This window comes from Xyrauchen texanus, chromosome 36, assembly GCF_025860055.1.
Source record: "Xyrauchen texanus isolate HMW12.3.18 chromosome 36, RBS_HiC_50CHRs, whole genome shotgun sequence".
Lineage (NCBI taxonomy): Eukaryota > Metazoa > Chordata > Actinopteri > Cypriniformes > Catostomidae > Xyrauchen > Xyrauchen texanus.
In genome coordinates, this window is record NC_068311.1 from 20740000 (window position 1) to 20794478 (window position 54479).

At 36.9% G+C, this 54479-nt stretch overlaps 2 protein-coding genes across 9 annotated transcripts; one reads left to right on the forward strand and one right to left on the reverse strand.

Moving 5' to 3' along the window:
* Positions 1-5529: 5529 nt before the first annotated feature.
* Positions 5530-40959, reverse strand: alcamb (activated leukocyte cell adhesion molecule b). 3 transcript variants are annotated; one of them, XM_052106539.1, is made up of 16 exons: positions 40730-40959; positions 29401-29507; positions 28830-29031; positions 28617-28681; positions 26760-26847; positions 26477-26650; positions 25876-26000; positions 25661-25793; positions 25467-25579; positions 25246-25375; positions 17855-17976; positions 9608-9740; positions 8371-8400; positions 7952-8066; positions 7003-7116; positions 5531-6889 (listed from the first exon to the last, which is right to left on the reverse strand). In XM_052106539.1, the coding sequence occupies exons 1-15, from the start codon at positions 40782-40784 to the stop codon at positions 7023-7025; spliced, it is 1686 nt and encodes a 561-aa protein (XP_051962499.1). In that variant the 5' UTR covers positions 40785-40959; the 3' UTR covers positions 5531-6889; positions 7003-7022. The 3 variants fall into 3 exon arrangements, with proteins under 3 accessions (XP_051962500.1, XP_051962499.1, XP_051962498.1); XM_052106538.1 differs by having other exon boundaries at positions 5534-6889; positions 7952-8069; XM_052106540.1 differs by lacking the exon at positions 8371-8400 and having other exon boundaries at positions 5530-6889; positions 7952-8069.
* Positions 18407-24267, forward strand: LOC127629446 (uncharacterized). 6 transcript variants are annotated; one of them, XM_052106547.1, is made up of 4 exons: positions 18407-18993; positions 19399-19733; positions 19815-19938; positions 24152-24267. In XM_052106547.1, exons 1-4 carry the CDS (start codon positions 18518-18520, stop codon positions 24219-24221), a joined length of 1005 nt encoding a protein of 334 aa, XP_051962507.1. In that variant the 5' UTR covers positions 18407-18517; the 3' UTR covers positions 24222-24267. The 6 variants fall into 6 exon arrangements, with proteins under 6 accessions (XP_051962507.1, XP_051962506.1, XP_051962504.1 ...); XM_052106546.1 differs by lacking the exon at positions 24152-24267 and adding an exon at positions 19993-20164; XM_052106544.1 differs by having other exon boundaries at positions 19399-19938.
* Positions 40960-54479: the final 13520 nt, after the last annotated feature.

Consider the following 54479-nt stretch of genomic DNA (forward strand, 5'->3'; position numbering starts at 1 on the left):
CAGAGCAGGTGGCACAGCTGTAAATACCTAAAGAACTGAGATCTGGGAATCCTAAAATGTTGAACCATAATTTCAAACGATCTCAACACTCCACTCTCATACAGGTCACCGAGCGTATTAACCTCCCTCACAATCCACTCTGACCAGGAGAAATGGGACTTATTAATACATAATTTTGGGTTGTCTGAGACCAAAATGCATGATAATAAAAAAAAATCTTGGGAAGGCCTAGCCCACCTTTGTCAGTTGGCCTATGTAATTTATTGAAATGCAATCTGGGACGTTTACCATTCCAAAGAAGGACTTCACTATACTATCAAATTGCTTGAAATAAGAGAGGGGGAAATTTACAGGGAGAGATTGTAGCAGGTAGTTAATTTTTGGAATACAATTCATTTGAATAACATCAACCTTCCCAATCATAGATACATGTAATGAAGCACACCTGCCCCCATCACTCGAAAACCTTTTTATTAAGGGGTCAAAATGAACTTTAAATAAATCACACAAATTTGCTGGGAATAAAATGCCCAAATACTTAACACACTGTTTGGGCCACTGGAAGGCACCCGGCTGAAAAGCTGTTACTGAGCAGTACGTTGTCAGAGCCAAAGCTTTGGATTTAGACCAATTGACTCTGTATCCTGATAACTTAGAAAAGGAATGAATAATTCTGTGGAGGCAAGGCATAGATCTAGTGGTTTCGGACACGAATAATAAAATATTATCAGCGTAAAGCAAAAGCTTATGCGCCACATCTCCCGCCACCACCCCAGGAAAAATCATCTTCGTTTCTTATTGCGGCTGCTAATGGTCAAATGCCTTTTCAGCATCAAGTGAGATGGCAGCGACCGGAGTCTGATCATTCACCACTGACCAAATTATATTGATGAATTGCCCAATGTTATCAGAAAAGCTGCGCCCAAATAAACCCCACCAGATAAGAGATGTCATAACTTGACTTAATCGGTAGTCAAAATTTTTGACAATATTTTTACGTCTAGCTGGATCAGGGAAATTGGACAATAACTTCTACACTTACTTGTATCTTTGTCCTTTTTAAGAATCAGGCTGATCTGGGCTTGTGTCATGGCTGGCGGAAGCTTTCCATTCTTTAATTATTCCTTATAAATTTTGAACAAAATTAGAGCCAGTTTTGTAGCAAAAGATCTAAAAAATCCAGCGAAAAAGCCATATGGCCTCAGAGCCTTGCATTTAGGCAAGGCCTTAATTACCTCTCCAAGCTCCTTCAAGGTTATCTCTGAATCAAGAGATTTGTTTTGCTCAGTCGTCAGTTTAGGGAGTTCTAATGGTTCCACAAAGTTTCTAATATCTTCATCAGTAGACGAAGACGTGGAACTATAGAGATCAAGATAGAATTCTTTAAAAGCATTATCAATGGCCAAGGTAAATATTTCACCACAAGCAGATTTCACTGAGGGAATGATAGAAAAAGACTCTCTCTGCTTTATATATCTACCCAAAAGCCTCCCTGCTTTGTCACCTGACTCAAAATATGACTGTCTTGCCCTGAATAGCCAAAACTCCACCTTCCATGACAAAACAGTATTATATCTGTATTTAAATCGGGTAAATTCTCTGAGGCCATCAGATGACATTCAGCGCTTCAGTTCTGTCTCTGTACTTTTAATATTCTCTTCCAACTCTGCTTTGGATTTTTTTGCAGATGACATAATCCTTCTAATGTCCTATAAAAAATACTCCACAAAATAAACTCCAGCCAATAGGAGGCACAAGCACAAAGAATAAGCAGATTCATCCACAACTGTCCTGAAGGAGTGATATTCTACAAAACAAACTGTTAGACAGAACCAGCACAAAAAGAGACTGTAAAGGGGGTTAAGAGAAAGGAAGAGGCAAGAACCGGCTTGACAATATAAATAATATTTTAATGAAATATAAAAGACACAAACACACACATGACTTTCAGCTGCCCGTAAATGTTCTCTCTCTATTGCACCACCATCAGCAGTCGGCCTTTATCCCTCTCTGAGGCTTAATTAGCCTGATAAGGGACCGGGTGTGTAAAATCACGACCAGCCCCGCCCGCCGCCCTGTCACAGAAACAAAGAAGGTGCTCAGCTTCCTCGGACAACCAAGTGCATGTACGGCGAGACGAGCTTACTCGTGGGCCACATGAGAAACATCAAATGGCTTAATCAGTACATTGCCATCGGCCAGCCTTAGTATCTATTCTCAACTTGGCCGGGAACATCTGTGCAAATGTATCTTCTGTTGATGTAAGAGTTTCTTACATTCCTTGAATCGATCATGTTGTCGAATTCGCAAAGTCTGGGAACAAGAACATTTTGTGATTTTTCCAAGAAAGCTTTCCTTTGCTCCACGCCTCGCGTAACACAAGATATTTATCAGATGATCTCAGAAATTTGGCTAGAATTGATCGGCCTGTCTCCCTCAGCCGGTCTCCGAGCCGGGACTATGTGAGCTCGCTCGATTTCCAGCTTGTGGCCTGTTATTTCGAGGAGACCTTGGAAGTGCTCGTCTAGGAATTTTACCATATCTCTGCCTTCCTCATGCTCAGGAATTCCAACAATTTGGACATTATTTCGCCTACTGCAGTTCTCCAAATCTTCAATTAAAAACAAAACTAGTTCCAAATCTATCTTGGTTGCTACCGGATTATCAGATCAGATTTCCTCTCCAGTGACTCCAGATAATTGATCTGTCTCTCAACGTCTGACAATCTTTTAACCAACTCAGAGAATTTTGTTTCCAGTAATCGATCGACATATTACAGCAAGATCCTCAAAGTCGGCAACAACTTTCATCAACATTACAGACATGTTGGACAGTTGACACTGGATTTCGCACCGTCCAAGTCGAGTCCCTGATCTGCAGGCCCATCAGAGGTTTCAGCTTGAGCACGTAAGTGTCTTTTAATATCTCCAGATCCCAAGGATTTTCACTTCTTTGCCATGTTGACTTCATAGCACAGTTATCTAGCATGATGCACAGAGCTTGCCGTTCACACGTCCGAACCTCACATGGAGTCACGTGACACCCAGCTAATTTGTTTTTATGCCAGTGTGCAACTTAGAGTTTGTTGAGAGTTTGCTACATTATGCAAAAGAGTTATGGTGTGAGTTGCAGTTACTCAAGAATGTATTACAAATATATATTGCAAAATTACAATTCATGTCTATAGGATTTAAACCTTTTTACTGAGGAAAAAATTACTTAGTGCACCTTTAATGTATGAAAATATTTAACACTAAATACAGTATATACTGTAAACTTTAGGTTATTTCATAGTAAAGTTTTTAAACACCAGCTATGGCATTCCAGGTGTCATTAAGTTTGCAGGTGGTGCACCTAATTAACTTGTTAAAAATCTGACTTTATTAAGTTGAAAGTTGAATAAAACTTTAATAATAAATAATACATTTATTATTATAAATAATAATAATAGTAAAACTAAAAGTTTCTTTCAAGCGTGTGTGATTCCTCGTCCTGCTCATTTAGAATTTGTTTCTATTATTTTTTTATTTTTACAGCCGTTTGATTCTCTAGTAAAGATCTGGCCCTAGTGAGTTAGTGAGCTTGGTGATTGTGTTTGTATTGAGCTGAAATATCATAATCTTTGCTGCCCATTACAGAACCATGGACAGCAACAGCTGCACCAGAAAGCAAAAACTGTGGCGCAACACTTGATGATAACCATTTGAATTCATTTCTTTCACCATTTTCGAATTTGTATGATGATGACCCATTTATTACTCCAATAAAAATGCTGTTTTATAATTGACAGAAATTTTCTTAATTTTAAAATCCCTTGAACCCAGCTGTTCCTTGCCAATTTGTTGCTTCTAGCCATTCGATCATGCTTATGACAATACCAAAGTGTCTTAATGTTGTTGCTGATTCCAGTATTCACTACGCAACTACTTAATGGGATAGTTCATCCAAAAAGGAAAATTCTCTTTTCGTTCACTCACTCCATATGCCATCCCAGATGTGAATTACTTTCTTTCTTCTACTGAACACAAATTAAGATTTTTAGCTCTGTAGGTCGATACAATGCAATGAATGGTGACCAGAACTTTGAAGGTCTAAAAAGCACATAAAGGCAGTGTAAAAGTAATCCATAATACGCTTCAGAAGCAATATGTCAGGGGTGGATGAGAAACAGATCCATATTTGGAATCAGTATGGAAGAAGTATTAGGGAGGCCAGCAGAGGGTGCTCATCCTGCAGTCTGCGTGGGTCCTAATGCCCCAGATAATGATGGGGACACTCGCAGGGCACTCTTCGTAAAGAGTGAGGGTGTCACTCTGGTGTCCTGGCCAAATTCCCTCCATTGGCCCTTCTCAATCATGGCCTCTTAATAATACCCATCCATTCATTGGCTCTATAACTCTACTCTCTCCTCTCCACCAATAGCTGTTGTGTGGGCAAGCGCACTGTGACTGCCTTCACATCATCCAGGTGGATACTGCACACTGGTGGTGACTGAAGAGAGTCCCCTGTTCACTGTTTAATGCACTGTGAGTGTAGTGTCGGAAAAAACACTGTATAAATGTATCATTCAATATTTAAGTCCTTTTTTACTTTAAATCTCCACTTCCACTCTCACATTCTTCTTTTGTCTTTGGCATTTCATATTCTTTGTTCATATATGATATAGCCACCTACTGGGCAGGAAGGAGATTTTAATTACTTTTTTTTTTATTTTGGAGAAAAAATTGCTGTATAAGAAAAAGCTTTTTTGTTATTATTATTTTAAATGAAGTAATCAAATCTCCATCAATGATAATATATCATTGATATATTGGATGACATATGGAACTGTTCAGATATGGTTTGTAACATTTATTTTAAAATGTTATATATTGGTAGGACATGGTGGAATGTTTATGCACTAGAATGTGTAATGTGCTGGTCACATAGATAAACTGACATTATAACTTTATCTTCTTGAAAATATGTAACCATAAGTACAATATGTAACAATTTTCTTGTTAATGTCTCTGTGGTGGTCCGATTGTTCCCACAAAGCAATTTTCACTTGAATGCCCTTGTGTACTCTCATTATTTTCATGAAATAATTAATTATATTTTTGCATGTGTCTCTCCAAACCTTATCATAATCCATCTAAACAATACTGTGAGTCACATTAAATGATTTATTCTTCTGACTTCTGAATTATACTTTTGCATCCTTTTGAATCTTGAAGAGGTGGTCATCATAAACTGCTATTGTATGACTTCACTGAGCACATTTAAAAAAAAATTCTGGGTGAACTATCCCTTTAAAATAAGGATATCATTATGTATTTTCTAAGGGACAAAGTGATGGGATGGGATTTTGTTTGCAATAGAAGAACAAGCAAATAATATTGTTAGTTCATGTGAAATATGTCATGACTGATCATCCAAACATTTGTACTATTAATAATCACATAAATTAATTTATTTGATTTATTAGAATAAGTTCCATTAAATAATTCTTAAATAAACTACATGAAAAGTGCAACAAATATCCTTTGTAGTGATTCTATAGTGATTTTATATGTAGTTAAAGTGTAGCTGTAGGGATACAAAGTGGAGGCGTGGTCAATAAAACAGGAACAAATTAAAACAATGAAAAACTCTTCCCTAAAAATGTACATTTTATTTGAACTAAAAGTACAAAACAATGGTCAGTATGTACAATACTTGCATGGCCTCATTCAACCTCTTTGTTCTCGAGGATGGTTTGAATACACTCTGAAGCACTACTGAACTGTGGAAATGCAGAAATACCACAAATCAAAACGGAAAGCTGGAAGATTAAACTTCACAATTTCAAAGCCTGCAAGTAAATACCATAGATTGTACTGTACCATTCAAATTTAGTTTTTCTAGGAAGAATTACTAAAACTAACATTGTTGAAACACTGCCACTTAGCTAAACCTTAAAAATATAAATAGAACATAAAACAACAACAACAACAAAAGGTTTACCATATTTACAAGTAATGTGTGAACCACATACAATTCTGCTGCAAAACTAAAAGAAATACTATAAGAAAAAGGGAGTGGCAATGTACAGTACAGAGAGCAGTTTTCCATTTTCCAGAAAAAATGAAAATGTGTTTAAAGCAATGTATCAACAAAAATGTTGTAATATGATTCTAATTTAACATGGGTTTTTTTGGTCATAAAAAAATAAAAACAATAAATCAAAACAATCCAAGCAAAGGGCATAGTTTTCATAATCAAACAAACATTGGTCCCTCTATTATATCTTTAATAACTTCCAAAATAAAAAAAACATGCATTGAAATTTGAAAGGTTACAGTCTTATAAGGTCTAGGTAAACTGGTAAATAATTGATTTATACATCCTGATGGGTATAATATATATAATATAATATCAGTTTTGTTTCTTTTCACAGTTTGACTTTTCATGGGCTTGATAAGTCCTGAAAGTGTTCAGTATAGCTGCGAAAATCATGCCACAGATTAGGTACTGTACGAAATTACAAAAGAAAAGAGACTAAAGGCCACTGTATTTCTACACACCATGTGACATCATACATATCAATGTACTGAATAATTGGGGCACATAAAAAAACAAAACAAAATAACTTTTTTTCCACAGGGACCAAACCAATATTAGGGAAACCAACAATTTGAATGAACACTATACAGACACATGTTTCTGACTTGATCTTCAATGCAAAAGAATAACATATTTTACAACATAATTAATTAAATCCCCTTTCATAGGGGAGGCAAAGACACATTACAGACGATGGTGGAGACACAGCTACTCAGGCTCTCCATTACAGCTCTTTATTTTTTTCACAGATTTGACCAACTGCTCATTTCTACAGTGGAACAAAGGGACTGTATTCAAATAAATCCTGAGAAAAGAGAATATTTTTAAACATAATTAATTTTATTATTGGTTAAAACACAAACTGTGCTGTTCCTGAATTCACACAGAGCTGGTTTTACAAATCTCTTACTGTCTCACCCTGAATGGCTCATTTGACATTACACGTCTGTTTTTTGGCTCTGATTTTCTTCCAGTTTCTTGCTCTCCTCCGCTGATCCATCCTCCTTTTCTCCAGTTTTCCAAGTGCCTTGCCTATGTAGATTTAAGATTACATGTTATCTTTATAGTTCACCAAAAAATGAAAATCCTCTCAAAGACTTTTAGAAGAATATTCAGCTCTGTGGGTCCATACAATGCAAATTAATGGTGGCAAGAACATTGAAGGTTCAAAAAGCATATAAAGGCAGCATAAAAGTAATCCATATTGACAGTGGTTAAATCTATATCTTCAGAAGTGATATGATAGATGTGGGGTGAGAAACAGATCAATATTTAAGTCCTTTTTTACTATAAATTCTCCTTCCCACCCAGTAGGTGGCGATATGCGCAAAGAATGCAAATCGCTAAAAACAAGAGAATAAGAATGTGAAAGTAGAAATTGATAGTAAAAATGGACTTAAATATTGATCTGTTTCTCACCCACATGTATCATATCGCTTCTGAAGATATAGATTTAACCACTGTCAATATGGATTACTTTTATGTTGCCTTTATGTGCATTTTGGAGCTGCAAAGTTCTGGCCAACATTCACTTGCATTGTATTGACCTACAGAGCTGAAATATTCTTCTAAAAAGCTTCATTAGTGTTCAGCAGAAAAAAATAAATTCATACACATCTGGGATGGCATGGGGGTGAGTAAATGATGAGAGAATTTAAATTTTTAGGTGAACTATCCCTGAAATATCTCTTTAATGAAAAACTAAAATGCAGAAAGAAAGTTACAAATTCAAACCTATAACAACTCTAGTTTACACAATCCACCTCTTTTAATGTTAAACATTTTTAAATAATCACAAGACATAAGAAATGTGAAAGTTATAAATGTTTATGTCTTTGCTGTTTAATGAAAAGCAGATGCAATGTACCTGAACTTTTTCAAATACAGCCAGTAGGCGAGCCCTATTGCAAGTGTGGCCAGTACCAGGCCAACAACAATGCCAACAGCCAGTGCCATCTGGTCACTATATTCATCTTTCTGATCTTCTAAAAAAAAAAAAAAACACACACAGAGGTAAAACAATTAGAAGTGAGCATGAACAGCTGGTGAGAAGAAAAAGACAGACAATTGTAAGAGTACTGAAAATAAAATATACATTATCAATAATTAAACAAAAGCAAAAGACTGATGGCTGATACAGTATTTGTCAGGATGCTGGGCATGTCAGCACCTTTAACTTTCTTAAAATAGACATGTATCCTTCTAACACATAAAAGGGATCATACATAAAATGAAGAGTCTTACAAACTGTCCGCCCCAATTGTAGATAACAGCTCAATTTCTTACCTCTTTTGTCCATAGTCACGTCATCAACAACTGTAATCAGATATGAAATCATATTAACTTCCAATTGTTTTGAATTCACATGGAATGAAATTTCCCATTGCATAACACAGTTTTCAAAAAGTATTTGGACATTTTAGCCACACAAGCAAAACACTGAAAAAATAAGGTTGTTTCAAATGGTAAAACAATAGATCTATTGTTAAAAATATGACAAATGTACTGAGGGGACACACATTTGTAAAATACATCCACTAAAAAGGACATTGAGACCATTTGGTTTTAAGTTATTGCTTAGAAGAGCGAAGTTATTTCTGAAAAAAGTTCTAGAATCATTTGTATGCAGATGCCACTTGGTTGGATATTTTGTTATCTAAATGCAATGACATTCATACAATTTTATTTATTACATTTTGCCTTCAGTGTCAACAATTGTCCAAACAATTTTTTTCTCCCCCCCACCCCCAATCGACTTCAAGTGAATCTCTTGAAACAACAATGTGCATGTGATTACAAAATATCAGATGCTTATTGGTTATATAATAAAACACTTTTTGTCTAGGGTTACTGGAAAGATATTTCAATCATGCAATGTGAGAGCAAGTGTAAGAATCAGAGAGAAAATAGACCAGCATCCCGACAAACAGAACATAAATAGAAGAGGAAAAGTGAGCTTTAATTAAGATCCAAGAGGCTTAAAGGAATAGTTCACCCAAAAATTTGAATTCTTACATAATTTACTCACCCTCATGCCATCCCAGATGTGTAAGACTTAATTTTTTCTGCACAACATAAATTAAGATTTTTAGGAGAATATCTCAGCACTGTTGGTCCATACAATGCAAGTGAATGGTGACCAAATCTTCAATCAATAAGACTCCTTTAATGCCGCCTTTTTGCTTTCTGGAGCTTCAAAGTTTTGGTCACCATTCACTTGCATTGTATGGACCTACAGAGCTGAGATATTATTCTAAAAAATTTAATTTGTGTTCAGCAGAAGACAGAAAGTCTTAACACATCTGGGACTGCATGAGGGTGAGTAAATGATGAAAGAATTCAAATTTTTGGGTGAACTATCCTTTTAAATATGGTTTGATGTGTTGTAATGTTATATTACCTATACTAAGAGGTAAATGCCAAAAACATTAGGAATTAGGAATAAATCTTGTGATGCGTTATGATTTCCAGATAAGTCAGATAAGACCAAAGATAAAGTGGAGTGGGGAAGGGTTACACTTACGTGTTGACACATTAATGCTCTTAATGTCAGAGCCCAAGACATTAGAGACAGTGCAGGACACAGTGAGATTAACCTTTGGAACAATTGTGATGCTGTACGTGATTTTGCCATCCACATAAGCAGTCTCAGCGACCTGGAATTACACCACATCACATCCATTACATTACCTTACAAATCAGCTTTAAACATTACCACTGTTATATACCTGACTGTTATATACAATGACTTAGTTAATACAATATTCCAAGCAATATAATAAACAATAGTACGCATGTGCTCGTTAACAGGCTCCACAAGAAGGCGCTATTGCTCTACCATCTTCCACTTGTATGCCAAATTAGATCCCTTTTAAGGGAGCATGTACTTCCATAAAGAGACAGCAGACTGTACGCTCATAATAAGGTTGATAATGCACTTCAGTTGCATTGACAGATCATTTTGTGCCATTACAAAACAACATGATACAGGAAGTATGTATAAGGCTCATCATCTCATGTCGTTTGGTTTGTTTGAACATTGAGCTAATCCTGTGTGTTGCATTTTTAATGTAAAAGTCTTAAGACTATTCCACTCTGTAGCGCTTCATCTTCATTTTTGTATTTAGCCATCTTCAAAGGCTAGATATTATATACAGTGAGGAAAATAAGTATTTGAACACCCTGCTATTTTGCAAGTTCTCCCACTTGGAAATCATGGAGGGGTCTGAAATTGTCATCGTAGGTGCATGTCCACTATGAGAGACATAATCTAAAAAAAAAATCCAGAAATCACAATGTATGATTTTTTAACTATTTATTTGTATGATACAGCTGCAAATAAGTATTTGAACACCTGAGAAAATCAATGTTAATATTTGGTACAGTAGCCTTTGTTTGCAATTACAGAGGTCAAATGTTTCCTGTAGTTTTTCACCAGGTTTGCACACACTGCAGGAGGGATTTTGGCCCACTCCTCCACACAGATCTTCTCTAGATCAGTCAGGTTTCTGGGCTGTCGCTGAGAAACACGGAGTTTGAGCTCCCTCCAAAGATTCTCTATTGGGTTTAGGTCTGGAGACTGGCTAGGCCACGCCAGAACCTTGATATGCTTCTTACAGAGCCACTTCTTGGTTATCCTGGCTGTGTGCTTCGGGTCATTGTCATGTTGGAAGACCCAGCCTCGACCCATCTTCAATGCTCTAACTGAGGGAAGGAGGTTGTTCCCCAAAATCTCGCAATACATGGCCCCGGTCATCCTCTCCTTAATACAGTGCAGTCAGCCCTGTCCCATGTGCAGAAAAACACCCCCAAAGCATGATGCTACCACCCCCATGCTTCACAGTAGGGATGGTGTTCTTGGGATGGTACTCATCATTCTTCTTCCTCCAAACACGGTTAGTGGAATTATGACCAAAAAGTTCTATTTTGGTCTCATCTGACCACATGACTTTCTCCCATGACTCCTCTGGATCATCCAAATGGTCATTGGCAAACTTAAGACGGGCCTTGACATGTGCTGGTTTAAGTAGGGGAACCTTCCGTGCCATGCATGATTTCAAACCATGACGTCTTAGTGTATTACCAACAGTAACCTTGGAAACGGTGGTCCCAGCTCTTTTCAGGTCATTGACCAGCTCCTCCCATGTAGTTCTGGGCTGATTTCTCACCTTTCTTAGGATCATTGAGACCCCACGAGGTGAGATCTTGCATGGAGCCCCAGTCCGAGGGAGATTGACAGTCATGTTTAGCTTCTTCCATTTTCTAATGATTGCTCCAACAGTGGACCTTTTTTCACCAAGCTGCTTGGCAATTTCCCGTAGCCCTTTCCAGCCTTGTGGAGGTGTACAATTTTGTCTCTAGTGTCTTTGGACAGCTCTTTGGTCTTGGCCATGTTAGTAGTTGGATTCTTACTGATTGTATGGGGTGGACAGGTGTCTTTATGCAGCTAACGACCTCAAACAGGTGCATCTAATTTAGGATAATAAATGGAGTGGAGGTGGACATTTTAAAGGCAGACTAACAGATCTTTGAGGGTCAGAATTCTAGCTGATAGACAGGTGTTCAAATACTTATTTGCAGCTGTATCATACAAATAAATAGTTAAAAAATCATACATTGTGATTTCTGGATTTTTTTTTTTTAGATTATGTCTCTCACAGTGGACATGCACCTACGATGACAATTTCAGACCCCTCCATGATTTCCAAGTGGGAGAACTTGCAAAATAGCAGGGTGTTCAAATACTTATTTTCCTCACTGTATATATATATTAGGGCTGTCAATCGATTAAAATTTGTATTCGAATTAATTACATGGTGTAATTTTCAGTTTACAAATATTTGCTGAGAAAGCCACTCATATAAAAATAATTCAATATATAATAATGAAATAATGATACATAGTTATCTTTAAACATTAAAAAATATATATCTAAATTAAAAATATTCAGATAATTAAAATGAATTACATTCTTGTGGCAGAAATGTTAATCATTAATAAGACAATATAAAAAGCAGCTTTAGAATACAATGTATTGTTTACTACCATATTATTGATCATAAGTCAATTATTGGCATACAGTTCACAGAAATCCATTTCACAAGTGAATATGTCAATCAGTTCGAGATTTATTATGAGGGCTTGTTTAAGGTCCCGTCAATGTACACCTGTGTCAGACATGTTTGTGTAGCGTCTCGTGTGCGTTGCATCATAAACATCCAATTTTTAAGTGAAATATAGTTTAATACTTAGAACACAACTTGAGATCCCTTTGTTCAGATTTGTGCTCAATCAAGTGTTTTGAACCCAAGAATGTTACGCATGTTTATGTTGTTCTGTATGCTGATGGGTTGATTTCTTCACTGTATAAACTGTGTGTTGCTCATACAGCTGAAGTTTCAATTACTGCCCTCTGGAGTAAACAGGTGGTACTACAAGCTTGCATTTCTCAGGAAGGAATCTTCCTTAATACGGTCCGGGGGCGATTAATTGCGTAATTTTTTTTTGTTTTGTTTTTTTATCAAATTAATCACACTGAATTAACACGTTAAATCGACAGCCCTAATATATATATATACATATATATATATATGGGATATATATATATATACATATATATATATATGGGAGAGCTCTGCTTCAAACGCCTGAGTGTGTGTGTGCGTTTAAGTGTGTGTGCTGAAAAGCCACGTTTATTGTAAATAAACGACTTCATTGAGAAAAGAATATGCCGAGTCCCGCTTCCTCCTTCCGACAGATCCAGTGACTTGGTACATGTTGACTTTGATCAACAACTTAAGAAAGACATAATTAATGACAAATGGATCTCGTCTTTGGAAACATGCACGGAGCGAATCAAACCAAACTGAACTTACACTCCCCCGGTTGGGATTCCCTGCTCTAAGAAACACATCCATTTAAGTGAACCAAAACTAGTCTAATAACACAGTGCTTCCTGAACATCGATTAGTGGACAAGTCATTCAGGCAACCGACCAACTATGCAAATTTGAGAATATGTAGTTTTAGTAGTTCGTATGTTAATGTATATATATATGCCTGTATGTCTTGAACGAAAATTTTATTTTTGCACCTTACGAGGTCAACTGTAGGTTTTGCAGCACCTATAATGATTTAGTAGGCCAAACCTTGAGTGACAATCCTTGCCACAGTAATTGCAAGTGAATGTGTTTACAGTTCCAGAGGTATTCGCTGCTTTTTCTCCTCACCTCTCCTAAGACCTATTTTCACAGCCTGCTGCCAGCAGAGTCTGTCGCTGGCAGTTTGCTCCCAGTCAACCGGGTTGATATCGCAGCTCTTCATATCCCGTTTACAGACATCTTTGAAGCGCAGGACTGGGTGACCAGTGGCTCGTGTGCCTGACGCCAGCTCGCCGTACAAGAAATCCTTGGGTATTCTGCCATCCTGCATGCGACGCACGTGTCCAAGCCATCTCAGGCACCTTTGACTGAGTAGAGAGTACAAATTAGATTGCCATCTAATACCGAGGATGCGCCTGAGACAGCGGAGGTGGAATGTGTTTAGACGGTGTTCTTGATGGGCGTATGTTGCCCAAGACTCAGACCCATAGAGGAGGGTGCTAAGGACACAGGCATGGAACACCTGAACTTTTGTGTTGAGTGTTAGGGATTTGTTCTCCCATACTCTTTTGGTCAGCCTGAACATAGCTGTAGATGCCTTCCCAATGCGCTTGTCAATTTCTGTGACAAGGGACAAATTGCAGGTGATGGTGGAACCCAAGTAGGTGAAGTCCTGAATGGCTTCCAGGGTGTAGCTGCCAATGTTTATGGAAGGGGTGTCTCTGACATCCTGGCCCATGACATTGGTCTTTTTCAGATTGATTATCAGGCCGAAATCTTTGCAGGCATTGGCAAAGTGGTCGATGAGTGTTTGCAGGCCATGTTCTGTGTGAGCTGTCAGCGCGACATCATCAGCGAATACAAGTTCTCTGATGAGGACTTTGATGAGTTTTGGATCTGAGACGGCCAAGATTGAAGAGTTTGCCATCAGTTCGCAAGTTAATGTAATCCAATGTTAAGGATAGTGTAAACGTGTGGCTCACTGTCCAGGGCGAAGGGCTCGAGACTTGAGCTGAGCTCGAATATCCCCTCGGACTTGGATTAGTATCGATGGAATAGATTAGGAGGAGATGGGGAAATGGAGGGAGCTGTGGAGCTATTTATATATATGCTTACTCTGGCAGTGTGTGGTCAGATTAAATTAACTTGCTCTTCCTGAACCTTGTTAATGAAACTTTATTTCAGTAGTCGCAAGTTAATGTAATCCTGTGTTGAGGATAGTGTAAACGTGTGGCTCGCTATCCAGGGTGAAGGGCTCTTGCTTCTCATGCTTTTGTGAGATAGGCAGATGTGCCAAAGAAGATAGAATCGAGCAGGACCGCTAGCTGAGGCAGCCTCGTGCTAGGGTCAGCGTCGGGGTATAGGAAACTGGGAGGTGTAGCATAGGTAAAGATTGGAGCGTAAATGTACGTTGAAACACTGAAGGGACAGTAGCAGTTATGGCTGCATGGAAATGAGCTCAGATGACCAACGGCCCAGTAGGCGTATTTGATGCTCGGACAGGCCTTTTTGGGCTGCTGTGGTTGAGGCGCTGAAATAGAAGGAACGGCTTGAGTATGGTTTTTCTGAGATGCCGGATATAATCAGAATGGATTTCAGGTATTTTTGGAAACAGGATCGGGTACTGCTTGGATTTTGTCATCTACGAAAAGTGGATCGAGAGGTTGTCTGGATTGGGACCCTCTGTAATGGAGATGTGCTAGTGATTGAAAGGGCTGGATGGGAATGGGCAGATTGAAAATTAAAATTGAATGCCTTCTTTTGGTTTGGTCTGTTTTGTTTTGCTATACTGAGAGGGAATTTAATTTGGGAGAGCTGAGTGGAATTCGGTATGTTGGAAATGTAAATTGAATGTCCTCTTAGTGTTAGTCTGATTCTCATAAATAATTTACTCTGCTGCATATCCTACATCCTACTGAAGTAAGGTTTGCATGGCGATTCGAATGGGTAAGCCAAGCCTGCATTCAAACGGGGTCTTCCCTCATTTGAACGGAAGAGACCTCACTGCAATTGAAACGGGAGAGCCCACGGCCTGGACATGGTGACTCTTGCTGCATTCGAATGGTAGTGCCCCTACTGCGATTCGAACGGGAGAGCCCATGCTACATTTGAACAGGAGAGCCCTCACAGCGATTTGAATGGGAGAGTTCACGGCTTGGACGTGGTGACTCTCGCTGCATTGGAATGGAAGAGCCCTGCTGGGATTCAACGGGGGAACCCGTGCTGTGTTTGAATGGGAGAGCTGTCCTGTGTTTGATTGGGAGAGCCATGCTGTGTTTGAATGTAGTGGTTAGAGTTGCTTTAAAACTAGAGGATAAAACTGAATGGGTTGTATCCTTGAGCATGGGACTACACATCGTTCAATGGGAGTGCATACAATATATGTGAGAATGGTTTATGCTGCATTTACTGAGCTCGCTCAGTGCGTGTGCCCGCACGGCATTAGGTGAGAAGGGATTTGGGAACAGATTTGCCGAAGCATCTTCACGCAACAGACCGCTCCGGATGGAAAGTTTAGGTAAGAGAACATACAAACACTTGTAGGGAGCTGTTTCACATGTTTACGGTGCCGAAGCAGCAGTTGTGGAAACAGCTTCATGCAATTTCAAGCGAGTAGAAATTAGGAAGAAAGAAAGTAAAAGTAGCACTTAAAGTGGTATTGGTCACTGCTGTAAAAACAAATGAGCTGCTTCTGTTGAAAAACATGTTGATTTAGACGGAAGAGCTGTTCTGATGAGAGCGAATGCTTTGCAGTTAAGTTGCATCCGACGATCAGAGTCTCTCGCATGGGTCTTTTTGTGGGCAATGGGTGGGGGCGAATGCCAGAACCCTCGATGCCAGATAGAGGTAAGCAAATGTTTATATACTTTAATTCTGGCTAGGGTTGCAGCGGTATACCGGTTTCACGGTATTCCACGGTTTGAAAATTGACGGTTATCATACCATGTACATTTGCTTATCTACGGTATTGAGAAAAAAATGCAACCGGACCGAGATTCTCACATGCACGTGTGCATCTCCTTTCCTTCTCGACTGTTTGTCAGACTCGTCAACTTGCTCCACACACACACATGCAGCAGATGTCAGAGAGAAGCGAGGCGAGGGGGTCTGACATGAGTGTGTGAGTTAAAGCAGTGTTTCTCAACTGGTCTATTCGGACTGGGTTGCGGACAGCAGGGAAATAACAATGCCATGGTAACTTCTCCCATTGAAGATATTTCGGCGGCCACCCGAGTGATAGACTATTTAGGACTGCCGAGGCAGATTTAATGATAATCTCGCAAATAGCTAAAGACTTCTCATCTGCACTTTCGTGAGTGTAACGAGCTCGCGCTAATGATCTGTTCTTCTCTCTGATGCGCGCGTTCAACAACTGGGCTTCCCTCGATATTGCGGAGCGCAGACATCAAAACTGATGTGACCAATTTCAATTATAGTGAGAGTTTTCTAGTTTAAAGTGTTAGAGATTGTCAATTCGAACCTCTCAAACAGTAGCAGCCCTGACATGCCAAACAGCACTGAGTAGGAAAAGATCTACACTGTGCTATGCGCCAAAAAAATTTATAAATACAAAATTACACACCATCAACTTTACAAAGTTGTTTCAGGATTTTACACGAGTCAAAGTAACTGTTATATTTTGACAAAATGTTATAGTTTCATATTAAATAATCTAAAGGTAGAATCTATTAGACCTCATTTTATATCAACAGTGGCATTTTTCAAAATGTGTTTCAGATAGTATTTATTTTTTCATAAATACATTAATTTATTATTATTACTATTATGTAAGACTAGCACACTGACCTAACCATGGTAATGAGGAGCCATTCCTTCTGTGTAATATGTGTATAAATATTTAATATTAGGTAACAAACGGGATAATAATGGGCCCATATAAGTTAATCTGTTCTTCAATTTTTAAAAGGGGGAGAGAAAACTTCCTGTAGATTTTATTGTTGACGTCAACAACAAAAATAATGTCACTTGATGCATGTCCTTGTACTGGAAAACCATGAACAAAACTATACAACATAAAAGGAAATGCAACCCAGGACACATTAAATACAGGTTATGTTTAATCTATGGCAGGTCGCCACTTGATGTCCAATGTAAAATCTGTCCTGAAGCAAAACCAGTTTAGAACCATTGAGATAAAGGGACAGACAGGAGCAGTATATGTTAATTATTAATAATCATAGGACATTACTTTAAAAGCTCACACAGCTGATGTTATTTTTCATTTAGTAGTTAATTTAACATACTATGATAACATGTAAACTAACATGCTTTAGTTAAGTAACATGTTATAGTTACATGCTATGTTTTATCATATTTATAATTCTGTTGGAATTATTTTATTTTCAAAAGGGAGACTTTTTTTACACATACTTCAATAAAATAAATGGTTTCAAGTTTCAATTATAATAAAGTGTTTGCTCAAAAATAAATGGATAAATAAAATAACACTTCTGTTTTCCCTGATAATAGTAATTGTGTAATACCGTATACCGTGAAATTTTCTGAGACGGTTATCATACCGTGAAAATCTCATACGTTGCAACCTTAATTCTGGCAGTGTTATTGGTCAGATTAACTGAACTTGCTCCTCCCGAACCTTGTTAATGAAACTTAATTTTGCAAATCCCTAGTCAGAGAGTTCAGACTTACATTTGTGCCATTGACACTCCACTCTACAGTGGGCTTTGGAGAGCCTTCAGCCTCACATCTCAAAACCTTGGTCATGCTTTCATCACTGCGCTTCTTGATTAGGTTTTTGATCACTGGACGACCTGCAAACAGATTCATGTCATCAGCTATCAAAAAATATATAGAAGATACTCTAAAATTCCACAACTAATTCAGATTTCTCTGATTAATAATGTAAACTCACACTGTACCCAATAGTTGCAAGGGATAGTTTTCTCAATTTTTTTAATTCTGTCATCATTTACTCACACTAGTGTTGTTCCAAATCCATGAGACTTTCTTTCTTACATGGAAAACGGATAATAGACAGAATATTTGGAACTGACATCCTCAATCACCACTCACTTTAATTGCACATTTTTTCTATAGTGACTTGGAACGAGTAAAAATATAGATTTTTTGATGCACTGCGACCTTCATTTGAATGATCTCAATCTCGATTCTCACCCACACCTTCTCTTGTTATATGCAATTATTAGGCAATTATTAGTGTGCACAATTATTAGGCAATTATTAGTGTGCACAATTATTAGGCAACTATTACTGTGCACAATCATTAGGCAATAATTAGTGTGCACAATCATTAGGCAATTATTACTGTGCACAATCATTAGGCAAATATGTATGTGCACAATCATTAGGCAATTATTAGTGTGCACAATCATTAGGCAATTTTTACTGTGCACAATCATTAGGCAATTACTAGTGTGCACAATCATTAGGCAACTATGTATGTGCACAATCATTAGGCAATTACTAGTGTGCACAATCATTAGGCAATTATTACTGTGCACAATCATTAGGCAATTACTAGTGTACACAATCATTAGGCAATTATTACTGTGCACAATCATTAGGCAATTATTACTGTGCACAATCATTAGGCAACTATGTATGTGCACAATCATTAGGCAATTATTAGTGTGCACAATTATTAGGCAACTATGTATGTGCACAATCATTAGGCAATTATTAGTGTGCACAATCATTAGGCAATTATTACTGTGCACAATCATTAGGCAACTATGTATGTGCACAATCATTACGCAACTATGTATGTGCACAATCATTAGGCAATTACTAGTGTACACAATCATTAGGCAATTATTACTGTGCACAATCATTAGGCAATTATTACTGTGCACAATCATTAGGCAACTATGTATGTGCACAATCATTAGGCAATTATTAGTGTGCACAATTATTAGGCAACTATGTATGTGCACAATCATTAGGCAATTATTAGTGTGCACAATCATTAGGCAATAATTAGTGTGCACAATCATTAGGCAATTATTAGTGTGCACAATCATTAGGCAATTATTAGTGTGCACAATCATTAGGCAACTATGTATGTGCACAATCATTAGGCAATTATTAGTGTGCACAATCATTAGGCAATAATTAGTGTGCACAATCATTAGGCAATTATTACTGTGCACAATCATTAGGCAATTATTAGTGTGCACAATCATTAGGCAATTTTTACTGTGCACAATCATTAGGCAACTATGTATGTGCACAATCATTAGGCAATTATTACTGTGCACAATCATTAGGCAACTATGTATGTGCACAATAATTAGGCAATTATTACTGTGCACAATCATTAGGCAATTATTACTGTGCACAATCATTAGGCAACTATGTATGTGCACAATCATTAGGCAATTATTAGTGTGCACAATTATTAGGCAACTATTTGTGTGCACAATCATTAGGCAATTACTAATGTGCACAATTATTAGGCAATTATTAGTGTGCACAATTATTAGGCAATTATTAGTGTGCACAATTATTGGGCAACTGTTTATGTGCACAATCATTAGGCAATTATTAGTGTGCACAATCATTATGCAACTATTTATGTGCACAATCATTATGCAACTATTTATGTGCACAATCATTATGCAACTATTTATGTGCACAATCATTATGCAACTATTTATGTGCACAATCATTATGCAACTATTTATGTGCACAATCATTATGCAATTATTAGTGTGCACAATCATTATGCAACTATGTATGTGCACAATCATTAGGCAATTATTAGTGTGCACAATCATTAGGCAATTACTAGTGTGCACAATTATTAGGCAATTATTAGTGTGCACAATCATTAGGCAATTACTAGTGTGCACAATTATTAGTGTGCACAATTATTAGGCAACTATTTATGTGCACAATCATTATGCAACTATTTATGTGCACAATCATTACGCAACTATGTATGTGCACAATCATTAGGCAATTACTAGTGTGCACAATTATTAGGCAATTATTAGTGTGCACAATTATTATGCAACTATGTATGTGCACAATCATTAGGCAATTATTAGTGTGCACAATCATTAGGCAATTATTAGTGTGCACAATCATTAGGCAATTGTTTATGTGCACAATCATTAGGCAATTATTACTGTGCACAATCATTAGGCAACTATGTGCACAATCATTAGGCAATTACTAGTGTACACAATTATTAGGCAACTGTTTATGTGCACAATCATTAGGCAACTATGTATGTGCACAATCATTAGGCAATTATTAGTGTGCACAATTATTAGGCAACTATTTATGTGCACAATCATTAGGCAATTATTAGTGTGCACAATCATTATGCAACTATTTATGTGCACAATCATTAGGCAATTATTACTGTGCACAATCATTAGGCAATTACTAGTGTGCACAATTATTAGGCAATTATTAGTGTGCACAATCATTAGACAATTACTAGTGTGCACAATTATTAGGCAATTATTAGTGTACACAATCATTAGACAATTACTAGTGTGCACAATTATTAGGCAATTATTAGTGTGCACAATTATTAGGCAACTGTTTATGTGCACAATCATTAGGCAATTATTAGTGTGCACAATCATTATGCAACTATTTATGTGCACAATCATTATGCAACTATTTATGTGCACAATCATTATGCAACTATTTATGTGCACAATCATTAGGCAATTATTAGTGTGCACAATCATTAGGCAATTACTAGTGTGCACAATGATTAGGCAATTATTAGTGTGCACAATCATTAGGCAATTACTAGTGTGCACAATTATTAGTGTGCACAATTATTAGGCAACTATTTACGTGCACAATCATTATGCAACTATTTATGTGCACAATCATTACGCAACTATGTATGTGCACAATCATTAGGCAATTACTAGTGTGCACAATTATTAGGCAATTATTAGTGTGCACAATCATTAGGCAATTACTAGTGTGCACAATTATTAGGCAATTATTAGTGTGCACAATTATTAGGCAACTGTTTATGTGCACAATCATTATGCAACTATTTATGTGCACAATCATTACGCAACTATGTATGTGCACAATCATTAGGCAATTACTAGTGTGCACAATTATTAGGCAATTATTAGTGTGCACAATCATTAGGCAATTACTATTGTGCACAATTATTAGGCAATTAATAGTGTGCACAATTATTAGGCAATTATTAGTGTGCACAATTATTAGGCAACTGTTTATGTGCACAATCATTAGGCAATTATTAGTGTGCACAATCATTAGGCAATTATTAGTGTGCACAATCATTAGGCAACTATTTATGTGCACAATCATTAGGCAACTGTTTATGTGCACAATCATTAGGCAATTACTAGTGTGCACAATCATTAGGCAATTATTAGTGTGCACAATCATTAGGCAATTATTAGTGTGCACAATTATTAGGCAACTGTTTATGTGCACAATCATTAGGCAACTATGTATGTGCACAATCATTAGGCAATTATTAGTGTGCACAATTATTAGGCAACTATTTATGTGCACAATTATTAGGCAACTATTTATGTGCACAATCATTATGCAACTATTTATGTGCACAATCATTATGCAACGACGTATGTGCACAATCATTAGGCAATTATTACTGTGCACAATCATTAGGCAATTACTAGTGTGCACAATTATTAGGCAATTATTAGTGTGCACAATCATTAGACAATTACTAGTGTGCACAATTATTAGGCAATTATTAGTGTGCACAATTATTAGGCAACTGTTTATGTGCACAATCATTATGCAACTATTTATGTGCACAATCATTACGCAACTATGTATGTGCACAATCATTAGGCAATTACTAGTGTGCACAATTATTAGGCAATTATTAGTGTGCACAATCATTAGGCAATTACTATTGTGCACAATTATTAGGCAATTAATAGTGTGCACAATTATTAGGCAATTATTAGTGTGCACAATTATTAGGCAACTGTTTATGTGCACAATCATTATGCAACTATTTATGTGCACAATCATTACGCAACTATGTATGTGCACAATCATTAGGCAATTACTAGTGTGCACAATTATTAGGCAATTATTAGTGTGCACAATCATTAGGCAATTACTATTGTGCACAATTATTAGGCAATTAATAGTGTGCACAATTATTAGGCAATTATTAGTGTGCACAATTATTAGGCAACTGTTTATGTGCACAATCATTAGGCAATTATTAGTGTGCACAATCATTAGGCAATTATTAGTGTGCACAATCATTAGGCAATTATTAGTGTGCACAATCATTAGGCAACTGTTTATGTGCACAATCATTAGGCAATTACTAGTGTGCACAATCATTAGGCAATTATTAGTGTGCACAATCATTAGGCAATTATTAGTGTGCACAATTATTAGGCAACTGTTTATGTGCACAATCATTAGGCAACTATGTATGTGCACAATCATTAGGCAATTATTAGTGTGCACAATTATTAGGCAACTATTTATGTGCACAATTATTAGGCAACTATTTATGTGCACAATCATTATGCAACTATTTATGTGCACAATCATTATGCAACGACGTATGTGCACAATCATTAGGCAATTATTACTGTGCACAATCATTAGGCAATTACTAGTGTGCACAATTATTAGGCAATTATTAGTGTGCACAATCATTAGGCAACTATGTATGTGCACAATCATTAGGCAATTATTAGTGTGCACAATTATTAGGCAACTATTTATGTGCACAATTATTAGGCAACTATTTATGTGCACAATCATTATGCAACTATTTATGTGCACAATCATTATGCAACGACGTATGTGCACAATCATTAGGCAATTATTACTGTGCACAATCATTAGGCAATTACTAGTGTGCACAATTATTAGGCAATTATTAGTGTGCACAATCATTAGACAATTACTAGTGTGCACAATTATTAGGCAATTACTAGTGTGCACAATTATTAGGCAATTATTAGTGTGCACAATCATTAGACAATTACTAGTGTGCACAATTATTAGGCAATTATTAGTGTGCACAATCATTATGCAACTATGTATGTGCACAATCATTAGGCAATTATTAGTGTGCACAATCATTAGGCAATTATTAGTGTGCACAATTATTAGGCAATTACTAGTGTGCACAATTATTAGGCAATTACTAGTGTGCACAATCATTAGGCAATTACTAGTGTGCACAATTATTAGGCAATTATTAGTGTGCACAATTATTATGCAATTATTAGTGTGCACAATCATTAGGCAATTATTAGTGTGCACAATTATTAGGCAATTATTAGTGTGCACAATCATTAGGCAATTACTAGTGTGCACAATTATTAGGCAACTGTTTATGTGCACAATCGTTAGGCAGTTATTAGTGTGCACAATCATTATGCAATTATTAGTGTGCACAATCATCATGCAACTATTTATGTGCACAATCATTACGCAACTATGTATGTGCACAATCATTAGGCAATTATTACTGTGCACAATCATTAGGCAATTACTAGTGTGCACAATTATTAGGCAATTATTAGTGTGCACAATTATTAGGCAATTACTAGTGTGCACAATTATTAGGCAATTACTAGTGTGCACAATCATTAGGCAATTACTAGTGTGCACAATTATTAGGCAATTACTAGTGTGCACAATCATTATGCAACTATTTATGTGCACAATCATTATGCAACTATGTATGTGCACAATTATTAGGCAATTATTAGTGTGCACAATCATTAGGCAATTATTAGTGTGCACAATCATTAGGCAATTACTAGTGTGCACAATTATTAGGCAATTATTAGTGTGCACAATTATTGGGCAACTGTTTATGTGCACAATCGTTAGGCAATTATTAGTGTGCACAATCATTATGCAATTATTAGTGTGCACAATCATTATGCAACTATGTATGTGCACAATCATTAGGCAATTATTACTGTGCACAATTATTAGGCAATTATTAGTGTGCACAATCATTAGGCAATTACTAGTGTGCACAATTATTAGTGTGCACAATTATTAGGCAACTATTTATGTGCACAATCATTATGCAACTATTTATGTGCACAATCATTATGCAACTATGTATGTGCACAATCATTAGGCAATTATTAGTGTGCACAATCATTAGGCAATTACTAGTGTGCACAATTATTAGGCAATTATTAGTGTGCACAATTATTAGGCAACTGTTTATGTGCACAATCATTAGGCAATTATTAGTGTGCACAATCATTAGGCAATTATTAGTGTGCACAATTATTAGGCAACTATTAGTGAGCACAATTATTAGGCAACTATTAGTGTGCACAATCATTAGGCAATTATTAGTGTGCACAATTATTAGGCAACTATTAGTGTGCCCAATTATCAGGCACCTTTTACTGTGCACAATCATTAGGCAACTATTTATGTGCACAATTATTAGGCAACTATTACTGTGCACAATTATTAGGCCATTATTAGTGTGCACAATTATTAGGCAACTATTAGTGTGCACAATTATTAGGCAACTATTAGTGTGCACAATTATTCAGCAACTAAAAGAAATCCATCCATGGAGTCCGTCAGTTTCTTAATCTGTTCATGATCAACTTTCGCTGAAGCAGCAACCACAGCCTCCCAAATGCTGTTCAAAGGGGTGTATTGTCTTCCCTCACTGTAAATCACACATTTAGGAAGGGCTCACAAGTTCTCAATAGGATTTAAGTCAGGTGAGGAAGGGGGCCAAGTCATTATTAGGACATCTTTGAGGCCCTTGATGGATAGCAATGCAGTTGAGTACTTGGATGCATGTGATAGAGCATTGTCCTGCATAAAAATCATGACCTTCTTGAATGCTGAGGTTTGTGAGTTGAGTTTCAGTCCATCTTAAACTCAAAAAGGTCCAACTACCTCATCCTTAATGATAGCAGCCCATACCAGTACCCCTCCTCCACCTTGCTGGCGCCTGACTTGAAGTGGTGAATTTTCAGTTTAGGGAGAGCTATCCCTTTAAGAGAATTTATACATGGATAATTTATGTACAAATAGTACTGCAAGCTTACCTTCAACTATCAATTCAAATGTACGTGTTTTCTGGAGGCCAGCCATGGAAACAACACACTCATACACTCCTGCGTCAGAGTACTTCAAATTGTCAAACTTGGGTGGGTGGTTATCCAGCTTGTAATTGCCCTAAAAAAGATTTTCAGTATTTATGAATGATGAAACATCCCAAAGTTTAATTTTTAATGCCATGAATTTTATAGAGATATTTGTGTTCCACCTTTCTCCAGGATATTTGATGCTTTCCTGAGGCACTGACATTTAGAACAGTCTCAAAGCTCTCGCCAAGTTTCTTTGAAACTTTACCAGTGGTGTCGAGGAACACATCAAGATCTTTGGGGGAAAGAGACAATTCAAATTGTTAGCTTTGAAAAACAATGCATGTAAAGTCATGTTAATGAAACATTTCCTTACAGTCAACTGTGATGAATGCAAGAGCTGTCATATCTTCATCGTCCACCAGTGAGCATTTGATTTCCCCAGTGCTAGCCCGAGTGAGGTGGGCCAATGTGTATGTGTTGGCGTTCTCCACAGTCTTTTTCTCCCCCTGCAGAGAAAGAGAGGTACACTTAGCAAAGCTTTATCAGGCCAGCAGAAAAGGGCTGGAAAGAGACCCTAAGCAGACATACCTTGATATAAAAGCTGTAGCTTTTAGGTGGGGGGTTTCCATCAGCCGTGCATTTGAGGGTCACATTGTCCCCTTCCTTAAAAGGACCCTGGGACATTACCTGGAGAGTGACCTTTTCGGTGGGGTCTGTGGAAAGAGGGCACTTGTGAAGCAGGAAGGGCAGCACAGAGAGGAAGATTAAAACCCTGGTAGAGCTAATGCAGATAAGTGCACTTCAGAGGAACTCCTTTTGAGATAGAAGAGGCCCTTCAGCTCAATAGATGAGGCTTTGAGTGTGCTCTCATGGTGAGAAATGCTTCTTAGAGTTAGTAGTGGGGCTAGTTCCTTTACAATAATGCCCAGAGGCAGGACAAAATGGTTTTATTTTAAATAGGCACTTTAAACGGTCGTTCTGAATAATCATGTGAATTATCTCAAACATTAGGCCATTAACCACTTCAGTTTTGAATACATTCATTCACAATGCTGTTGTTTGGTAGAGAGTTACAGAGGAAAATAATAAAGCTTTAGGAGGAAAACACAATTTTTAGCATGTTAAATGTCCCAAATAGGAGTAACACTGTCCAAAGACTTTCTATAGGCAGTGAAAGAAAGAAACGTACAGATTACAGTGAGGTTAACAGCTGCAGACTCCATTTCAGCAGACCCGATGTGTTGAACTCGACAGGTAAACTGGGCATCAATGTCTTCCTTCACTGCAGCATAATCAAGCTTAGAGGTTGTGGTGGACAGTCCTGTCTCACTATCAACATCCACAACTGTGGTGATTTTAATGGCTGCAATGAACAGAAAAACCCACTACTGGTTAATAAAACAAAATACCTAAGGTTTTCAGAACATTCAATGGGCATGAAGCATAGTGTATCAATAATACATTTTTTGTACCTGTTTCATCAGGCATGAGTGGCGTTTTGTTCTTGAACCATGTGATGTTGGCAGCTGGATTTGCACCTGTAGTAAGGCACTGTGCTAGCTGAAGAAACAATTACAAAAACTAAAATGTTAGATCAATAATTTCCTAAACATGGTCGATATCTTAACATATACAGTTTATTTGTATCTTTTCATTAAGTTAAGAGCCAGTAAATTAAAAACCAAGGGGTACATAATAACAGATTAGTTCATCCAAAAGTAAAAATGTCTTTCTTTCTTATGCAGAACACAAAAGGAATTGTTTTAATGAACATAGCATTCTATCTTTTCAATTCAATAGCAGTTATTTTTCAAATCGTTCAGAGGGGCACATGTTCACGCCAGAACTTACATTGTTTTTAGTGCTAAAACAATGGAAGTTTTGTGTTAACACGTGTTCTACTGTGAATGACTTTCTCTCATAGCACCCATGAATGCTTTTCAAAGAAAAATTACTTACATTTTCTGTTGTTTCTCACCAAAACCTGTCGAATGCCATTAGAACACCGGGAATATGATGCACGAATCGCATGGACTACCTTGATGAACCTTTTAGGTTCTTAAGATTTAAAAAGATTCAAAAATGAAAATTCTCTCATAATTTACTCACCATCATGCCATCCCAGATGTGTATGACTTTCTTTCTTCTGCTGAACACAAACAAATATATATATTTTTTCCATTTTCTCCCCAATATGGAATGCCCAATTCCCACTACTAGGTTTTTGTAGTGGCGGGTTACTCACCTCATTCCAGGTGGTGGAGGACAAGTCTCAATTGCCTCCGCTTCTGAGACTGTCAGTCCACCCATCTTATCATGTGGCTTGTTGTGCATGACACCGCAGAGACTCACAGCATGTGGAGACTCATACTACTCTCTGTGACCCATGCACAACTTACCACGCACCCCATTGAGAGCGAGAACCCCTAATGACGACCACAAGGAAGTTACCCCATGTGACTCTACCCTCCCTATCAACCGGGTAAATTTGGTTGCTTAGGAGACCTGGCTTGAGACACTCCGCACACCCTGAATTCTAACTCGTGACATCAGGGATACAAACAAAGATTTTTAAAAGAATCTTTCAGCTCTGTAGTTCCAAACAATGCAAGTGAATGGAGTCCAAAAATTTGAAGCTCCAAATAGCACATACATGCAGCATAAAAGCAATCAATTAGGCTCCAGTGGTTTAATCCATGTCTTCTGAAGCGATTCAATCGATTTTGGGTGAGAACAGACCAAAATATAACTAATTTTTCACTATAAATCTTAGCTGCCTCCAAGGCGATGATTATTTCACTCTTGAATACACTTCCTAGTGCCATCTTACACATGCATCAAATACTAGGAAAGTTTAATCGTTACATTTTGGTCTGTTCTCACCCAAAACCGACTGGATCGCTTTAGAAGACATTAATTTAACCACTCGAGTCATATGGATTACTTTTATGCGGCCATTATGTGATTTTTGGAGCTTCAAAATTTTGGTCACCATTCACTTGCATTGTATGGACCTACAGAGCTGAGAAATTCTCCTAAAAATGTTTGTGTTCTGCAGAAGAAAGTCATACACATCTGAGATTGCATTAGGGTTTGTAAATTATGAGAAAATGTTGGGTGACCTATCCCTTTAATGCCCACTGTAATGAAAAGATGGCCCTTTTGTGTTCTGTACAAGAAAGAAAGACAAGGTTTGGAACAACCTGAGGGTGAGTAAAATATTTCAGAATTTTTGTTTTTGGGTGAGCTATTCCTTTAATAATAGAATATATTAGACTGTATATATACAAATAATTGTTTATTTGCAGAATTCAAATCCCAAAACCCACCGTAGTTAGTTTGCCAATCTCCATCACAGTTGCTTCCTTTGTAATCTTAGGTTGCGAAGGAGCCTCTGAAGAGAGAGAATTTTTTTTCTAGTGGTGTAATAGATAAATGCATCCTTTTATTTAATCCTTAACAATTACATTTGTTTATTAGAACTTATCATCAGAAAAAATAAAAATATTCCAGGTTTTTGGTCACAGCTATTTTAGACTTACTGTAAATCAGCAGTTGAACAGTGTTTTCCAAAATGTCTTCGCCTACCACCACCATGCAAGTGAATGTTTTCTGATCATCCATTGTCACTTGAGTGATGACAAGACTGAAGTCCTCTTTAATACTGGCTCTGTTTTTGTACTTCACATCCTCTAGAAGACTGGCATTCTGACCCGCCTGTTTCACCAGTATGTTGCCACTGCCCTAGTAAACAAACAAAAAAGTAATGTTTAAAGTAGCAGTTTACCAAAGACAACCATAAGTAAGCCATTCGTAGGTTGAATACCACAAAAAGTGTAAACACTGTGGCTCTGAGGTGTTTTTAAAACATCATCCTGTTTGAGCGGCATAGCTCATAGCTCTGGCTCAGCCAATGGTGTGAGTTTGGGGTGGGGCTATTTGCAATTGGCTGTTTAGCAGGGAATTGACTAGGGAAGTAGGAATGTTTGGGATACCAGTAATTATTTTTGCAATTCCATTTGGTGATATGAAAAACTGTACCTTTAGATTCACTAAAATACAACTATAAAAAAAAAAAAAAAAAAAAGTACCAGTAGTGAGCCTCAAACTTACATATTTCCATTTGGCCATAATGACAGCCTGTGGATTGTCACGTCCATTCTTGCATGGGATTTCAACAGTCTCTCCATATTTGCCATTGACAATTTCCGAGCAGCTCACTAAAATATACAATAAAAAAACAGTCACAGTTAATATATATGCCGTGAAGTAGCAAGAGATACAGAGTAGTCAGAAAAAGCCTTAAAGTGAACATTCACATATGGTCTGAACACCAGTTTTCATCATCATAAGGTTTTAGGTAAAATTTTGAATTGTGTCACTGAAATCAAGACTTTGGGCTGACCTCTGATACTGTACTTCACAATTGTGCTTTTAAGTATAAACCTTAAAATTTGAATATTATTTGAATCACATTAATTTTGTTTGGTTTCCAGGCAAAGCAGTCTAAAAGTTTGAATATTCAAATAGAGCCAAGCACACATGTTCAACAAGTAAAAAATTTTGTATTTCACTCACATACAGTGACCACACTAAATAATGCAGTTGATTCAGAATCCAATTTGTATACAAACAGCAAAGCCAGTAAAACTGGTTTTGTGTCACAACTACATACAACTCAAATTCTGAAGATAACACCTGATAAAAGGTATAAGAGATTACAAGAATTTGGATTATCAAAACCACGTCTATTTCACATAATTCCACAGAACCTTGTGATGAAATGTAAAATATTATTGAACCTGTCAGATATCTCACTATTTAGGATTTAAACATGTAGTTAAGGAAACCTGTGGCAGTTTGTGACATGATGTAAAATAACATACCAGTGGAAGAACCAAACATCATCTTACCGACTCTGGCAATACTGCTTTAATTCTCATATAGCCTATTGTTTTATATGCATAAACCAGAAATCCATCTGTACACATTTCACCATATCAAAGCCTCTTCTCATGTCCAGAGAAGTAAAAAACACAATAGAAAACACTTTTCAGCACAGGCCAACAGGTTAAATAGGGCCATTTGAGACCACTGGAAAAGAACTGAATGCACTCAAAGTCCTTCCTGCAGCCTTTGGTCACTCAAGTAGGTTCAATGATGAAGCTCTGTCTCCTTGCACACAGGGAAAATGGTTCTGCTAATTTACCTGTACAGGCCCGTCATAAAACAGCTTTCTGTCCTGGTTCCTTTACAAAAAGGAAATACCAGATCCTTTCAGTCCTTATTCTGCAACTTATGGAGTGTTTACTTGGATGTTAATCCAAACCAAATAGTAAATATTCATGCTAGCAGAATTATAATGATATACAGTGCATCCGGAAAGTATTCACAGCACTTCACTTTTTCCACATTTTGTTATGTTACAGCCTTATTCCAAAATGGATTAAATTAATTCAAATTCTAAAAACAATACCCCATAATGACATTGTGAAAAAAGTTTGTTTGAAATCTTTGCAAATTTATTAAAAAACAAAAACAAATCACATGTACATAAGTATTCACAGCCTTTGCCATGACACTCAAAATTGAGCTCAGGTGCGTCCTGTTTCACTGATCATCCTTGAGATGTTTCTACAACTTGATTGGAGTCCACCTGTGATAAATTCAGTTGAATGGACATGATTTGGAAAGGCACACACCTGTCTATATAAGGTCCCACAGTTAACAGTGCATGTCAGAGCACAAACCAAGCCATGAAGTCCAAGGAATTGTCTGTGGACCTCCAAAACAGAATTGTATCGTGGCACAGATCTGGGGAAGGGTACAGAAAATATTCTGCAGCATTGAAGGTCCCAATGAGTACAGTGGCCTCCATCATCCTTAAATGGATGAAGTTTGGAAGCACCAGAACTCTTCCTAGAGCTGACCAAACTGAGCGATCGGGGAAGAAGGGATTTAGTCAGGAAGGTGACCAAGAACCCGATAGTCACACTGACAGAGCTCTAGCATTTCTCTGTGGAGAGAAGAGAACCTTCCAGAAGAACAACCATCTCTGCAGCACTCCACCAATCAGGCCTGTATGGTAGAGTGGCCAGACGGAAGCCACTCCTCAGTTAAAGGCACATGACATCCCACCTGGAGTTTGCCAAAAGGCACCTGAAGGACTCTCAGACCATGAGAAACAAAATTCTCTGGTCTGATGAACACTTTGTCCTGAATGGCAAGCGTCATGTCTGGAGGAAACCAGGCACCACTCATCACCTGGCCAATACCATCCCTACAGTGAAGCATGATGGTGGCAGCATCATGATGTGGGGATGTTTTTCAGCGGCAGGAACTGGGAGACTAGTCAGGATCGAGGGAAAGATGAATGCAGCAATGTACAGAGACATCCTTGATGGAAAACCTGCTCCAGAGTGCTCTGGACCTCAGACTGGGGTGAAGGTTCATCTTCAAACAGGACAATGACTCTAAGCACACAGCCTAGATAACAAAGGAGGGGCTACGGGACAACTCTGTGAATGTCCTTGAGTGGCCCAGAGTGGCCAGAGCCCAGACTTGAACCTGATTGAACATCTCTGGAGAGATCTGAAAATGGCTGTGCACCGACGCTCCTCATCCAACCTGATGGAGATTGAGAGGTCCTGCAAAGAAGAATGGGAGAAACTGCCCAAAAATAGGTGTGCCAAGCTTGTAGCATCATACACAAAAATACATGAGGCTGTAATTGGTGCCAAAATGCTTCAACAAAGTTTTGAGCAAAGGCTGTGAATACTTACGTACATGTGATTATTTTAATTTTTAATTTTAAATAAATGTGCAAAGATTTCAAACAAACTTCTTTCATGTTGTTATTATGGGGTATTGTTTGTAGAATTTTGAGGAAAATAATTAATTTAATCCATTTTGGAATAAGGCTGTAACATAAAAAAAATTGGAACACGTGACGTGCTGTGAATAATTTCCGGATGCACTGTATATATCAATGAAGGCTGGGAAATTTAACACGTTAATTTCTGTGATTGTTAATCACATTCAAAAGATTCTATGTAATTAATGCAGGATATATTTTAGGGATAGTACACAAAAAAATCTAACATCTATATAAAAAAAATTATATTTAGCACCAAACCTATGAATCTCATAGAGGGCTCAAGGAAGTGATATACAAAGAGGTTCAGAACAGCTCTCATAGGATGAGAGAATGTTAGCAAACCATTAACACGAGGATGAGTCAGTTCAGTGATTGTCTGTATATTAAACCACACAGGGAGTGGTTTAATTTTGTACAGTTTGCCACCATATCCAGGAGACAAAGACAACCCAGGAATTGATTTGGAGTCAGCCTTATTACACTGAATCTCCTTTACTCATGCAAGAGCCATTAGGCTCCCTTGAAAATGCCATAAATTTAGTCTAAGACAGGCCTGAAATTTCTCGCAAAACAAAACTCATCAAGAAGGTTCATCTAATAAATGATAAGTGCACTCATAGATCACATCCATTAAGTTCTAAATTATGTATTTCATTGCAGGGGCCCCCAGGGGCCTTAAAGAATGACTGGGTCTGACGTGCAGATCATGGCAGGTTCAATACTGGCCCAGAGGATTCGCAGAGGCAGATCCCATTTGTGAGCAGCTATTAAACTAAAATGGAGAACTATTAACAAAATATAGTAAAGAAGCTTCCGCTGTGGTCCATTAACCCTGAATGCTATTTATGAGCTCAGAATTATGACTGACTGTTCATTCTGCTGTTACTGCAGAAACTCAGATTACATCATCTACGTTATGACTCAGAACATTAAACAAATTTAGGTCAAAACTATTGCTGCAAGGTGCCAAGTTCATCTGGGTTATCACTTAACCAAGTTCCTTTTGTGAATGTACTTAGTGACAGTTCACACATGATGCATTTATGTGTGTGTCTCTCTGTGCTATTTTTTGCATTGTCAGTCTATGTTAACATGCGCTAGACAGTTTTTGGTCATTACATCTCGCTGTTATTTTAGGGTCTAGTGCAATGAACCAAGTTCTCAAACACAGTGCAAAGGATTCAGTGTCAGTTGGACCAATCAGATTAATCTGGGTGTGGGATGAGTATAATAACATATATACAAGCGTATTGAGTGTTTATATTATTAATAGGACATGGGAGCTAATGCACCAATAAAAACTCCTTCTGTTTAATTCTATTACACTCCATCTAAACTGTTTTTAGCACAAGAATGTGTCCTGTTCAAAGAGCCCCTTTGATGTCTTCTATACCCTTTGAAAATTAAAACACTTTTTAATTTACAACTTCTGTATATGTATGTTGTATGCTGTGGCAATCAAAGAGTCTTGACTTAAGATCTTCACAATTTGTGTACTTTTACATTTAAAACTACAGAGTTTGTTGTGGGAGTCAAAGAGTCTTGACTTCAGATCCTCACAACTTGTGTACTTGTAAAACTAAACTACAGAGTTTGTTATAGGAGTCATAGAGACTTGACTTCAGATCTTAACAATTTATGTACTTTTATACAGTATATAAAATTAAGAGTTTGCTGTGGGAGTCAAAGAGATTGACAATTTATGTTTGAGCAATTAGACGGCACAGAGGTTTTGTGTGGTCTTTGATTAACAACATTCCAAACATCAAAGTCATCCTGTTGAACATATATATATATATATATATATATATTAAACCATTTCATCAGACAGTGAGGTGTCTTATGTTTTGAATAGATAGCCACTGCGCCTTTATCTCTTCCACAAACCAGTCTCCCAGCTACCAGATGCCTCTGGGTCATTGGCAGTAGCATTCCACTGGGTCCCGCAGGGCCCCTTGTGTTCATAACATCAGCGTTTGCTTTCAGGCACTGAGATACCAATCAAATTTGGTGCCAAAACACAGAGGTCAGCTAGCTTGTTTTAAGAGTTAAATAAGCTCTTTCTCTTCACTCTGCTTTGAAACAGGCCCCTCCCATTTTGTGTAAGGTCCCATAACAATTCGGCCCCATATATATAGACCACATTTATCTGTGTAAACAAAAGCAGAGAAAATATTGATTTCAGAAAGCATGGCTGGTGGGTATGTGCAGCACAACAGTTAGCTACCCTAGGCAGAAAGTAAAAAACCAAACAAAAAAAACTGCAGAACTTTGGGAGTACAGCTACCTCAAGATTTTTTCTATCTGAGATCTCAAAATCAAATGAATTCTGTTATCTTTAAAACTCTCAGTCATAAAAGCTTCTGAATGTCACTGCTAATGAGCCAGATCTCTTGCTTTGTGGTCGATATTTTGCAGAGGCCAATAAATTGGTCTATGCAGATAATGAAAAAAGTCAGAATATCAGTCGATTTATCAGCCTTGGCAGTTAGTTTTCTTGTTACGTGCCATCATGTTATTACAATAATAGACCAGTGTGCAACACAGTGTAATTTAAACGTTGCATATTAGAGCCGTGCCAGATGCGTTTGAGCTAATAATATTAAAGTGCTCACCTGTTTAATTTTCCCTCTCTCTCCTCAACAGTTGCCTGTAACTTTTAACTGTCTTGTATAAAGATAAAATGGCAAATATCAATTAAACTAATATCATATATTGCCTGCAAATATGCACATATCTCATTTAAACAGATGTAATAACCCACACTCACACAACTTCAGCAGATCCAGCATACTGTGGGGCGCTCATTTATTTACCTCTAAAGCATATATTCTATGGTTATACTATGGAAAATACAATTGTTAATATGCACATGCCATTCATGGTTGCTGGACTACTGTGTGTACTGCTATTTCCTTCTTCCTAATATATAACATTTTTCTTCATGTGCAAATAAATTACTCAAATTTGATGACTAAACCGAAATCTAAAGAAACTGCAATCTACCATTTAAAATAATATCTAATGTTTTTTGTTTTGTGTCAAATTTTGTAAATATAGTGCTATATAAGGGTTTATTTTATGGAATTTTATGTTTGTTATTTACAATATTAAATTGTGTTATATTGGCATTGTATCTGCCTTTCGCCACCCTGCTCTCTGGATATTGGTATTGGCCATTAAAAACCCATATCGTTCGACCACTAGTCTGCACTATGATTGTCACATTCCTGTGTAGTTCAGGACATGGCCAGGTCTGTAAAAGAGGTCACAAGGTCCATAATGGTCTTTTACTTCTTGATCCCTGTAGCCTGGGGGGTCTACATCTGCTGAAAGCCACCTGAAAAGCTACCTAAAAACAGCCTGAATGCAGTTCATACAATGGAAGACTATGGAGGAATTATGGATGGTTAAGTACTCCATAAAAATAACATTTAGCACTAAATAGACTTTTTTCCCTGGCTGATATGGCATGATCTCGGACTTCACATTGGCAACCAATGTTATGGATGCAGCATTATACAAATGCAAATGTTTTTGGATACCAGTGCTATTGTAGAAATACCCCATTTACAAATGCATTTGTCAGTTTGTTTTAAATGTATTTTTACAAATATAAAAAACACATTTAAAGTGTCTCAGATGGAGTTTGTTGATTAACTACCAGAGCAGAGACTTTTCTCCCTACATTGAGAGAAGTGATTAAACTAGACTGTCCTTCTTTAGGCAGTCAAAATCACCACCTAGTTTATTATTTTGTAAAAGTATAACTTCAATGAATGACCCACATCCCTTGTCCAGGAAGTGCAGACTGGAATACCCAGTTGAACTCCAATGCTCTTTGACCTCCCCTAGTTAAAACATGGAGCTCTTGATGACACAGTCACCAGCCACCTCTCATGCCACCAGAGAGCACAGACACCTGGGACAGGTGTGGCTGTGGTTTACTCTGACTTGTGTAGGCTTGCCAGCTCAAAGTAGATGACATCTAAGTTCCCACAATAGAAAGACAACTAAATACGAGCTTATTCCCCTTTTCAGAAGCTAGACTTCAAAGTAATCATGTCAAAAGTTAGGCTAAGAACTTGATTCCCAACGATGTGCAGGTTTATTTTTAGGCAGGTTTGAGCCGGAAGCTCAAAATGAATTACTGATGAATATGATAAATAGAAAGAAAAATGGTTGAAATCAAATGTAAAAAAAAAAAGAAAATCACAAATAATAATGTTATTAGGCAAATATTTCAAACATTAAATCTTAGAGACCATTGCACATAGAAACTAACACTGTCTCTAAACACTATCTGCAAAAGCACAAAAAGCAGATTCCTACTGTGTTTGTTTCAAGAACTTAATCTCACCTTAATTACAGACCGTTATGAACACAAACTTACAAATCTTTGACCTACTAAAGATCTCTACAATGTTCACAAAGGATATCAAATCCTGGTCACACAACAGAGTTAAAAACTAATGTTAAAAAAAACTCAAGATGTAGGGGAAATAATGGGGTTTAAGGGGGATAATGGTTGCCAATACAATTGTTAATCTGAGAAAACCTCAAGATGCACAGGATGTTTGTTTACAAGGTATAAACTTTGAGGTTATAAAGACTATTGCTGAAGACTTAACATCAGAACATTCAGCTAAGGATACTAAAAAACCGTGGCAAATCATGAACCTATAAGAGACTATATATGAGATTACAGGTATGGTAGCCTGCATTATTTTGCTGCTCAACATAGTACCCTTGCTTTCCAGTAAAACTATTTAAACAGTGGCCAGTATAACATTTGGCTTATAACAAGAAAAAACTATTTGCCAATGGGGGTAAGAAAAAAAAACTTTATTCAAAGGGAAAACAAGTACGTTTTTCTTAGCCCATTGGCAAATAGTGTTTTCTTATTTTAAGCATGATCACACCAAATTTTTTTGATTTCTCTGAAAACTAGACTTAATATCTCTGCTTCTCAAGTCATTTTTTCTTGTTAAGGGTGATTAGATAATTTTACTGGAAAATAAGACAAAAATGCTAGGTCAGAAAATTATTTTTTGCAGAGTACCATCAAAGAGTCAAATGTTTCATACATAGTGATCTAACTGATTCACCTTGAGAAAAATACCTATAGTCTATGCACAGGAGAACACCATGGAATATGTGTCTTTCAACAGCTGAGATAATTTAAGCATTTCTGCTTTGTGCAATAGAAATCAAAAATGTTTCAATAAATTTGCATTACCGAAAAAGAAGATGTTAAGCATAATGTTATCCTCAGTCACATCCACTTTCATTGCATCTTTTGCATTTCTCCATTCAATGAAAGTGAAGGGTGACTGAGACTAACATTCTACTTAACATCTCATTTTGGGTTCCACACAAGAAAGTCAAACAGGTTTGTAACAACATGAGGGTGAGTACATAACAAAATAATGTTCATATTTATTCCTTTAGGGATGTTTGAAGAAAAAACAGAAAAGGAGAAGTAAAAATTATTTAAGATTCTGCCTCTGGCCTCGTTCCCGGAGACAGAAATGGGGGGTGGGGGGTGGCTTTATTGTACACCCTACACGCTGAAGGCGGTAAAGGGGGGAGGTGGCTTTATTGTAATAGCCGGTTTCATTTCCTGAGTCCTGTTGCACACAGTGTTGGATTAAGAGCTTTCAGTTGTTCATATATACAGTTCAGGTCCTTCCTTTCAGCTGGTTCATGCTATTATGAAAAAAAAAAAACAATAACAATTCCAACTACCTCTATAACAAAACAACAACAACAAATCTTCCAAAATCACTTACAAAAACTATTTGGACTGGTTTAAGCTTGCCTCCCAGCTTAGCCAGCTCAAATATGCCCAAAAACCCCCTTAAAAGCCAACCAAGCTGGGAGACAACTAAGACCAGTCAACCAGCTGTTTTTTTAACAGGGCAGGTTTTAGACTGAGTAAGTTGGTGATTTACAGGTGATAGTTATGCATGCATTTGCAAAGCAAACCAAGTCGCAGCAACCTCAAATGGGATTTGCTAATACGTAGCTCGACTCAATATTTTAGTCTCAGTGGTCTTTTTAAAATGTATGAAGTGAAAAGAGGTATGATCTGCAGCCATTCAAAATGTAACCTGTGAGAAGGGCAAGTAATGGCCTCTCGATGGGGAGTATACATTTGAATTTAATTACAAATGGAGATGAGTCCGTGGGAGATGTCGCAATCGTACACGCATTAATTAAAGAAAACCTGCCGAACAATATAGTCAGCAGGGGTCCAGAGGAGGTCTTAGAGAAACTGACTAACAACAGACAAAAATACTGACTTTTTGTCCGAAAACCAGGGTGGATCCAGGCAAGTGCACTGGAGGTTACAGAGAGCCACGGGGGACATTATGCATCTCAATGGAAGCATTTCGGCAATGCAAGAGCGCCACTGCTAAGCACACACATGCCTGCCCTGTTGTAAAACAATGTGTCTCCCTCCCTTTTAACACAAGACAATTGCTCTGTTGTCTTCCCTGATGACAGATAAACTGGTTCTTATGAAGGTTACACTGAAGAATAGAGATACTCTGCTCTGGAGGAGAAGAGAATTCAAGACACAATAGTGCTTTCAATGAGGGAAAAACCTAAAATATGCTAGGGTTGATGAGTCCTTGGCGAATCACCCTCAATTTTTCTAATCTAACCAAACACTCTTTTGTTGTGTTATATTTGCTTTCTTTTGAATGGAACTACAAAATGCATTTGTTTAGACTGTGCAATAGGGGCAGACAGGTAATTTGAGAAACTCTGTCTAAAAGGACATTATTAAAACATGAATACAACATAACTTTGAGTGCTTTTCCATTTGTCTTTATATAAAATGTACTTCCATGGTCCAGATTTACTTGGGATAGGAATTTCAAATAAGTAATTGAGATAGAAATTCAAAATGAGATTCAAAAATAGATCTATCATTTATATAATAAGTGGGGTACGCAAGAACACAATACGAGTCAAACATTTACGATGACGAATGAGAATATGCAAACTAGATCTATTGTAAAAAAAAAAATTCTCAATATGATTACAGTAAGTGTGTCTTAAAACTGAATGACCAACTCTGTCCAACATTTAAACCAATATTTGTTCTCAAAGCAATGTTTTTCCAGATGGGCAGATTTCTCAGAAGAAAAAAAAAGATTAAAATTGCGCAGCAAAGTGACAGAACCCCACCAGCTAAACTAGTGATACTGGGTATGACATGGTGTGGTTGAGGGGGCTATTGGGGGGAGGGGTGGTGAGAGTGCTGTGAGAACAAAAAACAGATGCTTCACTATCTACTATTAGTTGAAAAACTCAGTTTGGCTCTCAAACCCTTATCTATTAGACAAACAGTCATAGACATAAATGAAAAAGCCTTACTAAGACTAACTCAAATACCCACTCAAACAGAGTTAAGACCCATAGAATGACCAACTAAGTGAAATTTGAGGAGAAACTAGTTACAGATCTCTATCGAAGCAGAATTTGTACCAAAACCTTAAACACAGACTCACTCCTACTAGAATTAGGAGATCTGTATAAGTTCAAACTCATTTAGCACTTGTATAAATAATCACAGTTGTATCTTTCTTTCTCATAACTGATGGCAGGAGATAACCGCCACAACACGTTGAAGTTTGTTCCAACCAAAAACAATTACTCAGCGCGCGACACAATATCATGTCATCGTCGTTCTTCCTGCCCAAAAGGCAAATGTTTCGCTTTAAACTTCTATTGACAGACGGAATTTGGCTCACGGTGCCTTATAATAACATGTTTCATATTTCATTTTTACCGGACGTAAACGTCCCCATATGTCTTTCGCATCTTCCAACACACGCAAAGAGATAATACAAGAGAGGCACAAACAAAAAAGTTCATATGAATTATTAACTGCTGGTTTAACAATTTGTGCTAAATAGTCTACCTAACACATTGATGCATGCGTTGTTTTTTTACAGGAACGGAACAGGTGCAAGTAAAAGAAGGTAGAGGGGGCGGGGGCACACAAATATATCTACTATGTAAGTTTAGATTGAAATATATGTTGCTTTTTAAAGAAAGTTTCGGAGCAGATCATAGTTTATTTGTATTTTGTTCCTGTTAAAGTCTGTAAATAATGATTCTATGAAAGCAGTCCTTTGAAATAAGGTCCAAAGTCTAATCATTCTGGCACGCATTTCTTCAATGTATAATTTAAATGCAAAAGGTAAAAAAACGTTTTAAGCATTTTTGTTTGATAAAACAGCAAATTGCCTTTAAAAAGAGTTATGACCCACCATAACATTTCCGATCACTGTCTATAACGCAGTAGGCTACTGGAGCTACTACAGTTCATATAAAACCAGTTAAAATAGCCCTGCAATTTGTTATCTTCTCTTCCTGACAAATTTCATTTAAAACAATTTAAACAGAGACATTCTCAAATAACGTTTTAAAACTCTCTAAAATTAAAAAAGTTTCGTGTTACCTTTATTCATCTAAATGTAAACAGAAACATTCTAACATGACTTAATCGAATGTTCTAAAATTCAAAAATTCGAATCTACACGTTACCTTGCTTCATCAGGGATAAGGTGAGTACACACGTTAACAAAGCGCTCCAATGCATCCTTTGGCAGTCAGGAATTGTGTTGTTGCACTCAGTTGCTACAAATCTTGTGAAATATTATCCTTGCGTTAGAATATATACTGGATAATATTCTGTGGTTTACAGCTCTTACAGCTCGTAATTCAATTCAAACTTCGGGGTTGTTCTCCACGTGTCTCTTTTAACTCTTCTTTCTTCAGTCTGTTGAAGCTGTGATGATCGGTTATAGGTCTGTCCTTAAGCTCCTCCCCTATTTTGTGCCTTAGAAAATATAAACTAATTTAACCAACTAGACACTTGATAACACTCATCCTATCTTGTTTTGTGATCTACTTTAGTACAGTATCATTTTCTTAAGGTAAGATCAGGCTAAAATTAAACAGGCTGTGTTGGGATCATTTGAAAGGCAAAACCAATTTATATCCATGGAGAACTGCATGGAAATGCATGTAGAAATTTACTCAAAAAGTCGATAGAATATTCAGGAAAACACAAGCTTTATAGCATGGTAACAGCATCTCCTTGCTTGTAGCTAACTCAAAGTTTGTCTCTTTTACACTGATACATTAAGCTGCTCAACAAGTCTGGGTTTTATTTTAAAAAGCAGTCAATAATCTCTTCAGTATTTCAACAAGCGCAAAAAAATTTTTTCAAGTGCATTTTTCACCTGTCTTGATATGCATTATTTTATCCCCTTTTTCTCCCAATTTGGAATGCCCAATTCCCTCTTCTTAGTAGGTCCTTGTGGTGGCGCAGTTACTCACCTCAATCCGGGTGGCAGAGGACAAGAGCGATTTGGACGACATGGGGTGGAAAGTGACATCACAGTCCCGAATCATATTTGTTATTTCTAAGGAATGGAAATAGATAAAGTGTTACTTTTAACGGCACAAACCGGCACAAATCGAGCACAAACGAATGACACCGGTTTGGAGTGATTTAGACAACATGGGGTGGAGAATGATGTCACAGCCCCCGAATTTTTTTTTGCAATATGTAAGGAAGGGAAATAGTTACGTTTGTTTTATTGGCACAAACCAGAACAAACCATGCACAAACGACCAATTTGGATCGATTTGAGCGAGATGGGGTGGAGTGTGACGTCACACATCCCAAAAAATAATGCTTAATATCTCAAACACCAAACCAGCACAAACGTTCATTTTTGTGGCACAAATCAGCACAAACTAATGGAATAGTTTTGGTGATTATTTATTTATATGGGGTGCCAACTTCACGGAGGTCACAACTTACCACACATTGAGAGTGAGAACACCTAATTGCGACCACGAGAAGGTTACCCCATGTGACTCTACCCTCCCTAGCAACTGGGCCAATTTGGTTGCTTAGAAGACCTGGCTGGAGTCACTCCGCACACTCTGGATTCAAACTCACAACTCCAGGGGTGGTAGTCAGCCGCAATACTCGCTGAAGTACCCAGGCCTCCTTGATATGCATTTTAAAACTTGCAGACATATAGCTGTATGCCAAAGAATACACAAATCTAGAAACTTAATAATTGTTTACATTTCATTTATCAAATTAGTTAAATAAATTCAAATCTACATGTAAAGGCTGTTTGACAGAACAGGAGAATCTCCACCAAAGCCTGATCACTAATAGCGTGAATCGGGTGCATCTAAAGATGAACTAAATCATTTGCATCTCTCTTTCTCTCTCCCTCTATTATTACTCCCTCCACCCTGTCAGCCACCAAGCCCCTTTTTTTCTCGTCCTTTGCATTTTATTGCCCCAATATTAGCTGAAACCCCCGTCATGCACACATCTCAGTGGCAGGTGGGCGCATGGGGTGGGGTGTTCCCTCATCTCATTCAGTTTGCATTGTACTTCCTTACACCTCCTAATGGCCTGCCTGATAGATACGAGACTGAATGCCCAAAGAACAAAGGCAAACCATGACAATTCTAAGGATAAAGAAGATAAAGATAAAGGAGTACCTACAGCTCAGAGAGAGAGAGAGAGAGAGAGAGAGAGAGAGAGAGAGAGAGAGAGAGTTCATAAACAGGGCACAGTATTTCCCTAAATGCACATTCTTACCTAGTTTTAGTGTTGTTGCTAATATACTGTAGTAAGGGGCCCCTTGCTAAGAGACAGCATTTTAAAATAATTATGTTCATGTTTATTAGATGCATTCATGATATTAAATTCACCAGTTTATTTTGGATAAGAGTGAAAAAGGGTTATTAGTCAGCCAGCAAAATCTCATGAGGTATGATTTGCCTCTCAGACCACAGAAGCACATTAACAAAACAAAGCCATGACATTTTGCATTTAAGTTCAGAATGTAGATAGACTGGCATTTGAGTACACACATACACACATTTAGTTTAGCTATCTAGAGCATTATATAAAGCTAATTATACAGTAAATACTATAGACAGACTCAAACCCTTACCCTACCGCTAAAAGAAAACATTTTGTATGCCACTTAATATCCAAAAAGGGATTTTGTCCTAAAAAGTAATCCAAAATGAATGTAGTCCTACATGTTGTGCTAAAAAGTTGACCAAAACTATGGCAGGGTGAAGTGATGCTAATGAGAATAATTTCCCTCAAATAAGTCCAAACCAAGATCCTCCTAACAAGACTTTATCAATGCTGTTCTTACAATCAGGGGACCAAAAACATGTCTGGGCTTCACAAAAGACCATCAGTTCAATTAAAGTGGTGAAGCTCTCCTTCAGTATACTCAAAGGGAAATTATTTCACCCATTCCACTGAGTGTGAATGAGAATTTCTACTAGCAGCAGAGCCTCATTATATTGAAAGCAAAAAAGATTGTATGGGTGCCGAGAGTGGAGGGTGACACTATGACCCTGGTGTAATCTGCAGAAGGTGTGGATCCCCTTAATGACCAGTTTTGAGTGTCAGTCAGTGACCAAACTCAACTGCATGAATGCTTCATTAGTTCATCTGAATGTGTTTGGCAGTGAGAACATAAGATTGGGTATGTCTTCACTTTGTACTTGCTGTTAATGTTGTTAGAGCATATATATAAATATGCTCTAACAACTCTTAGGCAACTACCCAAGAGAGCTGAACTTAGAGCTGAGATATTCTTCTTAGAGCTGAGATATTCTATAAGAAAGAATGTCATACACATCTGGAATTGCATGAGGGTGATAGAATTTTCATTTCTGGGTGAACTGTCCCTTTAAGTTTACTTTTCTGAAAGTGAAAAAGAAATCCAGCCACTTTAATCATGTATCAACTCATTTAATATAATTTAACATTAAACTTGGGATTGTGTTATACCATCAAACCTCATGCTGATTTTAACATGAATGTATTTACTTGTTTCAAAAACTTTATGATGGACTTTACAGCCCAGTTTATATGCTATGTTGAGTAATAGGAAGGATGCACACACCATGGAGGTTTTTTGTGACACTGTTTATGTGTAAACAGTTAATGTGAACTTGATCACCCTGCGTTATAGCCCTGTAAGTGTGCAGATGATTGTCACAGAGACTTTATGATTCATGACCCAGAGATCATGCAGAGACCTACAAATAAATACGTTTTCATGTTCTTGGCATAATTAACAATAAACAACTTACCAATTATTTTGATAAAAAATGTTTTTACACAGAATAATTCTTATGAGCATGTCTGTGCTCATGTTTGAGTTGTTGATGCTCTTTTATTGCTTTAATAAATACAAATATTTCAAAGAAAATAAATGACAACCTGCAGGTTTCATGAGGCATGCACACTGAGTTTTATTAAATGAGTTTTTAGTTCAGATTAGCTTTTAAATTGTTCTGGTTTTAATTCCTGCTACTATGTTCTGAGCCCTGAGGAAGTCTGGTTTCAAGATCTGGTCCAGGTGAGACTTGAATCACAGATTACTGGCTGTAGCCTTGGGGCATAATATCAAGACATTCCAGTTTTTGTTTTAAACTGAGAGAGCGCTGGGCGAGAACGACAAGCCCCAGACTTTGAATAACAAGGTGGTGTCTCCTGCATTCACATGCTTTATTTCTTGTCAAGCACCAGTGATATAAACAAAGACAGCACATTCATAAAAAGTTGGTAGTGTAAATGGACTGCATGCAATGAATTAGAATAGAAATGGAATAGAAAATTATGTTCTTTTCTATGACAGTGACACTCTCCTTTTATTCACACGGAAAATGTGATTCTCATCACGATTTGGATGTATGGTCTGTTAAATTATAAAGAATAATTTTCTTCTACTGACACACATATCATGGCAAATATTAACAGTGATTTTATCTGTACGCACTTCACTTCTACCGGTCGATTTTGAAAAACTAAATTAATTTATTGAAACACAAACAAATTAAACCAAACATATTTCTAAATTCAAATGACACTTTAAATGAAATCAAAATATGATCAAAATAAAAAAGTGGTCAAATAAATTCATACCAAATCCAAACATTTTACCCTCCCCAACTTCTTCCACCAGCCCCTTTTGCAATGACTTAAAAATCACTCTTAAGACAACAGGTGGAAAAAAAAAATTACATCATAAATACAATTTTAAATATAAACCTAATAATAATTATTTTAAAATAAACCATGAGCTGTATATTATTTAACACAAATCGAATAATATCATAAGCTGGCTATAGCTGTGATCGTCAGGGACATAATTTTATTAGGGCTGTTGATTTAACGCATTAATTCAGTGCGATTAATTTTACAAAAAATAACGCGTTAAAAAAAATCACGCAATTAATCGCATACCCCCGGACCGTAATAAGGAAGATTCCTGAGAAACGCAAGCTTGTAGTACTACCTGTTTACTCCAGAGGGCAGTAATTGAAACTTCAGCTGTATGGACAACACGCAGTTTAAACAGTAAACAAAACAACCCTTCAGCAGCAAAACAACACAAACATGCATTAAACACTTGATGGAGCGCAAATCCGAACTAAGGGATCTCAAGATGTATTTAAAGATTGAGTATTAAACTATATTTAACTTGACACAGTGACCTAAAACATTTTATGTTTATGACACAACGCACACCGAGACGCTACACAACCATGTCTGACACAGGTGTAAATTGACGGGTCCTTAAACAAGCCCTCATAATAAATCTCAAACTGATTGACAAATTCACTTATGAAATGGATTTCTGTGAACTGTATGCCAGTGATTGACTTATGATCAATAATATGGTAGTGAACAATACATTGTATTCTAAAGCTGCTTTTTGTATTGTCTTATCAATGATGAACTCTTCTGACACAAGAATGTAAAGCATTTGAATGATCTGAATATTTTGTATTTTATATATACATACATACATATATATATATATATATAAAACTGCAAATGTAGGAACTGAATTTAGACTTTGCACCAAAAACAGATGTGGTATTGAAACATCTTAGCTCAATTACCTATTTCTCAGGAAAATAGCAAATTGCACAATTTACCCACAGATAGCGCTAAAATTCCCACCCACGTTGACTTGCACTTTGGGCTGGCATGAAAACTGCACTTAGAATTAGCACTTTTACGAAAATGGAATAAGACCTAGCGCACGGTCATTAGATGTAGCACTGTTCTTTGTGCACTCACAAAATATAGCCCACTGTCTCTTCAACAACATGCACTGTATAAAGCTATCAAAAAGCTCCTAGTTCACATCTATTTTTCCACAACTCATTGTCTGGAGTATTCTACTGGAATTTCTTGGATATATATTCTTTCAATGTTTTATCAGTGGAACAATCCAAGAACACTTTAAACAATTGTACAACCCATTGAAGAGACTGTACCTCTATCCCTCACAGCCTTATTGTCATTCCCATCAAAAAAACAAAGATGGCGCTGCTATGAATAAGGTCTGTGGTACTGGAAACGGAAAACATATTTTTTTGCTTGATGCTGCATCCACGCACTTAGGTTTCAGTATAAATCCAAAACCACTGTCATATCAGCAGTGCAAAATAAACAGAAATTACTCAGTGAACCTTTAAATCTAAATCAATTATATATATATATACACACACACACACAGTATAATGTTTTGATTGAACCATCATTAAGAAGTTCTTTATATAGTATTGATCAACTCAAATGGTAGGTTTGAGGAGAGAGCTAGTAATTGTTGCATTTCATTGTCATAATGGCATGTTTGCCCTTTTCAGCTATTAATTAATTAATGTTTCTTAATGCTTACAGGAATCAATCAATTCGTGGTCTATAATGGTTGGGAATCATCTCATACCTTCAGCCTTTTATGGTGAGAGCTTCACCATGACCCGGTAAATGCAAAGCTTCCATTAACACAGAGTGTCAGCTGAGAGCCCCCCACCTTCTTATGAGTTTATGACCCCAGTTTACCCCAGGGTTCTTTTTTACCATTCTTCTCTATTACATATAGACTGTGCCATAGCAAACTGTGCCATTATATCATTGCCAATGGAAAAGGAAGTTTCATTGTACCTCCACTTGCTCTACAATTATCCTGAGGTTCTTTTTCGGTCAATTGTTTTTAGCATTTAAAAAAAATGTTGAATAATGTAAAATGTAACAAAAGCTTGCATACTGTAAAGTGCTAAAGGGCACAGAATTGTTTTTTTGTGAGGTATAGTCAAGTCTTTTGTAAGAGGATTATGATGTTATTGGCATATAAATATTTGATTTGAACACCTAAAAGGATCCAAAAGGCAGACCTCTTGTAGTGAAAACCAAACCTGTGATTACTTTGATGTTCTACTGTTATAAAAGAAATAAATCCCCCAGATTTGTATACCTTGCTGGAATGTAATCTTATCTGTCTTAGTTACAAGAATATTTAAAGAAATAATTCATCCAAAAATGAAAATTCTGTTATCATTTATGCACTTTAATGTTGTTCTAATTATGTATGACTTTCTTTCTTCCATGGAACACAAAAGAAGCCTCAGTCACCTTTCAGTTTCATTGTGTTGAAAATATTATGCTATGAAAGTGAACGGTGACTGAGACTTTCAGAGAAAAATTACAAGGGTTTGAGTGAGGGGAGTGTTAGTTGCCCTACAGGGACTGGTCTCTGAAATGTCTTTTAGTTCTGTTTTCTTTTCAGTGGTTTATTATATAAGGTTTAAAAAGCAGATTTACCATTAGTTCATTTCATAATATTCTCCAGGGCCACCTAAACCCATTTTTGAATCATCGTATATATATCCCACACTATTACCTCAGATAATGTTTATCACTTTCATTGTGCATCAAAGTGTAGGTGAGGTTTCACATGCTCTGGCGTCCTGATAAGTGGATTTCTGGAGTCTGTCAAACCAGGAACAGATGTCCAGACAAAGACCCAATATCTGAAACTGAGATCAAGATATCTGACAAGAAACAGTTGTTGTTTTCCTTTGATGCGCACAACCTTTTTCGTGAGATTGAGATTTGTGAGCACAAAAACCTACACAATAGAGACGAAATGTCACACCCACTGATCACAAAGGTCTAGACATGTAGACTCAATCTCGGTTGATCGATAGATGCAAATGTGACTCTCAAAATGCTGATATGTTAATCCTCAGATAACAGGGTGTATCTAAGCTAATGAAAACTAATAGAAAAGCTAATGAAAGTGTATTATTTCTAGGTGCGATGATTTACAATTGTGGTGAAACTAAAATACTTGTTCTACTTAATGTTTTAGTCTCCCTTAAATTGAAAATCAAGCTAGGAAGAGCTGAAAGTGTGCTACTGTTATTATCTGTTATACCTGTTATTATGATAGAATTTTCATTTTTGGGTGCACTGTTCCTTTAAGACAACCTGTCAAATGGCATGTTTTGTGCACCTGCTACTGGTTCTTACTAGTGAATTACATCATGGGAGGTTTAAAAAAGTCTTTAAATCTAAGGATTTATTGTTTCCTCTCATCCATTAGTGAGATGCGGCACTATGTCAAACCATAAGAGGAACAGAATTCCGAGAATAGGAACAAAGATTCATTACTCAATTGTTCTTTTTTGATAAAATTGAATTGCTGATTTACACTTTCCGTTTCAATGGTAGAAACTGAGATAGTATGGCAGACACTGTGTGAGATATAAGCAAGTACGATATACAACTCAATAAGAGAGACACTGGAAAACAATTTGAGCTGGTGAAATTAGAGATGCGTTTGTCCTTGCAATCCTCTGTTGTGGAACAATAGCTGTTTGAGATACTGTCATGCCATTGACTGAATTTCACAAGCCCTTTTTCAGGCAAAAAAATAAATGCCATTTTCGCTTTTCAAACACAAAGACATTCCAACCGGGGTCTATCATCCACTCCAAATGTCCAAACCCCAAACATATAGAACCCAAAGAACTTCTCAAACATTAAAATTGTCTCTTGTCACTCACTAAACACCCCCCCTGCCTTTCGCTTTGTCTCTCTGTATTTTTCACCTCCCCAACATGATCACTATTAGATAGTTCTCATATATGCATGTAGACTGACAAATTCCTCTTACAGATTCATTACATTCCATAATTGTTTATGTCCTCTAAACCTTTTTAATACAAAACTGTAGTAAAACTACATAGTCTGAAGGAAATCACTAATGTGAAGAACATATTCTCACAGAGCATTGTCTCTAGTGTTTGTATTCTAAATTGAAATGTCTCCAGCTCTCTTGAGGCAATAAATCTTTAACCAAGTGGCTGTCTCTGACTCAAAGTACCCCTCATCCCAAAACACCTCTCTATCTGCTCAAAACTATGTTGTATTTTGAGCATTGTGAAAAATGTAATGTAATGAGATGGTGATCCAGGGAATAAAGCAGACACAAAGATGTAGGCCATTTGTTTTTGTCTGTAAATTATACAGTCCTACACTGTAAACCCTAAAGTTGTCCTTTCTGGACATGCTGTATCAAGTTGTCTTATTTACGTATTACTTGAAATGTCCGGTTATGGAATCATAACTCAAATATTTCATTTAATTGAACTTATTTATGTTAAAAATCCATAGACTTAAAATGTAAGTGTTAATAACTCAAAAATACAAAACTGAGGCTGTAGGGAGTACCCAAAATACTTTGTCCTTGGTCAAAGGGAAGTTATGGTGGCATTTAAATTAGTGTAATTAATAATAATTTATAGAGGTTTAGCTCTTTTGTAGTATTATTTATGTTTTGCTTTGTTGCAAATAGTTATTTTGTGTGACGTCACCGTGATTCAATTCAAATGTATTTATAAAGCACAAATTAAAACAACAGAAGTGCTGTACAGTACAAAAGGTTAAAAATAGCAAGATAAAACATATAGAACACACAAATAATATACAAAACATTTAATTTTAAAATCATGTATTGTTTATACCGATCTAATATAAATATGTAAACTGTTCCACAGTTTAGGGGCAGCTACCGCAAAAGCGTGGTCGCCCCTCATCTTCAATTTAGTCCTAGGGACTATCAAGAGCTTCTGATCAGATGATCTGAGGGATCTCTGAGGATTGTGTATATGTAACAGGTCAGCAAGGTAGGAAGACATTGGTCCATTTAGGGATTTAGAAATGAAAATAAGTATTTTATAATACGTTTAAATTGAACTGGCAGCCAGTGAAGAGAGAGTAGAATAGGAGTAATATGGACACGCTTACGGGCCCTTGTCAGCAGTCTGGCTGCAGCATTCTGGACCATTTGCAGTCTTGCAAAGGAAACACTGTTAATTACAATATAGTGGGAATTGCAATAATCCAGGTGAGCAAAAATAAAAGAATGGATAATCTTTTCAAAATCCTTAAAGGCTTTACCTTATATAAAAGTCTCAGTTGAAAAAAACTAGTTTAAACAACTTAATTTATCTGTTTATTGAACTTAAGTACGCTGTCACATACGAAGCCTACATTTTTAACTGATGATTTAAAGAAAGGGGCCAAATATCCCAGCCATCTCAGTTTAATGCATGTTATTCATTTTCGGCAGTAAGTAAATTGCAAGTGCAATGATACCTGATGTTTCTTAAACACACTTCCTAAAGGAAGCATACCCTGAGGAATGCCAAATAAGAGGAAACAAGACAGATGAGAATTCTCCAAGATGAATTGAGAAACTTCCTTTTGAGAGATATGTTTTGACCCAGTTAAGAGCATTTTCACAAAAAGCACCGCTCTAGGCGAGAAATGAGAACACTATGATCTATAGTATCAATGATCTAACAGCACCAGAATTGCCAGATTTCCAGCGTTAAAAGTTAAGAAAATGTCATTAAAAACTTTTAAAAGTGCTGATTCAGTGCTATGATAAGTTCTAAAACCTGATTGCATGCTTTTTATAAGCTAATGTACTTATTTGACTCAAGTAAACTAAACTTTTTTTTAAGTAACATTGACTAGTTACGTACACTTAACTAGTCCGTGATTAAAGTATCATTGTTTTGATTTAATTATATAAATTGGGTTATAACACGTGTTATATTTGTATAACATGTACTTATTTACAGTGTAAAGGCAATTCTGACTGCACTTTAGGTTAGCCATATGGCACATTGGATTCTACTCAGTACTTCTTAGTGGACAGAAATCTGCACTTTTTTCAAGTAAAATTGAGTAAAGAAGAATGTCTTAAACTGAACAGGCTCCAAGTTCACCAGAGGTCACATTAATCACCCTCACGGTGACTTCACAAAATCTCAATTACCAACCAGCTACAACAATACAACAACAATAGTGATAAGAAATATAGCTATGTACATTTAAAAATATATATTTTTTTATTTTTCTACAAAAGTTCCCAAAAAGTTGTTTTGACCAAATATACATAAATTATTCAAGAGCAAGGGCTTATGGGCATTCCACACAGCTGCAATTACTTGATAATTATCAAGTTTGTAAATATTTGTGTTATGATTCCAAAATGTAACATTTAAAGTACTGTTTAATTAATAACAACTTTAGGATTTAGAGAGTAACGGTAACTTAATTAAAACCAGTAAAAATAATAAAACCTGAGTAAAGTCTTTTTTTCAGATTACTATTTACAGTGTGTGTGTAATATATATATACATTATAATTTTTAGATTGGATTTACAAAGAGCAATTTCTATCTGATGAAATATTTTAGGGCTGAGCTTAACTAGAAATTATATATTAACTATACACTAAAATATATGCTTCATGTTGTAACGCCTAAATTAACTGGTTTTATTCATGTCTAAAATATTTGTTAAAATCACTGAATCTACCTTATTACATTAGGTTACACCAACAAAAGTAATTTTAAGGCTTTGATCAGGCAGACAAAGCTCCTTAGGGTAAATTTAGCATGTAATACAACTTTAAACAGTGTAGAAAGTTATAGGCCTTTTCCACACATTTTCAAGATTTTATAAATTTTCATGACTTTTCTTTGCCTGGAGATTACAATTTTTAAATTCCTCTACTGGGCTTTAAATAACTACAATGTTAACACTATCAGTTTCCTGCTACGTTCGCTATAGTTGATGGATATTCTTAGCTATAGTTAACTTTACCACTGTCTGTCACCGCAAAAGATTTGCACTATTTGCCATCCAGGTAAAACCATGAGCATTCTTGCATAGAATTCTGCGTAGTGACAGTTTGGTGCTGATCAGGCACGCTATTTGTGAGGAGCATTGTCACAAATCATCAAGGTCACCACAATACAGATTGACATTTGCCCTCTCTCTTAGTCACTCAATGATTCAAAAGCCAGACCTTTGCTTAGCCTGAGACAGAGAACATTACATATCCTATGCATAATGCAACACGTTGATTTTTACCCTCATGGCACAGCCCGCAGGCAGCCTGTATTGTGTCTAGGCCCATGTAATGAATAATGAAAGACGAGCACCTCTTCAGTGGCTGTAGCAGGTCAGGAGATGTGTGGCTGGGGCTGGTCTGGACTCAGTAGGGGGTCTACTATAGGTGCACTCAACCATCCCATAACCAACTGCTGGCACGATCTGGCGCCTCAGTCCTGGACTCTTCTTTACATCAGGGTCAGGGGGGTAAATGGGAAATGAATTCCTCTGGTGTAATATGTCCTGGTGAGACCACAAGCTGCTTTCACTACTAATGCATAAGGCGTCCTAAATCGAACTAATCGAAGATTAAAAAGACAATAGTAGAAAAACGTAATGATGGGTCTTGCTTGGCCAAAAATGTGTACAGTATTTCCTGTGTTCTTCAGAACTGTACATATCAATTGCCACAGTGTTGATAATTATGATTAGTGTTCCAAGCAGCTTTTTAGTGTCTAAATGGAGTAAAATAACTCCATGAATGATACCAGTTTTTGCTACTTCCTACTGCATAGCAGCACATACAGAATGTGACAGCAGTATTTTGAAAAGGAAGTTGCATCATTTGAGCAGAACAAACTCAATCAAGAGGAACATGTGCATAGACCAGCAACTCACATAAAATATTTTTATAAAAAAAAAGGGATTTCGTTCAATTCAAAACCATCCTTAAAGGTGATTTAAAATTGTACCCTTTATAAACCTAATAAAAACCTGTTTTATTTTACATGGACTGGGCTACCTCATGCAGGCCACCATGTTGAGTTCCCATTACCAGCAGAATAGGCTACTACTTGCTTTACCCCTTTATCCTCCTAATATCAAACACTTTTGCTGACTGAGAATAACATTTCAACAATTGATAACTGAACATTTTTTTTTTGGCATAAAACTACATCCAAGTCACTAGGTGTCAGTATAATTACAAAAGGTCTGCCATATTTGCCAACGCAATATCGCCCACAAATACAGTGTACCTTTAATGTTAAGCACAACATGTTCAGACAGGAAATCAACATGTTTGGGGCAGTTATATGTATGCTACTGTAAGGTATGGCGGAGGATCAGTGGCCTTAACAGATTCACGAACAAACAAGAACGTACTGTTAAAAACTCCCCTAATTACTGAAATAGCGCCAACCAGCCTCCACAAGCACAATAAATGTATTGACAAAGAGACAATGAACTATTGACAGAGAACCGCATGTGACATCCGCATGCTCACCACGTGCTTATCGTGTGGACAGGAAGGGAAACTTTGAGCGTAAAAATGTGTGTGTGTGTGTGTGTTTTTCAGTTAAACACACAACTGCATATTGCTAATGAAATACGTGTAATCCCTGTATGTTGTGTATTTCTGAGGTATATCAAACTCGTTAGAACTGTTTCATTGTGTGTTTTAAACTCTGAGGCCTCATATTTAATAGCCTCAGTGTATATTCCCTTATTAAGTGTACCAAATATACTTTTCTTGGTATCAAATTAAACCTTACAATTTGGCCTAGCTAAATTCGAATATAAGATCTTCAGTAGAATGATATTACGTTATGTTTTGCCATCTTTTGAGTCATTCAGCCCAAAATCTCTTACCGTCATAAACCCAGCCAGAAACATGCAAATGAGCCGTGGCGGAACAAAGGAATCATTCTCCTGCCCAGAGCAATGGAGGCCTTTACGACCTCCAAAGGAATGTTCAGAGAAGTGCTGACCCTCCCTTCATTCTCTTACTGAGAAAGAGAAATGAACCCTGTTAATCCTATATATATATTCTATATATCCATGTGATAAATATTGACATGTATCTAATGTGCCATCTCACATTTTCCCTTAAATGTGCTTGATCTATGTTTTCTTGCAAACTAATGGGTTAATGTTTCAGACTTTGCATACTATGGTTAACCAAAATCATATGTGTGGCATATTTGGTCTCTATAACTTGGTATTTTGAAGATTGAAA

Coding starts and splice junctions, on each gene's coding strand:
- LOC127629446 (XM_052106542.1), top strand. CDS start 18,518: ATGTGCACAATCATTAGGCAATTATTAGTGTGCACAATCATTAGGCAA. Junction 18,994..19,398: donor CTAGTGTACACAATCATTAG/GCAATTATTACT, acceptor CACAATCATTAG/GCAACTATGTATGTGCACAA.
- alcamb (XM_052106538.1), bottom strand. CDS start 40,784: ATGCATTGGAGCGCTTTGTTAACGTGTGTACTCACCTTATCCCTGATG. Junction 8,401..9,607: donor GAGCATTAATGTGTCAACAC/GTAAGTGTAACC, acceptor ATCTGATTACAG/TTGTTGATGACGTGACTATG. Junction 8,070..8,370: donor CGTGACTATGGACAAAAGAG/GTAAGAAATTGA, acceptor TTTTTTTTTTAG/AAGATCAGAAAGATGAATAT.